Source organism: Capsicum annuum, chromosome 3, assembly GCF_002878395.1.
Source record: "Capsicum annuum cultivar UCD-10X-F1 chromosome 3, UCD10Xv1.1, whole genome shotgun sequence".
In the NCBI taxonomy this organism is placed as follows: domain Eukaryota; kingdom Viridiplantae; phylum Streptophyta; class Magnoliopsida; order Solanales; family Solanaceae; genus Capsicum; species Capsicum annuum.
In genome coordinates this window covers 267327291-267381785 of record NC_061113.1, presented here as the reverse complement: position 1 = coordinate 267381785, position 54495 = coordinate 267327291, and the positions used below count along the sequence as shown (strand labels likewise).

Below are 54495 nucleotides of genomic sequence, written 5' to 3'. Positions count from 1 at the left end.
AAAAAATTTATCTAAGAGTAGAAGTGTATATATAGTTGGGCATTTTCGAACTTGGGCCGTTTATTGGGCTCTGGTCTTTTTGATTTTTTTTCTTTTTTCTGAGCTTGGGCTTCTTTTTTGAATAAAATGATCTCCGAACCCAAAATTTGATTTTAAAAAATCAAATAACGAATCTCCACACATTGGATTTTACTTTTGATTTTCTAACCATACATGAATTTTCAAACCATACATTATACTACCATCCATACCATACATTATACGCTGATCAAAGTACACATTATACCACTATCCAATACTACCACCAACTTGTGTATTAGCATATTAAAATACACTGATCAAAATTGTTTTATACCATATTTCATACGACCTTCTATCAAATTAACAACTAGTGTTGTTATATGAAATTTCCTGTTGTGAATTAAATCATGTGTGAAATCTTTAGTGAATTTTTTAAAAAGGAAATTTTCATTACACAAGATTTTCGCATTGTTTATACGATCCAAATTCAAAAAATGCTACTTTCAATTTTCATTGATGTTGAACCAAAATTGAATATTTGGTTTTATCAGCCACACTTTAAAAAGGGTCGAATAAGTTTGTGAAAAAATCTCAAAATTTTGACGGAATTTGATATCTCCTTTGAGAAAAGATTGAGACATCTAGTAACACGAGCTAGCCATTGTTATGGATTTTGAAATTTTACGGTAGGAACTTCATGATGATGTTTTGACATGAAATTATGCCTAATATCTCAAAAGTAGTCGGTTTTGAATTTTTGCCTTTTAAATGTGTGGTCTTTAATTTTATCCCTTAAAGTGTATGGCCTTGATTTTTTGTCCTCGCTAAATAAGTTTTAACTTTGGCTTATAAGGTAGAACTTCTGGTCAGTTGTTTAGTTTTTTTGCCTTGAAATGTCATGAATATTTGCCTTATGATTAAGAGTTAAAACATTTGTTTTATGGAAAAACTTTATCAAACGGGGCCAAAATATCAAACTAACATAATATTGGTTTTTTCAATTTAGGTTTTAGTCGGTTCTTTCAATTTTATTTTTCTCAATTTTTTTATAATTTTTTTACAATACAATTATATTGTGATTAAAGATTAGATCAAGAATGTTTTCACTCATGTCCTAATGAAAATCCACAATTATGAAAAATTGAGGAGCGAAAAACTCTCCTAAAACTAAAAAGTAAGATAAAGAGTGAAAAGTTTAGCTTTTAAGTTTATATTGGGTTTTGGATCATTTTATTAGCAATTAATGGACAAATATTACAACTTAAAGGCCCAAATATAAATATATATATACCTACACACATCTACTTTATAAATATTGAAAATTAATAAAACTAATTGAAGAAGTATTTAAAAAGTAGATTACAATTAATATTATATCTTATAAGAGGGAATCCGTGTGAGAAGCAGGCAGGTCTCCCTCAACATGCCTGCTTCTCCTGCCTGCTTCCTCCGCGATTTTGTTATATCATCTCTAATTAATTATTAAAAAATTATTATAAAGTCATTTAAATATTAAAAAATTTATAATATTTAATGTTAAATTTAATTGACGTTTCATATGAGATCCATTTAATTTTTTTTCGCAACTATTTTTGTATAGTCATTTTGTTATATCACTTCAAATTAGACATGTCTGCTTTGCTGTTTCAACCGTGACTTTACTATGTCACTCCTAATTAATTATTATGACTATTTAAACATTGTGTCAAATAATAATATTTGACAAAAAAAAAAATAGATATAAAATGATAAGTGAATCAAAAAAATTTCACAAGTATATATATTTTTATTGTAATTTTGCTATATCAATTCTAATTAGTTGTTGTGAGTTATTAAGACACGTAACTTTACTATATCACTCATAATTAATTATTATGTTCAAAAATCATCATGACACTTAAATAGGAATAGAATAAAAATATTATACATCACAATAATTTAAAAACTTAAATTATTTAAAAAATATAATTGACTATCAGTGCTACAAAAGTTTGGACAACGAGAGCGATATATATTATTTAAAAATTACATAAAAAGTATTATAAATTACAATAGCTAATAACTAAAGATATCTAAAAAAAATTATTATATATATTTTAAAAGATACAATAAATCAAATAATTAAAATAAATTTTTAAAAAATATTTGTTGGGCTCGTGCCTTGCCGGGCTATTAGTAACTAGTTTTATGTATAAAAAGTTAAATTATATATATGCATGCGCGCGCGCGCACACACACACATTATATCTATATATATATATATATATATATATATATATATATATATATATATTATCGGTTTGATTTGGGTTCGATTTGATTTTTTTTTATTAACATCAAATCAAACCAAGAATGGTTGAGTTTTTTTTTTCAAGCGTCAAATCAACCAAACCAAATCATAAGTCGATTTTTTTCTCAGTTTGATTCGATTCTTCGATTTGACTTGACTTGACGGTTTGGTCTGTAAACCCCTACTTCATAATCGTCTTCTCCCACTGTGATAAGCCAACCCATAGATTCCATACATCGTTTTCTACTGGCTTTCAGAATCCTCTTGTTCAAAATCGTGCCATTAGAGAGGCTGAAGAATCTTCGAAGGGAATTTTGCTCATTATCCTCTTTCTCCGCTAATATGAGCCATGGAACTCTAGGTAGGCCACTGTTAAAATAGTTCTTGGTGGCTACAGAGGGTCAAGATTTGCAGACAGTGTCGAAATTGAAGTAGTCTTCTATCATATTCAAACGTCTAGCAATGAGAGCAAGCAAATCATGTTGAAGTTCTGCCCAATTAATTTCCTCTATTGCCAATCGACGAGGACTCCTGCTCTGCTCTTTCCCTATATATTGTAGAAAAATTGCTAGATTTGAGTCCCAAATAGACTCAAAATAGGAATCTTAGAACACCTTATGTTTAAGGAAAGTCTGGTTTTTATTTGTAGGGTTTGGGTAAAAACCCATTCAAATCCAAAATTTGAAGCAAATTAATTAAATAAATTAATTTTATTCTGGCGACTATGGGTAAGGTTGGGCATATTTTGATTTAAATAAAATAAAATAAAAAAATCAAATCGAAATTTTAATTTCATTTGGTTTTTAGATTTTTCGAATCAATTTCGATTTTCAATTTTTGTAATTCGGTTAAACGGTTAGGTTTTCAATTTTTCAAAAAAATAATTCGGACAAACCGATTAACCGAAATTCTAAAAATAATTAATAATATATATATATATTTTTTATTATATATATAATAATATTTAATATATAATAATATAATATAAATATATAATAGCAACCTTAATAACTAAAAAGTAATAGCACACCGCATACAACTAACAACATAAATCGGTCAAATAGTCGAACAATCGATCGACCCATAGACTGCCGGCGAGATCGTTGTCTGTACAACGACACCAGAGTTGGTGATTAGTCCACCAGACGATAACTGTGGGCTGCAGCTTGCAATGCCGACTGAGGTTTTTTCAGTAGCGATCACTCTTCTGAGTTCCGACAAACGACAATATGATTTGTCTGTTGACGGGGACCAGCGAGGCAACGACCATTTGGATAAATTTCAATCTGACTGTTTATGCAAACTTATACATAATGAAGTTATATATTATGTTAAACTTATGGTTATATTATTTAGTTTCATCCATGTTGAGTTATTTATAGTTATTTATATCTGGGAATGAAAAAATAGGTTTGAAATTTTTTTATTTTTTTTTAAATTATTAATTTTAAATGTCCAGTCATAACAAAGAGAGGTTCACTACTTTAATCTTCAAAACCGAAATAAAAATTTGAAATAACCGAACTGAATTTGTAGAAATCAAACCGAACTGAATTTATTTTGATTTGGTTACGGTTGTCATATTTGTCAATTCGAAAATCGAAAAACCGAACGGATATTAAACTATCAAACCATACAAACTGAATGCCCAACCCTAACTGTGGGAGTGGAGGGAGGGGTGGGGTGGGGTGGGGGGTGAGTGAGAATGAAAGAGGGAGATGTCATTGGGTGTTCAATTCGGGTCGGGTCGGCAGGTATGGGTTGGGTAGTGAATTTTAAATTAGAGTGGATTAATTATTTTGGAGGTAAAATAAATAAAAATAGATAAATGGCTAGGATCGTGACACGTGACACGTCGTTAGTGAGAAGGGTATATACGTATCAAATTATTAACGGTAGAGATATATTTGTGCCTAAAGTATAACGGAGGATATATATGTATCGTTTATTAAAATTTAAGAATATATTTATTCCTTTTTCGTTTTATTAGTTGAAATAACAACAAAGCTAAAAATGAAACTCAATGAGGAGAGGGGAATAAATTAAAGATGTGAAAAAAGCCTTCATATATTTCATAAAGTGCCACTTAAATACTAATGATAATACAAATCCTTCCCTTAGTTATTATGTTTAAGAAGGAAAAGGGAATAGTGCATTTTTTCTTGCATTTTTGACGAGCCCTGCTCTATGTATAGTGTGAGCTTTATTTCACTTTTTTTTTTAACTTTACAATGTATTCCTAATTAACAGATTTACTTTGGGTGCAGGACGCTGTCTCGGTTGGTCCAACTTGTCTTGCATACTGCATACAGTAACAAATTTCGTCACAATCATTGTAACATTAGTTAATTGTAATTAGCATAAATAATTAAGCAAATATTATATATGCCACCACCTGAAAATAAATTTCCAGTTTCCTTCTGAGTGTTGTATATTCTTCCTTTAATTGCTGAAAAGTTCTCTTGCATCTGCTTCAATTCATGTAGAAAATATACGAAATAATATTACGCAGAAATATTAATAATGTCTGTGCATTACATGAGTACGCATACTTAGTAACTAAGAACAAGAAAAGTTACTCCGTCCAAATTAATATAATGAACATGCAATGCACCCCTTGATTCCTCCCGACAGACAGCCCACCTAAATAAAGCATAGTTAAAGACATTTTTGAGTAACAAAAAATGACTCTTATCATTTTGTTCCTTAATAGTTTCGAATATTTGATGAAAAGCTTAGCAGTAATTAGGAGATGGAATTAATGTCTGTTTCATATTTCATAAAATTGCAGTAGTATAATATATTAAACATGATTAATTAGTGTACGATTTTGTGATGCATGAATGCGTGAATAGTAATGATTCTTTTTGTCTCGACATAAAAGTCAACAAGTAAAGAATCATATTAAAGTAAATTCTAGATAAGGCAGTAGCATGTTCGAGCATCTTGCAAAGAGCATGGATTACCACAAGTTCCCCATGATTTTTGGGGATATATAATATATAAATAGTAAGAATATGCAGCGGGAATAAAATATACTATTAGAGACTTCGTTTAGTAATTTTTGAAAGATTTGCTTAATTATGACTGAAGCTCAAAAATTCAAGATATATTCTCTTTCAAGGTCATTTGGTATAATTTGCTGGTTACATTTACCACATGAGCCAAAGCCTACGTGCTTCTCTACCTCTCATAATCAGTACTTTTTAACTCTATAATTTTTGTAAAATTACTATTATGGAGTTTGAATTTTACAGTTGAAAATTTCATGATAATGTTCTGTCCATGTTATGGAACTTTGAAATTTAAATGTTGATACTAATTCATATTAACTTCTATACCGATTAAGATTGGAGTTTTCTTTTACACTATCTAGTCATCTAAAAAACTATTCAGATAAGGCATATGATAATAATATGTTACAACATATTAAATTATGTTGATAGTGTAGAAAATTAAACCACTATACCATTAATGTGTGTGTATACATATATGCATGTGTATAAGACCATAAGTGAAGATCCAAATGAAAATTACCCTTCCACATTTTCTGCTCTGCAGTATTCCATGAATTGTGTACATTTAGTTTTAACCTTCTTGGCTCCAATGCTGCATACAATTAGTCAGGAAAAAAAAAACGTTACTTATTTTGTATTAGTTAACTAGATGGTGGCAAACCCGTACAAGCACGGACTCAATAAAAAACGAGTTAGTAATAAGGATAATTATAATTCAATTATAATTTTTTAAAATTATAACTTAGTTAATTCAAATAACATTTGTTATAGGCTAAGGGTTGAGCCTTAGCTTAATTGGTGAGTTCCCCATCTTCTAAAGATAAAAAAGAAAAAAAAAAAGAAAAAAGGGTTCAAATTTCATTAGTAGTCTTTTATCTTATTCTCTGCAGGTCTTCAAATTTAATAAAAAATATTTTTTAAAAAAATAATCAACTTATCATCTGAATTTAATGTACTAAACTATTTGCAATTACCTCTTATCTCCATTGTTAGGAGAATTCAACCATAAATAAAAAAGCAAGAAGGCTAATACTTAATCAATGTGGTTAACTTTTGAAAAATAATTAGATAATTTAAATATGGTGGTAACTTACTACACCCCTGTTCAGAAATAATTTTCATGTTTCACTTGTCAAAAATTAAGTTGATTAATTTTCAGAACTGAATTGAACTAGATTAATTTGATTTAAAGTTAAAATATAGATATTAGAATTACACAAAAAATATTATAAGTTGCACTTCTTCTCATATCACTATAGTACGAAAACACATCATAAAATGTTAATCAAAATATATTTTAAGTATTTTAAATTATCAAGTATTATGAATTAAAATAATTTGTACGTAATTCTCAAATGTGTATAATTTTTTTCAAAAAACTTAAATTTCATGTCCAAAAAATTGAGAGAGCTAGCTTTATAAAATAAGACAAACTCATCTATTAATGATGGGTTACCAAACAACTCCCACTGTGCATGTTATTTATCCATTCAAGATAGAATTTATTTTTTTTTCATTTCACCCTTAAAATTAATATTTTTTGAAAGTATAAATATTTTAGAGTTTCAAAAACATTCCTTCATTGTTAATCTAGGTATTAAGGAATAAGACACATAATTCAGTGTATTAAGAAGAGTGAAAGAGTAAACTATTAAAAATACTACTTTTATTCATGATTTCTTAAGAAGTGTGTAAAGAACATAAACAAATAATATGGAATGGAGAATTGATGATTGTGAATAAATAATTTTGTTGGTTCCTTAATACATATTATACAAAGAGAATAAACAAAGTAGTTACTAACATGACGAAAGTATCATCAAAAATGTAAAAATGACATCAACCATACATGTAGTAGAAAAGAAATTTTGATCAATAAATTAAACGGGATTACTAAACTATATTCTTATTACTAACCTTGAACTACTGCCCTTGAATTGGTACATATAGTTGTCAAGCTTTGCAAAATCAACAGGATGGTTTTCCCTAAAAGAAACATCAAACAAATAATTAGTAGATCATCATTAATCAGTGTATTATATATGTCTAGGAGCCAGGAAGACTTGAAATTAATATTGAGACATGATGAGATAAAAAGAAAAAATAAAACTCACAGGGTCTGGTCAATGATATGTATTAAACGAGCAGAATCTTTACAAAACAAAGTAACGACTTCCTCAACGAAGTTAGGAGTAGCATCATCTTGTAGCTCCTCCAACTCAATAAATTGTTCATCAACATATCCCTGCACCCATGCACGTACCTGATTCCAATTAATTACTAGTATAACCTTTTTTTTGCTTGTTTGTTTTGAAGCAATGGTTAGTAGGAAGAGTATTTTAGAGCTATTTGGCTAGTTGGATGGTATTTTTGAGTCAAAACGTAATGGTGACTGGTGAGGATATTTTTGAGCAAAAAAATGCAACAAAGGGTAAAATGACTTGTTTTGAATAGTTCAATGACATTTTTGACATGCATACAACAACTAGCTATCAATTAAAACATTTTTTTCCGGATATTGAAAGATTCAACATTGTGGAAATTATATGAGGAACACATACGGATTTAGTATTTGGAGTTTTACGGTCCCAAATTTGCGGAAACCATCAAATTCATAAATCGTTTTAAGTACCTCAATCCGCAACGAAATATTAGCATGTTTATATATATATATATATATATATATATATTATGTAATACTGTAGCCTCAGCCTTATAATAATAATAATTAGGAAAGAGTTGATCACCTGATCGAAAAGGGACTGCCTAAGGTTGGCAACTTGACGACGCAAGTGATGAATATTATTTGTTTCCATGGTATGAATAAAGATGAATTAGTAATAGAGTGATTCAAAGATAATACTCCCAAGTAGCAAATATGCTGTATACTGAGAAGCCCGAAGGTAATGGCAAATGGCATACCCAAATGGTGGTTTATATAGGCCCAGAAAAGAGACCGTAGGGCAGACCTAGCTTAGAATATATATATATATATATATATTAGAGATCCGTGCCAGTGCAAGGCATGCATATTTTGGTAACACTAATTTGCAAAAGTAATCCAAACTTTTGAGAAGATTATTTTCTACTTGTTTTAATTATTTAGAGTAGGAGTAGAAAAAAAGAAATGTAATATAATGAATAGATGTTAACATAATATATACATTCAGTTTAGTCACTTAATAAGAACAAAAAGATATTTATAAAAAAAATATTATCATGTATAATTCAATTACAAATATCTAAATAAAAATAATATATGAGGACAAAACTAATAAATGTAGAAAAAAATCAAGATGCATATGTAACTATTTTATTGGACCATAAAAATGAGGATAAAACTAATAAATATAAGGAAAAACCCATAATGCATGTGTAACATTTTATTTACTATTATATATAAGTGAAGATTGAGGTGACTAAAATTAACGAAATGACCTTGGTAGTCACCCCAAATCCCAATCTTCACTTATATATAGTAGTAAAGTAAAGTAAAAAGCAATATGTATGTATAACCATTTTTTTGCACCATAAAAATAAGAACTAAACTAATAAATATAACAAAAAAGTCATATGCACGTGTAACCATTTTATTTACTACTATATGTAAGTGAAGGTTGGGTGACTAAAATTACGGAAATACCTTTGATAGTCACCCCAACCTTCACTTATATATAATAGTAAAGTAATAGTAGTTTATTAATTTTATCATCATTTTTATGATGCAATAAAATGGTTACATATGCATATTATTTTTTTCTTATATTTATTAGTTTTGTCCTCATATATTATTTTAATAATATTTTTATTTAGACATTTGTAATTGAATTATACATGATAGTATTTTTTTATAAATATCTTTTTGTCCTTGTTAAATGATTACCAATGGTATTTCGTTAATTTTATGGTGTAATAAAATGGTTACACATGCATATTATTTTTTCCTTATATTTATTTGTTTCGTCCTCATTTTTATGGTGCAATAAAATGGTTAGACATGCATATTACTTTTTTCTTATATTTATTAGTTTTATCCTCATGTATTATTTTAATGATATTTTTATGAGACATTTGTAATTGAATTATACATGGTAGTAATTTTTTATAAATATCTTTTTGTTCCTTATTAAATTACGTGTGTTTTATACCTCTAGAATATTTCGGTAATTTTATGATGCAATATTGATAGTACCACAAAAGGCAAATTAGTAGTTTTATCCTCATTTTTATGGTGCAATAAAATGATTAGATATGCATACTGCTTTTTTCTTATATTTATCAGTTTTGTCCTTATGTATTATTTTAATAACATTTTTACTTAGACTTGTGTAATTAAATTATACATGATAGTAATTTTTTATAAATATCTTTCTTTTTCCTTATTAAATTACTTGTTTTTATATTTCAAGAGTATTTCGATAATTTATGGTGCAATAAAATGGTTACACATGCATATTACTTTTTCCTTATATTTATTAGTTTTGTCGTTATTTTTATGGTGCAATAAAATGATTACACATACATATTTTTTTCTTATATTTATTAGTTTTGCCCTCATGTATTATTTTAATAATATTTTTATTTAGACCTTTGTAATTGAATTATACATGATAGTAATTTTTTATAAATATATTTTTATTCCTTATTAAATTACCTATTATTTATACCCCAAGGGTATTTCGATAATTTTATAGTGTAATAAAATGGTTACACATGCATATTATTTTTTTCCTTATATTTATCAGTTTTGTCGTCATATTTATGGTGCAATAAAATGGTTACACATGCATATTTCTTTTTTCTTATATTTATTTGTTTTGTCCTCATATATTATTTTAATAATATTTTTATTTATACCTTTGTAATTGAATTATACATAGTAGTAATTTTTTATAAATATCTTTTTGTTCCTTATTAAATGACTACCAAAGATATTTTGATAATTTTACGGTACAATAAATATTTCAGAACCGATGTAAGTCCATATGCATGTGTAACCATTTTATTTACTACTATATATGTGTGAAGGATGGGGTGACTAAAATTATCAAAATACCCTTGATAATAGTAATAAAGTAATAATAATAGTAATAACAATAGTAGTAATAGTAATACTAAAAAGTTTAATATATAAGTAAAGGTTTGGTAGTACCACTAAAGATAAATTAATAGGAGTAGTACATAATAATAATAATAATAATAATAATAATAATAATAATAATAATAATAATAAATATATAAGTAAATATTTGGTAGTACCATAAAAGACAAATTATTAGCACGCTAAACCTTTACTTATATGTAATAGAAAAGATATATATATATATTACTATTATATATTACTATTACTATTATATATAAGTGAGGATGGCCAAATTTGGTAGTCCTCATAATAAATATAATAATATTAAATTTTTTGTATTGATACAAATTGCTATAGGTGGCCTATACTTATTTTGCATTACTTTTCTTTTTAATTCAATTCTAAGTGGACATTTTTAATTGGTGTATCCTATTGATATTTTACATGATTTTTGTTATGTTTTTTTGCTCCTCCACCATTTACATTCATATCCTACTACAATTCTTATTTAGTTCATTTCTTTACAGGTATTTTTTTCGGTTGTGATTTTATTTCTAAATAAATATACATTTAAATTTTTCAGAGTAGTTTGATAATAATCTTTTTAATATACCTCTGAGTTTAGATATAATAATCAATGTAAATTTGAAAAGAGACGAAATTTAATTAAGAGTGAGTTGGTAAAGTAATTTTTAATTTTTTTTAGAAGTGAAAAGTTTATTAAAGGGTGTGCCCAAACCAAAAGAAGCACTTATTTAGGAATGGTTGAAGTAAATTTTTTTTTGATTAAAAATGTATTTTAATGAACTAATTTTATTAATGATGTTTTAAAATCATAAATTTAATTACGATTACTTATATAGTTATTTAATACTAAGAATAATATGGATAAAAATAGTACTATAATACTCTCTTAATTTGTTAAAATGAACCAACAGAATGAAACATCTATTTTTTATATGAAGAAACATCTACAAAAGTATTTTGTTGAATCAAATCTTTTAATTATTGAAATTAAACTCTATCATTATTTATAAGTTAACTTTATTGATGTTATCCTACAAAAATCTACCGTATTACATATTATTATATTATTTTGAATATAGATTTTTTTTTTTTTTTGGTAATAAATGAGTTAATTAATATAAGTTTAATTAGGAAAAACTTAATGAAAAAGAATTGAGAAAAAAAATGATGAAGTTGATTCAACATAAGATAAAACTCGATTTGGATCATAAAAGACTTTAATCTCCAAAACTATCTCTAAAAAAAAAGGAAAATAGTGTTGGTGCATGCATGTGTTTGAAACTAAACCGAAAATCTAAAATAAACTCTGCGGAAAAAATATTCCTTCAATTTACCAAAAAAAAAATCAATAATTTGATTAATATTAGAAATATTGAGATATGTTCGAACTACCTGTAAGAAAAATAAAATAAAAATTAGAAACAAGAATAATAATAAGATAAAAAAAAATTACAAATATATAATTTAATATTAATTTTGGGTCCGGACTTAGCACAAACCAAATGCAACTAATATATATATATTAAAAAATGTATTTATTCAAATGAAGATCCCATTCTTGGTCCATAAATGTTAAATCTCTCGAATTCTGATATTTTTGAAGTGTTACTAGTAAATTGGGGTTTATCAAAAAATTTATTTACAAGTCGAGAGCAAATTATATATCAAATTTTTGATTAAAAATGAATTCATAAGTCGCAGAATTTATTTTTAAGAGCCACGCTCCTAACATGAGTTTTTTCATTCCTAAAATTTGAATAAAAAATCTCTAATGATATTAGGCCTTTATAATTTGATGAGCAGGGTATTGCAAAACGTGTCGGTTTTTGATGCGTTGCAGTGACGTAGCTCATGGCAAAGAGTCCAATAAGGAAGTGTACTAAGAGGAATATTGAAAAACAGTATCATTCCTTAAAGTGACAAAATCTGGAAATGTAAAATTTATAAACGAGCCCAAAATTGGAGTAATTCAGATTGAAGTATTGGATAGAAGATTATTATGGCTTTTATTCCATAAAATTCTTTTCTCTGGAAAGTTATTTTAGCATTTGTTGAATCATCACATTTTATGCACCCATTGTTAATTAAAGTCGAAGAAAAGGAATAAAATCATCATTAAAGTTGTCTCAAATTTGCTAATAAATATTTTAATTTTGTGGGCGTCTTATTACCCTCGAATAATTATAATTGATATTATTACATCATCTTTTTTATTATTTGGCATAGGGCGCATACACTCTCTTAAACAGCGCGACGAACTAAAAAATGATTATAATTTTATTTTTAAAAGCTTTTTTTTATGAAATGTATTTTTCTACTTTTTAATGTTATTTTTATTATTTCTTCTTCTTCTTTCTTTTCTTCTTTTCCTCCTTCTTCATAAGTCATCCATATGCAGAAACCCCCACATGCACTTCCAATGCTGCCATAGCTTTCACCATTCCCCAATTTTTTATCATTATCACTTTGATTCTCTTTAATTTAAAATGATCCAAATTCAGAATATGTTCATCGACTTCCTTCTCTCTTCCCCCCCCCCCCCCCAAAAAAAAAAGAAAAGAAATATTATTTATAAATTTTAGATTCCCCTTGTGATGATACTATCTATATATGTTGATAAGAATTGTAGCCCTCGTCCAAAATCAAATAATACGTACATTATTGGAACATTTTACTTTTTCCCTGTCGAGTAGCATTAAGATTGCTTTTGTTATCCTCTTTATTTCTGCTCCGGAGATTTTTTTTTTCAAGATAAATAAATTGGACAAAGGGTCTCTATCTGTCTGTCTCTGGAGAATTATCCCAGCTTTTTGGTCAATCAATTACAACTTTGCAGGAAGAATGTGAACATATAAACTGAGCCATAAATGCATTTTGCCATACCAAAGTTAAAGTGAGGGTATCTATTCTTCTGTCACGTTGACCCCCAGCCTGTAACAGAATCAGAATTTTCATAAAGAGAATTCAAAAATGAAAAAAATTGAATGAGATTTAACATCTATCATATACATATAAAAAATAATTTTCACTATGTATAATAATATAATTTTTTACCAAAAGAAAACCCCTCGCTAAAGGGTAGCTTCGCCCCGCCCCCCCCAAATAATGAAATAAACACTCTCATGTACTACATCTAGTTGCTTTTAGGAACATGTTCAGTTTCCTAGTCCTTAAAATACTACTTAATAAATCTAGTACTTCCTCCATTTCATTTTAGTTGGCCTTTTTCTAAAAATATTTGTTTTAATTTAGTTGTCTATTTGATGAAATCAAGAGGATTTTATTATATTTTTTCAATACTATCCTTAACATTAAATAACTAAACAAAGTGTATTTACTCAAATTTGTATTTTCAAAGCATAATTAATAAGACTAATTTGGTAAAATAAACTCCTAATTAATATTTTCTTAATGGGTGTGCCATGTTAATAGGGGCCAACTAATATGAAATGGAGGAAGTATAAAACTTTTTAATAAATAAATGACTTATAATAATTAATTTGAGATGATATAGTAAAACCACGGTTAAAGCAGCTGAAACAATATCTATTTTTAAAATTAAATATTATTAATTATGATATATAAATGACTTATAATAATTAATTAAGGGTAATATACTAAAAAAATATTATTAATTATAATATATAAATGACTTATAATAAATAATGAAGAATAATATAGTAAATCATGGAGCAATTAGGGGTAATATAGGCAGACATGTCATCTACTTTTTAATTAAATATTATTAATTTTTTAATAAATAAATGACTTATAATAATTAATTAGGGATGATATAGTAAAATCACGGTTAAAGCAGCTGAAACAAACGTCATAAATATCTATTTTTTAATTAAATATTATTAATTCTAATATATAAATGACTTATAATAATTAATTAGGGGTAGTATAATAAAAACATATTATTAATATATCAATGACTTATAATAATTAATTAGGGGTAATATAGCAAATCATGGATCAATTAGGGGTAAAATAGTAAATGACGAAGCAGTGGTCGAAACCAAATGACTTATAATAATTAACTAGGGGTAATATAGTAAAAAAAAATATTATTAATTCTAATATATAAATGACTTATAACAATTAATTAGGGTTAATATAGTAAATTACAGAGCAATTCGGGGTAATATAGGCAGACATTTCATCTATTTTTTATTAAATATTATTAATTCTATTATATAAATGACTTATAATAATTAACTAGGGATAATATAATAAAAAAATATTATTAATTCTAATATATAAATGACTTATAATAATTAATTAGAGATAATATTGTAAATCATGGAGCAATTAGAGGTAATATAGTAACTGATAGGGGGTATTACAGTAATTTATTTTTAATTAAATATTATTAATTTTTTAATTCATAAACGACTTATAATAAATAATTAGGGATGATATAGTAAAATTATGGTTAAAACAGTTGAAACAAACGTTATAAATATCTATTTTTTCAATTAAATATTATTAATTCTAATATATAAATGACTTATAATAATTAATTAGGGGTAATATAGTAAATCACAGAGCAATTAGGGGTAATGTAGTAAATGATAGGAGGTACTATAGTAATCTAATTTTTAATTAAATATTATTAATTTTGTAATACATAAATGACTTATAATAATTAATTAGGGATGATATAGTAAAATCACGGTTAAAGCAGCTAAAACAAACGTTATAAATATCTATTTTTTCAATTAAATATTATTAATTCTAATATATAAATGACTTTTAATAATTAATTAGGGGTAACATAATAAAAAAATATTATTAATTCTAATATATAAATGACTTGTAATAATTAATTAGGGATAATATAGTAAATCACGGAGCAATTAGGGTGTAATATAGTAAATAATAGGGGTAATATAGTAAATGAAGAGGTGGTTGACTTATAATAATTAATTAGGGATAATATAATAAAAAATATTATTAATTCTAATATATAAATGATTTATAATAATTAATTAGGAATAATATAGTAAACTACGGAGCAATTAAGGGTAATATAGTAAATGATATGGGTTAATAGAGTAATCTATTTTTTGAATTAAATATTATTAATTTTTTAATACATAAATGACTTATAATAATTACTTAGGGATGATATAGTAAAATCACGGTTAAAGCAGCTGAAACAAACGTTATAAATATCTATTTTTTTAATTAAATATTATAAATTTTAATATATAAATGACTTATAATAATAAATTAGGGGTAATATAATAAAAAAATATTATTAATTTTGATATATAAATGACTTGTAACAATTAATTAGGGATAATATAGTAAATTATAGAGCAATTAGGATGTAATGTAGTAAATGATTGGGTGTAGTATAGTAATTGAAGAGGTGGTCAAAACCACCTCACTATTGGTGCATGGCCCGTGTCAGCACGGATCCAATACTATAGACATCTTTTAGCACTAATATTTGATATTGATGAAATACAAATATAAATATACATTGATTTAAAACGACAACTTTTTAAATAATAACTATTTGATGGTACTCGCTAAGAAGTGAAGTTTTATAAGGTAGTTTTTTTTTCACATGATAAGAGAGTGTGATGTGTCGTATAGTCGAGTTATTTTAATTGTTTGATGATAAGACTGAGACTTGGTACAAAATATAGAAAAGATGTAGAATTAATATTCATAGGATTATTTCATACAAAAACTGAAACAAAAGATACTTCAATTTACAATAAAGTCTTGGATCATCTTCTCAAAGATGATTATGGTTGAAGCAGCTGCAACAAATATATCATAAACGCATATTTTTTTTGTTTTAATTAAATACTATTAATTTTTAATACATAAATGACTTATAATAATTAATTAGGGGTGATATAGTGAAATCACGGTGTAGCTCTTGAAGCAGCCATGTCGAAATCAATATTTTAATTAAATATTATGAATTTTTTAATACATAAATGACTAGTAAAAAATATTATTAATTATAATATATAAATGACTTATAATAATTAATTAGGGATAATATAGTAAATCATGGAGCAATTAGAGATAATATAGTAAAATGACTTATAATAATTAATTAAGGGTAATATAATAAAAAATATTATTAATTCTAATATATAAATGACTTATAATAATTAATTAGGGGTAATATAGTAATTCACAGAGCAATTAGGGGTAATATAGTAATTGATGAAGCGCTGGCCGAAATCATAGGCAGACATGTCATCTATTTTTTTAATTAAATATTATTAATTTTTTAATACATAAATGACTTATAATAATTAATTCGGGATGATGTAGTAAAATCACGGTTAAAGCAGCTGAAATAAATTTCATAAATATCTATTTTTTTAATTAAATATTATTAATTCTAATATATAAATGGCTTATAATAATTAATTAGGGGTAATATACTAAATTACGGAGCAATCAGAGATAATATAGTAAATGACGAAGCAACTGATTTTTTAATTAAATATTATTAATTTTTAATACATAAATGACTTATAATAATTAATTAGAAATGATATAGTAAAGTCACAGTTAAAGCAACTGAAACAAACGTCATAAATATCTATTTTTTAATTAAATATTATTAATTCTAATATATAAATAACTTCTAATAATTAATTAATTTTAATATATAAATGACTTATAATAGTTAATTAGGGGTAATATAATAAATCACTGAACAATTAGGGTTAATATAGGTAGACATGTCATCTATTTTTTAATTAAATATTATTAATTTTTTAATACATAAATGACTTATAATAATTAGGGTTAATATAGGGTTAATAATAATTAGGGAAGATATAGTAAAATCACGGTTAAAGCAATTGAAACAGACGTCATAAATATCTACTTTTTTAATTAAGTATTATTAATTTTAATATATAAATGACTTATAATAATTAATTAGGTGTAATATAATAAAAAATATTATTAATTTTAATATATAAATAACTTATAATAATTAACTAGGGATAATATAATAAATTACATAGCAATTAAGAATAAAATGGTATAGAAAAGAAAAATTGTCAAAAGCATTAGTAGTAAATGAAAAGCACATATAAGTGAAGATAAATTTTGAGTGGCAAAGCTAGTTGGTCCATTACCTTAAGATTTGGATATTGCTTCTTAAAGAGGTGCTTATTTTTTTCAATTTTCCCATTTAGCTTTGATGAATAAAATAAAACAAAAAAACATGAAAAAAGGACGCCGTTGCCGGGGATCGAACCCGGGTCACCCGCGTGACAGGCGGGAATACTCACCACTATACTACAACGACCTTGACGGAGATGCTGGTTTACCTTTTAAACTTATTTACTTATAATTGCATTCTTTTTTTCCTTCACTCAATGCACAAATATCAGTTCACTATTGATTTGAAGGGTGTAAGACATATTGTTGTTACTGAATATTAGGTAGGTAGCGAATGAATTTGATAATTTTTGTTCAGACCTTGTATTATATTCACCAAAACAAGTGACTGATGGAGCTGACTGAATTGTTGCACTCTAAATATTTATCCAGGAATTATTTTCCTTTGTTAACGGTGTAGAACTTTATTTTTTTCTGGTAGAAAGGGAGATTTACTAGCCGTTTTGGTCATGAAAATTATTTATATTTTTTCAAAAAGTTATTTCACTTTAGCGAAAAAAGTGAAAACAAGATGCGTTTGGCCATGAAAATTCTCAATACAATTTTGGAATTATATTTGGAAAAGTGAAAACAAATAAAACTTGTTTTTATTTTTTTCACTAATATTTCTCTCACAAAATTTCAAAAACAACTTTAATTTATATTCATGGTCAAACACAACTCCAACTCCAACTCCAAAAAAGTATTATTTTCATGGCCAAACGGGCCTTATTCATTAATATTATACATCATACATCTGAAAAGCTATTTGAGAATGTTTTGGCCTACTACTATTAGTACAAAATGCTGAAACTAATGGTAAACGTTGCCTCACAAACGAAGTTCCTGCCTTGTCTATTTCAATCTGCTTTTGAATAAACACCGGTGGAACCATCCATTCTTCAAAAAGGCTGTTAACAGTCTTCTTCGGGCCCTCCTTAGCTAGCCCTCCTTAGCTAGTCTTTTTCAAATGGTGTAGCAGGAACTTGGATGGCTAAAATATATTGAGACATCCAACTCCACTGTTTCATTCCAACAACTGAAATTTAAGGATAGATGACTTTTGAATTATATATATGATGAGCCCCGAATATTTATTTACAGTGACATATTACTAAATAAAAACTCCTGCTCCCTAACATAGAAAATTGAACTGAGAAATTCAAAAGAGTAAAAGGGTAGGAAGAGAAAGAGATGTCAATGACTAACTACTCTTCAAAGCAACAATGAGAATGAGGGAGGACTAGCGATAGCTACGGTAACTTGGACTGTACATGCAACTCTCAGCATATGACACTAGGTTCTCTGGTTGCGGTAGACGAGTCGCCAAACCTGTTGGACAAAAAAAGTAAAGGACATATATATTACCTTTGCTAGATACTCCCTCCGTTTCATTTTACTTGACCAAGGTTATAAATATAAGGTCTTCGGATGACGAGGTTCTAGAAGAGAAAAATACCTAGTTCATATGCTTTGGCTGCTACTTTAGCAGCAATGTGAGCTGAAATCTTCCTTATGTTGGCAAATGGTGGGTATATTAATCCCTTCTCAAAATTCTCTTTGCTAACTTCTGCTGCTAAAGCTTCCGCTGTTCAGATGAAAGAATCGGAGAGATAATTGTAAGCTTTTCATGGAGCAGAAAGGAGAAGTCAATTTTCAGTGATCTTAGAATATACTAACATTTTGCATAACTTACAGGCAGCCAGGAGCATGTCATCATGAACGCGAATCGCACCAGATATTATCAGACCCAGACCCAACCCTGGGAAGATGTATGCATTATTTGCCTAGATATGAAAGAGAGAAATTTAGTACTAATGTTATATATGAAGTTAATATGCATTTAGAGAAAATGTAAAGCCATATGCTTTGACATTACGGACCTGACCAGACATGAACACTTTACCCTCGTACTCAACTGGAGCAAATGGACTCCCGCTAGCAAAAATGGCCCGTCCCTGCATGGAATATGGGAAAGTTATAAAAATGCAAAAAATCAAAACATCTGTGGACGAGAGAGTGATACCAACTTTACACGTAAAAAATAGAATGTCCAATAACTTACGTCACTCCATGTATAAGCCTCTTCAGCAGTACATTCAGACTGTGATGTTGGGTTGGAGAGAGCAAAAATAACCGGTTTCTGCATTACAAACTATTTAGAACAATAATTACACTTGGTTAAGTCTTTACCCTAACTGGGTGGACTACAGAATGCAGCTTTTCTACATGAAGGATTTCAAGGAACGAGGAATAGTACCTTATTGAAGGTTGCTATAGTTCGTACCACTTCTTTAGTAAACGTCTTCCCAGTGCCAGAAGACCCAATCAAGATGGTTGGCTTAATTAACTGGCACACAGTAATAAGAGTTGAGAATGACGCTGGGAAGGGAGGGGGAAGAGAGAGAGCCAAACTGGGAGGAGGTGATATATTTGTACCTTCACAGCATTCACAAGTTCTTTTACTGGCTCGTGGTCATGAGCCCAGGGCATCTTAAAATGCTGAAGTGACTCCATACGAGACCTAACAATCAACCCCTGGAGGAAGAACAATGTGTGGTGCTTAGTATAACAACAAGCTGCTGGAAAACTGATAGAAAGAACAAAATATCCGATACAAGCGACTTCAAATACCTTAGAATCCACCATCCAAATTTTCTTGCGTGTCTCTTCTAGAGGGGCTCCAGTCTACACAAGGGAGGCTAATGCATAAATCACTTGGCATATTTCATTGTTACAAAGGTGGTTGAAACTTTTGACAAAAGAGCACTAATCAAAAGTCAAAACAAAGAGAAATTATTTTCTTCTAGGCCAAACCTGCTTTGACATCTCAAGAGCTATGAGTTCTGCTATCCCAGTACCAGCCTGCATTGGCAATAAGTGATTTAACGGACATAAAGAAAATCTAGAGAGTCAGAATGGAAGCAATAACTAAAATATCATCAAATACAGATCTGAAACTGCTAAAGCCTTAAAGGAGGAAGACATCAAGAAATTCCAAGTACAACTTTGGAGCTTTCAACATTGAACAGAATCCACTTCTAGTCTTAAGCATTGTGAAAATCAAGCTTATTTCGCTAAATGAGCAAGGTTGTTAGCCAATAAGAGGGCTAAAGTTATAGTTGCATGTCAAAACACCATGTACCTCCCCAGCTCCCAGGAATAAAAATGTATGTTGTGCCAAGTTTCCTCCCACTAAGTTTAGTGCTGCCATGAGCCCTGCAAGGACCACAGATGCAGTCCCCTGGAAGAAATAACAGAACAGGAAGATGTTTTAACAGAGGCGTATATCAGTCGTACGAACACCACTTCTATGACAGCACTACAAGATTTGGGTCCTCATCTTACCTGAATGTCGTCGTTGAAAACGAGGTGGCTAGTTCCATACTTTTCAAGAAGGTCAAATGCATTATGATTTGCAAAGTCTTCAAACTAGTGATGTATGTCATGAAGTTAGACCACGAAGTAAAGTACAATTTACATATGAGTAACTTCGCCAGAAGAGAACCAACCTGAATGAGCACTTTCTCCCCATAAGTCTGCTTGACAGAAGACATAAATTCATCCAAGAGTTCAGCATATTCCTGAACGTGAACAAAGCATCAAGTGAAGAAAGTTAAAAAGATATACAACCATCTACAAGATGTTCTCTGAGACCTAGCATTGTAGGAAATAAAATTGTGAACCTGTCCTCTAGCTCTTCTTTGTCTGAGCCCAATGTAAAATTCATCTTCTAACAATTTCTCATTATTTGTACCCACATCAATGGTTACTGGCAAACACTGAAAAGGAAGAAAGGATAATCAATCTACCATTTTTCTTTATTGGTTAGGTAGAGGAAAAAGCAAGCAGATAAGGCTCTGCCTGACTGATAATGTTAACTTAAGATGCGAAACAATGTGCAGAAAACAGACAGATGCCACAGGGTCTCAGACCGTTTGATTATTTAATGTTTTGATGAATGTAAGAATTGAGTGAGTTTACCAAACTTCAATGAGATACAATACTATTATTAAAGAACGGGATCAGGTCTATTTCTAACAACTGTTATATTTTCCCTACATAAACTTACAGCTGACGGACGAATGCCTCCAAGAGCTGTGTATAAAGAGAGTTTCCCTACTGGTATCCCCATTCCCTGTTGAAATGAATTTTGATTGTCATTAATATGGCTATAGAAACCTAACAGAAATACGTGGTCAGACATGTTAAAACATGCATTGATGCATAGAGAAACTGGGAACATCAGTTAAACAGACAGATAATTAGTTTTCGGTTATTCCTTGGGAATCACCTAAGTTGATTCCAACAAGTGTTTGGTGAAGTTCATATACAACATACCTGGCAACCTAGGTCCCCAAGGCCCAATATTCGTTCTCCATCAGTTACAACAATAACTTGAATTTTCTTCTCAGGCCAATTCTTTAATACCTCAAGAATTTTGCCTCTGCAAATGGCTATCACATTCAGATCTAAATGTAATAAGGAAACCCATGGGCCACTAATTTGAGAATTATCTGTGAATTCCAAACACATACTTTTCTTTCAAGCTGATAAAAAGACCTTGAGGACGTTTGAAGATGCTACCATACTTCTGGCATGCTTCGCCTACTGTTGGAGTATAAACTATCGGGAGCAGCTCTTCTACGTTTTCCATAAGAAGCTTGTAGAATAGTCTCTCATTTCTCTCCTGCATCAAGATAATATGACAAGAACATTATAATGCTAATAAAAATGGGCATAAAGACGCAGAAGGACTTGATCCAAGCAAGATCTATTTGGTGAATGCTCAACGTAATATATATTAACAGATAGCAGCAACTAATCACGAGCATCACATAGAGATATTAAAATCATTTGTGCTACTACCTGAAGATCCATCATGGCCATGTACCTTTGCAGCGGTACATCATACTGACGCAGAACGTTCATCACTTTCTTAACCTGACAGAAGAAGTGACACAATTCTGCAGTTAAGCACAGAGAGCTTCCGTTTGGTCAGGAAAAGGAAGATTGGAGAGTTATAATTAAGGATATGCAAGATGTGACATGGACAACCTGAAGCTCCTGATCAACAACCACAGGAGGAAGAAGACCACTCAAATAGTGGGAATCCCTCTCTTTCTCACTGAAAGCTAGCCCTTTGTTGTAGTGTGGATCACGCAACAATGAGTATCCGCTGCTCACCAAAGAACAGGATCATTCTCATAATACATACAAATGAAGAACACTTCTCAGGTTCACCAATGATGTCCATCTTTTTTAACATCAAAAAAAGTTTAGGAGATAAACAAGCATTCCATTCTGTTACAGCATTCACAGATGAGCTTAAATGGAAGGATACACTTCGACTTCCCCCAACTCCCACCCCGCAAGTTGGCGGAGCCAAGATTTTCACTAAGGGGTTCAAGATATTAAAAGTAAAAAATATTTTTTTTACCATGAATAAACAGTGTAATATTCCACCAAACCCCCCTTGGCTCTACCTGGCTCCATCCCTGACCCCTGACCCTCGACCCCTCCACCCCATCCCGCCCCAAATTTGTGGTGTCTGTGACAACGGTGCAAAACACAGAAACACTATATATAGCAATCAATCAAGTGCATCATTCAAATAAGCCTTATTATTTCTTTTGTCTGTGTTTATAATCATACCAGAAAAAAGTACTATCAAGTGACAATTGTTTTTAAAGAATAAAACAAACAAGAACCAACCAGGACCCAAAAAAAAAAAAATCATTCTTTAACAGATTGTAACACTTAATTTCAGAAAATCAACACAAATTGCAAAGGAAAAAAAAAAAAAAGAACCAATTTTTGAACCTAGCAACAGAGAAGGTCCAAGGGGTGATGGTTTGATCTTCAGAGGCAGTATCCTCGCCGTACACATCCCCAACTCCACCACTGACCGTCGATTTAAAATCATCTTTCTCTATTACTGCAACACTTTCCTTCAAAGTATTCTCCATTAAAACACTTACATTCCCATCTGCAGCTCTTCCATTTGAGCTCACCACCACCATAGGAACTGACACCCTTTTCCTTGACTGAGTCGTCAAACATCTTGAAATCCCACACAACGAATTGTCCTGCAAAAAACAAAAACATTTTCAAGACTAATCTGGATGTTCCTCATTTTCTTCAAAAGTGTGGTCGGAAAATGGAAGAATAAAAGAAATTCATCGCAAACTAAATGCTAAGAAATTGGACTTTCTTCCCAACAACATGATCAAGAATTCAATAAATGCCAGCCTCCAGGACCACACCACAAGACAAGAGTCTTTTGCACGCAGTCTTACGTTGCATATGGTTAAGAGAGAATTAAGAAAGAGACATGAAATGTAATTACCGTAAAAGTGGTACCATTCAATGAGAACATTGTGATTGTGAGAAGAAAATGATGAAGGTTGTTCAATGTACTTGCTTCTTCTGCTATTTCTCTTTCCTATATATTGTGGAAAGTCTTGCTTGTTAGTATTATAGTATTGGTTATGAGGGTTTGTTCAAGGAAAATGCGGCTACAAGAATCTGTAAATTTCTGAACAAACTGACAAAGTTAGTCCCACGCACGTTTTGAGTAACTTCCAAGTGATTCCTCAACTAAAGGATTTTGACCAATTTTTTTTTTTTTTAATTCTCAAAAACAAATACTACTACTATTTTATTCCGTTTAATTTGTCGTTCTTAATTTTTTTAAATTTATTTTTCCATTTTTTTACTCTTTAATTCTAATTCATGTGACATATTTAGATCACACAAATTTAAGAGTATTTTGATACACTTCAAATCCAAGGTATCTAATTTGTCATGAGGGGTAGCTTTTCTATACGTATTTTGTATTGAATTCCACATTAGACACTTCATAGTCATATTTTTAAAGAACGTCTATGCACATTGTTAAGTGTGGGAGCTTCCATTTGTTTTTGCTTTCCGTTCGAATTCACAATATGCTTATCACCAATCTCTCTTTATCTTATCTTATTTATCTACATACTCCCCCATTTTAAAAAGAATAACTAATTTTCTTTTTTAATCTGTTAGGAAAAAGAATGATTTTTTTTTTTACAATATTTTAATTTAGACTTTTCACGTGACATATTTAAGATCGGGTATATTTGACACAATCTTAATTTAAGATCATAAAATTTAAAAATATTCTTAATTTCTTAAATGTCGTGCTAAGTCAAAATAGATTATTATTTTTGAAACGGAAGGAGTAATAAATAGTTGAGAACATACATCAAAACTAATCTAATAAGTTGAAAATATTTGATGAAATATTTTGTTATGTGCTTAAATATTTAATTGGAACATTTTATTATTTAAGTGCATGAATGAAATTTAAACGAACAAGTTCCAGGAGAATAAATTTAGGCTATGAAATTAAAAGGTGACATATAACGGATCTAAAGTCCACCTTGTGATTGTGAGAGTTTCCATGGTAAGATGCATAGAACCTGTGGACGTACTTGCTGACTCTGTTTCAGTTTGTTTATTATCTAGAGTAATTTTTTACACTTCGTTTTTTAACTTTTTTTTATTTTGTATTTTTTAATTTGATATTTTTCACCATATGTTTAAATCATAATATTAAAGAATATTTTAATCTATTTTATATAGCTTTAATTTAATTTAAAATCATAAAATTTAAAAATATTATATTTTTATCTCAATTTATATGACGCATTTTTTTCTAAAAAGAATTGATATTTTTTTTTTAATTTGACAAATATTTAACGAAATTATTTATCAATTTTTACTCACCTTGAAGCTACTTAACTAGCATAAAGTTCAATAGGTATTCTGGCATTTAAAATTTATTTATTTTAATATAATCTTGAAACATTGAAAAGTCTTTTCCATATTATCTAAATTTCGTGTCCAGTCAAATTGGGAAAAATATTTGGCATTATAGGTATTAAAATTTCCAATTTTTATGGGTTATGATACCACCTTGGGGATCCGATTTGGCAGTTTTGTGTAACGAAGATGTCTTGTGTTGATCAGCAAAATCTAAACCAAGTAATATTCTTCAGTTCGTCTGAATTGTAACTTTCTCTGTGTTTAAGGAGAATGCTTGAAGCAGGTACTATGTTTTATCCCAATTGACTTAAGTTTCATGTTGCAATTAATATGATTCTTGCTACTTTCTAAGTAGGCAAAATAATGCATATCTCAGAAAGTTTTTCTTGATTTCACTTTCCCAGATTATAGTTATTAGATGACCGACCATATGAGAAATCTAACTCCAGAATACTCGTCCAAGTGGCAACTAGGACACCTCAACAATAACAACAAGGTAAAAGAAAGGATTGTGCATTCCTGTGAACATTATCTATTACACACGCTATGCAGTGCAACAAAAAAATAATCTTAATTGTATATAAGCATCAATAATGTACAATTACATTTTGCCCTCTGGAAGCAGAGTTATTGCTTACATTTTTGTGCTATTCTGAGGAGACTACACTTGGAGTTTTTTTTTTTTTTCATAAGAATGAATGTTCCTCAGTGCTATAGAAATAGTTACCTGCAAAACTCCTAAATACAAACACATCACTAAAGATCCTAGACCTAGAAGTGTATGCCCTTTTTATCTCTCTTCCCATATATTATACTCATAATGTATAACAATTGCCATATGTTTTTGTGAAAAAAGAAGAGGTGGCTTCAGGCAATATGTACAAGCTTTTGTGACTATCCATATCTACCTATCTTGTTTGGAAGTTCAATGTCTTAATAGCGTAAGCGTACATAAAGGCGAAAAAGACTGCAAAACCAACCAAAACCACAGCAACGGGCGCCATGAAGTCCGGATTGTATCCGAAATGATCTTTAATGTATTCCTTGATCATAGGGTTTGGAGACTGTCCTGGTACTTGGATACGATCCTCCATATCACCATACTGTGATACAATGCAACCGTAAACAGTCCATGCAACTGGGCAGATCCAGTAATACCATATCCACCACTTGGGAATTCTCTGAGATTTTAATGAGGAAAGTTAGTAGTACCATTGTTATGTTCAAGATTATTTATATGTTAGAATGACTGTAAAGAAGAGTTCACTTACCGGTCTTGGAATGAAGAAACCGGAGAAAAGATTGAAGAGCGCATAAAATGAGGCAGCAAAGATGGCAGCTACTTGGTGGTTTGGTGTGATGGAAACAGTCATCATTCCATAGTATGTCCAGTATAGGAAGGAGAAGAAGGTTATAAAATAGAACCAGAAGTATTTAGCTGCCGTCCACTCAAAACCGATCATAGCATATACTATGAGAGTATAGTATGTTGTTTGGACGAGTATGTATGGTATTTCTGCAATTACCTGCAAGCCAATTGTATTACAGCAATTACTGAGACCGAGTAAGAAAATGTCCTAAAAATAAGATATGCATGCTTAATATGTGCTAGTTTTGTCTTTTTTCTTCCCTGGTGCTAGTGGTTTTACTAGATAATCCACATGTTGTTCCGGACTGCGTACACACTTACCCTCCCCAGAGCCCACTTTGTGGGAATATAATGGGTATGTTGTTGTTGTTGTTGTAATCTACATGTTGTTACAATTTAGTTGGATGATGCTTACCTGTGCAATAGCGTATGGTAATGCCGAATACATCCCAGCGGCCCTTTCTCTATAAAAGACAGTTCTTTCAACGGCTACAATTGGCTGTACGGTAGAACAATTATTGATTCCAACAAACAGTACAGCTGCATACATTGCCCCGATGACTGTCATGAGATCGTTGCTATTTTCTCTGTAGCACAAAAAAGAGGATGGAGTTAGTAATCGACCTTTTAGATTGCCTGGTTTAAAAAATCCCGTGAAATATATGGGTTAATTTTAAATTAGAGATAGACCTTTTACTGCCAACATTCCAGAAAATTGTCCCAATCATTAGTGCTGCAGCCAGACTGAAGAAGAATCTGACAAGGTTATAGTCTGGACTTCTCCAGTAAGTCCACCACTGTTTCCATAAGCATGACTTGAACTGGCCCCATGTGGGCTGGGAATATTGTGTGGTAAAGTAGAGGTCTTTGGCTCCAGGAGGAGGTACACTCAACTCTTTGACAAGAGCCTTATTTCGTCTGCATAAAGCGACATACATCATCACAGTGTTTTATTTCGAATGTGCCAAGGACATTTTGCAGTTTACACATTTTGACTTACTGATGCAAAGCTGATGATCTGTAGTATTCAGCAAAATCCATTCCTAGTCGAGTTTCTGTGGAAATTGAACTTGCCTCTAGCATCCAGGTAGCTGGATTATATTTCTCTTTAATTTTTTGAACTCCTTGAATTGCCTGCATTAGATAAGTTGAATTGGTACTTTCCGGTGACACTCATAACCAAACAATGAGGTGGTTCTTAGTAATTTGAATATATAACTCCGCTATCATTAAGTACCTCGAAATAGTCAATAATTTTCTGAGAATGTCGACCTAATGGGCCTGCGTAGATTACTTGCCCTCCTCTTTTCATAAGAAGCAGCTGATGTGCACAAAAAAGTAGATATTAGAGAAAGGGGGTTTATGGAACTAAGAGACATTTTCTTTTAAACCAGATAGTGTGGAGGTTAAGAAGATCTCATATTTTACCTCATCAAATGCTTCAAATATATCGATACTTGGTTGATGTATTGTGCAGACGACAGTTCTCCCTGTGTCTACTGTGTTTCTCACAGTTCTCATAACAATAGCTGCTGCTCTTGCGTCAAGACCAGAAGTTGGTTCATCCATGAATATAATTGAAGGATTTGCAACAAGCTCTACTGCAATGGTCAATCTTTTTCTTTGTTCTGTTGACAAACCAGTAACTCCTGGTAGCCCTACAATTGCATCCTTGAGATTGTCTAGCTCAACCAGGTCCATTACTTCATCAACAAAAATCTGAAAAAAGTTTTTCAAAGAAAAACTCAGTATCTTTTTTCTAAAACTATTACAGTATAACAGAATGAGGTGTTGCTCCATACCATCTTATCTTCATTTCTGACTTCTTTAGGGAGCCGGAGGAAAGCCGAAAATAACAAAGATTCATGGATAGTTACTTGAGGTGAGTGTATATCAGTTTGTTCACAATATCCTGAAACTCTGGCAAATGTTTCTTGCTTCTTCGGAAATCCAGATATTCTTACATCACCTTCGATGTAACCTCCAGTCTTACGCCCAGCTAGAACATCCATGAGTGTAGTCTTTCCTGCTCCACTGACTCCCATTAGTGCTGTCAATACTCCCGGCCTAAATGCACCAGTCACTTCGCGAAGCAATTGAAGTTTGTCCTCTGTCACTCCTTGGTCCCTCATCTCCTGAAAAATCATTAAGTAGGTTCTAGTTCAATCATAGAATACTCCCTGATAAGGGGATTGAGGAGCTACAGGGGTTGAGATGATTACATTAGTAATAAATTATCGCACTAATCAGGAGAAAATGAGTGGAAGAATACGGCTCTTACAGGTGGCATGTCAACAAAGTAGCTAACATCTTCGAAGGACATTGCCAGAGGGGTAAATGGCAGAATCATTCCTTTCTTTGCCGCAACACCATTTGCAGCTTCAAGATTTGCATCTTCATTTCTATGGAGGCCAGTTGAGCTGGTGCGACTGCTCATTCGTCGGATTTCCATTTCTCCTACCAAAGTATAATCATATTGTAAGCATTACTTATATTTCCGAAGTAGATTCCGTGATTGATGGGATAAATACAATACTTGTCCTGTTTCCATCTGCTGCAGATAAGGATCGAGGGAGATCATCTCTCTTCGACCTGTCGATTCTAATTCTAGGGGGTTCCCTGCTTTCTTCTTGATCGTCTTCCATATCTCTGGCCTGCTCTTTGGATAGTATAGCTTGTGGCTTGTTTAGAGCTGATAAGGTGACAAAAGACTTAATAAGTTTAGATAATGCAGTGAATAGAAAATCCCATTGTACATTTTGAAGAGTGAGTACTTACGGTTGAGATACATAAGAACAACGGTGAAAAGAACGTTGAAGAGAATTGCGAACCCCAAGAGAGCAACAGCACCAATCCAAAACCATCTTTTTTCAGTAAAAACGTCAAAGTTTTTCATCACTCGCACACCCACTCTAGTAATTCCGTCTGTGTCCTGTGAATGGATTACATATGGTTATGAACTTCAACAACTCACATTGTTTCTTTCTGGAGTAGCGTCATGTTTCACTTGATAATATGGTCAGGAGAGATAAAGGACAAGGAGAACGTAGAAGCGAACTTACAAATTCATTCATCCACCTTGGAGAAAACATTTCATTTACAGTGAGGGCGTTGAACCCATAGGAAAGAGGTGAAACCCAAGAGCCCCATCGCCACCAGTCTGGAATTGAACCTGTTACAAGTAAGACAGCACTTTGTCAGTGATTGAAACTAGTGAAAAATCAAGTATTTCTCTTGGTATATTAATGTTCTTGCACTTACTTCTAGGAAGGATGAAACCACCCAACAGAAACACAAGAAGGAGCGTGAGTGCTCCACCAGTATTTGCAATAATCATAGTCCTACAAACTCCTGCAGTGACCCTAAATAATCCAGCAGCCATTTGTTGGATCAGAAACACCAAAAGTGCTTGCTTGAAGAACCTGATCAACGGAGAATAGCAGTAAAATTAATTTCAATACTCAGCCAAGGTACGCAAATTTCTCATTTCATCTACCAAAGCATCCAATTTTGCTGTATCGTGTGCTTTGGCTAGTCATTTAAGATCAGCTGTATTTGAAATCCTTTTCTGCATTTCAAATATACATGTTGAAATGATTATGGAGTTACCTGCTAGCTTCAGGGGCAAAACCAATGGTGTAATATGTCATGACCATCCACACGATAGTCTCTAACACAGAAATTGGAACTTTAAGGAGCACCGTTGGTAAGGTGAAAGCCCATGGTGGATGGAAGAGAAGGTCCCTATGCTTGTAGAAAACAGGAAGCCTCTGTATGATGAGCGCAAGTTCAGAGAAACCATTGAACATATTGACGACCATTCCAAATAGGAGGGCACCAACGTAGGTAACGCCGTCATCTACAGTCCTGGTGTGCATATTGGTCCTCAGGAACACGGTTGATCCAATAAGTGCAACGATTACAATTTGAACGGTCTTGAAAATGTAAACAAAAGAGTTCCTCTTGATCAAGAGCCATTCTTTGTCAAAGTTTGCCTTTAGAAGCTCTAGTTTAGGGACAGTATACTTCTGGAATATTAAAGCTGCTGGGTGACTTCTTGTTTTCTCATAGGGAACTGAGAGCTCATTTTCTATACGTAAGCCAACATGGAAGCGCTTGAATCTCTTTGCAAATTCAGATACTGATATGTACTGGTACGGCTGATGTCTATTTGTCCAGTACTGCTCTTGGTCTTTTCTTGATGTAACCTATTCAACCATACATGTTAGATTATGTTGCATATACCAAATGGAAATCAACTTATATGCACGACAATGTAATTTGTTATAGCAGCTCGTTTGTTATATTTTTCAGGTTGATAATTCTTGTTATTATGAGCTATGTTGCTCGAAATTTTCAAAAATGATGTTGCACCCGTGTCGTATACTCCAAAAAAGGAAACGTAAGTTTTGGAGGATCCGACACACGCCAAAAAACATTTTTGAAGGATTAGAGGCACACAGACTATGTGTAGTTAGTTACTTTATTATTATACCCTATCTTTGGCGAGACATGATATTGTTAAATTCTTTTGAGTAAATGATCAGAAAGTATTCCAGTTTTTCGAGTTCTATACCTGAACTGTCACTCTGTCAGGTCTACAAGTTTCCTACTTAAACTATCACCAACTATTTATCAAAACACACCTCCACTATCAGGTAGGAAAAACGAGCAACCGTTAATTGAGGTGTGTTTTGATAATAGTTGGTGATAATTCTGATCGGTAACTAAAACACCTGATAGTTCATGCTAGTGTATATCAATTTAGTTGCTCGGGCTCATTTGATGATGGAGTTACTACCTCTTGCAAGAAGTCAGCAGTGCCCTTTCTTTCTGGACATTTAAAGCCACAGCTTTCAAAGAATTCGACAACATGTTCACGTGGGCCTTGGTAAACAATCTGGCCTTCAGATAAGAGAATAATATCATCAAAAAGATCAAATGTCTCAGGAGCAGGCTGAAGAAGAGACATCAAGACGGTGGCCTCAGTAAGATGTACAATTTGTTGTAAACATTTCACTATCTGAAATGTGGTGGAACTGTCCAATCCAGTAGATATCTCATCCATGAATAGTGTTTTTGTTGGTCCAACAATCATCTCCCCTGCACCAAGCCCAATACATTAGCCCATATAAATCGTTGACAAATGTAGAAACATACGCAAGAGGCAGGGTGTACGTAGTTCATATCACTATTTCATTGATAAATGTGCTAATGATGATAAAAAATGATATTATTTCTCCATTGTGATTGGATGTCTACACTTCTTTTAGAAAAAAAAAAAAAAGAACCGTGAAGAAATTTTTTTATTTATTTGAAAGAAAAAGTAATTAACATGTTAAAATTCTTTTAATTTTTTTTTCTAATTAAACACACTTTATTTTTAGTACATGTCACTTTGAGGAGACGTGTAGGGGAAGCAATACTTAGGTTCAATAGAGAGACGAAGTCTTAATTACTCCTTCTATGCCATTTTAATTATCGTTTTATCTCCTTTCACACTCATTAAAAAATAATAAATGCTTACAAAATATAAGTTGTTCTCACTTATTAGATATTTTTGAGTGTTGAGTGGTATTAAAAAGAACTAATTGTTTAATGTCAAGAGTATAAATGAAAATAATTATCAAGTCTAATATAAATTTTTAGAATAATAGTAAATATTTTGAAATAATTTCGTTAAGTTAAAGTGGTGGAGTAGGGCCTTATTTTAAAAGATAAATAATCAGATAAAGTTAGGTAGTCACCCAATAAGAAATTAAAGTGCATTAAAACTTTAAAGTAGCGAAGAGCTATGTGGGAGGTGTGGTTGGTAGTTTAACATTATTTGGTTAAACTAAACCTTTAGAAAAATGAGGACAAATCTTTTTTATTAGAAAGTCGATTATTTTAAATTGTTAGTGCAAACATTTAAAATTGAGAAATCATAGAAGGGCCTGTATTTAAACTAGTTAGTTTTATGATATGAATGTTGCATTTGGTGTAATTTAACTTGTTATAATGGGTTAGAATTTAACCTGTAGTGACACGTTTTTTCTGACCGCCTGAAATGCCACGTATCATTTCATCCCCAACAATTGTGTCTCGACACACATCAAGTCCCAAAATCTGCACATTTTTCATCATTAGTTCACCACGAAATCCAACGGCAATCTATATTTAGTTCAGCTACTAATTAATGTTGTGTTTGTTAACCTAACACCAATTTCTCTCCATAATTTGTTTAAGCTACTTTATTCTATTACACAAATAATTTCTAAACAATCAATAAATATTCTCTTTTCCACATCAAGGAATCATATCCCAAAGAGGTCAAAGGGATCTCTGTGCTATATAAGACTAAACATTTGAACAAAATAGTTGGTGAGTGGATATATTTGACTCATACAAAAACAGAAAATGATAGTAAAACATAAAGAAAAGATGGGATTTAAAGAGGAAACAGGAAAGTTGTTAGTTCAAACACATCAATACCTAATATTTTCTAAAGTCAATTACAAGTTGCAAGTAAATGCCACTCCTGTAATTATTATTTTTTTGGTTGCATAATGTAACAAAAAGAAATTTAGTAGTGGTAGGGTCTCAGTCTCACTTACCCTGAGTGTGTAATCAGTGATAAGGCTGTTCTCAACTCCCTCCATAGCAGTTGCCTAAATTAAACATTAAAAGTGACACCACAACGTTAGTGTATTGTTGTCATGATAAATATTAGTTAAATGCACTTTATTAAAACATGATAATGTATCATAGTTAAGTGGCTAAAAAGTTAATTACCTTCATGAAAAGATCAATTTCAGCCTCTGGGAAAATTCCAGCATCCCTTTCTCTCCTTGCAAGTTCCGTTAGAAGTTCTACGAATTTAAATTTATTTATTTATTTATTTATTGTGAGTAACAAAAGAATATACCGAAAATGAATCTATTAGTGAGGATTTTGAAGTGAAAATTAGTAAATTAAAGTACCATAACGAGAGCCAACCCCTTGGCATCTAGCAGAGAAATCAAGAGTTTCTTTAACAGTCATTTCAGCAACATGAACATCATTTTGACTAATGTATGCCGATGTCTTTTGAGGTACAAAGTCCTTTAACCCGTGCCCGTTGTATGTGATTTCTCCTCTAACCTGTTTCATAATTTCCATATAATTAACACATGCTCGTGTTATAATGTTACATTGAGTATGTTGTTGTTGTAATTAACATCTCAATGTTGTTGTTGTAATTAACATGCTCTTGTTTAAGTTAGATAAAGAAGTAATTACTGACCTTTAAGCTAGGGTCTAATTTTCCAGCCAAGGCCAACAGAAGAGTCGTTTTCCCAGAAGATGGTGGACCTAATAAAAGGGTCATCCTGTGGAGATTGTGTTTACACATGAAGTCAGCATTAGGTATGTTATATGTACTTACCATTTTGACAAATTGGTTGCTTCTCATTTCCATAAAAAATAGTTCTAAAAAAATTTAATCACATTTTACCTAGAGGGCTTGACTATCCCAGAAGCATCTTTAAGAATAGTAAGTTTAGTTTTCTCTGTCAAATTAATTCCAACACAACTCAAAGCTGATTCTGCAATGTTTCTTGCAGCGTTAGGTAGCGAAGGGAGAGCTCTATCCCCAATATAGCAATCAGCCTCTATCGTTAAATGTTCGTAACGAACCTCTACTGTAGGAAGTGTAATACCAACTCTGCAATCATACGATATAAGATAAGTTACGTAAAAGAATTAATGTAACTTGTAAATTAATTCTATAATACGTGGACGTGTTCTAGTTAGTTCGTAAAGTAGTTGAACGAAGATTTTTGTTTGTCACATAGTACGTGTATAGTGTGGAGAGAACGTTTTCAGCAATAATTAGCTTATTGACTTTTGCTATGTATTTATGTGTGATCAATTTCATTTTAAAATGGTTTCGTACATGTCTTCTTTGATTAATCCAAGGATGAAAGGTACTTGATTAACCAGGTCACCGTTTCTGTTTAACTTTTCCTTTGTTTTCACTTCAAGATAAAATCAAATTGTGGCTAGTGTAACATGGATTAAATTTGAAAAAAAATAAAAAAATCAATTGTCTCTGTCTTAATAAACAAATAATAACCGATCATATGAATTTTTTACTGTTCTTAATGCTCCATTTAAACTTTAAACTTGTTATAATCTAATACTATTATATAAGCAAAACTTTAAAAAAGGAATATTTATTTGTGGATTAAGCGGTTCAACTATACTGTTTGGCCTTCATTAGAAAAAACATAAAGGGAAAAAAGTGTTTGGTTGTGATGCAACAACGCACATGTATATGATTTGAAATGGTTCATGATAATAAGATATTAAAGAATGATGAACCATAAAATGAGTACATGAGTCGTTGGATATTTGACTCATTCTTATAATGATTATTATAATAATTACACCAAAGACACTATAATTTCAAAGATGTCTACACCAACCCATCCCACCAACAAAGAAATACCACTAAAAACTACTTTTCTACCCAAAAATAAAACAAAAGAATCCCTCTTTCACTACACCTACACGCAATGAAGGAGTTTAATTAAATTCTTACCGTTAAAAAAAACATGTTATGAATATTAGTTAAAACAAATTTTGCTGTATAAATTTTCTAATCTCCACGGAAACTTTTAGGGATCATTTGACACATAAGAAAAAATGAAAGTGAATATAGCAAGGTTTGTGATGAAATTTATAATGTACGTATTTAATTACTTCATGTTGGAAATTAGATTTATACCATGTTTGATTGATAAATCAAACACGGTATAAATTGTATTTCTCCATATCCACCTTATGTCATCCAACCCGAACTTGATAGTATTATTCCATCCCATTTTCAGTTAAATTAGTTAAGAAATTGTAACAACAAAACTATAATCTCAAGATAATTAGTTCGCGAATTAAATGATCACCAGATAATCTTTGAGCTCTAAAATTATGAATTCATTATTAGAATTTCTAGCTCAGCAATCAAAATTTCAAAATGAAGAACAGAGAAGTAGTAATACTATAAACTTACTCGTTTGAATCTCGAAATTCAAAAACTGTCACATAAATTGGTACGAAGGGAGTATTAACTTACTTGTCAATTCGACTTCTGAATTTTCCGAGAAACTTTTCATTATCTTCCTCAGCAACTCTGAAAAACCGATCAATAAACTCTTGACGTTCATTGATCCCCAAATCTCTCACATCAACTTCCTTAACAACTTTTCTAGCTTGATTATTCTCAATCTCTTCAAACGATTTAAGCACAGTCTTTCTCAATCGATCATAGGTAGGCAATTTCTCTAAAGCAGCCCATGTTAATGCTTCTTCATCTTCTTCACCACGAGTGCTTCTTCTACTTGGCATAGGATTAAATACATCTTCTACCATCCAACTTGCTCTGCTTTTGCTTCTACTCATTGTTCTGCTTAAACTACTTCTACTACTGCCTAACCTCCTACCTCCTCCATTTATGCTTTGTTCGCCTTCCATTTTTTGGGGGCTAATATTAGTTACTTCCTTCTAAGCTCGATTCGAGAGGTTGAAGATTAAAATATGAAAAAACTGAGCAGAGAAATGATGGTGTTTTTTTTCATATGGAAGTGGAGAGAGGATTTTTTTTCGATATTTCCGGGGATTTGTGTTTTGATTATTTCCAACTTAGATGTAATTGAAAGAGTCTCACGCTCTTCTTGTTGTGAAGAGGGAGTATGGAGAATAGGCGTAGAGGAAAGTTAGTGGCTATTTATATACCATCAAAAAAAGAATTAAAGGGGATCGGTGACAACTTCGTTTCACTTCCACTCCATCAACCACGCATCTAGATAAATGTACTTTTATCCGTTTAAAAAAAAAAAAAAATTATTTTGATTTTACATAAAATTTAAGAAGATAAAAAAAGATTTTTGAATTTTGTAGCCCGAACTATTTTGACTTGACACAAAATTTAAGAAAATTAAAAAGGCTTTTGAATCTTGTGGCCTGATCTACTTTGACTTGACACAAAATTTAATAAAATAAAGAAAACTTTTAAATTTTGTGGCCCTAAATTAAAGTAGTGTCAAATGTCCAAAATGTCATTTAATCTTGTGGTCCTAAACATGTCATGTGGAAAGTTAAAATTAAAGTATTACCCAAAAAGAAAAGAGATCATTTTTTTTAAACGGACTAAAAAAATAGGTCATTCTTTTTTAAACGGAGTGAGTATTTGTTTAATATTGGATACATTTATATTTTAGATTAAGAAATAATAAATTGAAAAGTAATTTTACTAATTCACATCTTGAAAAAAAATTATGAACTTTATTAATAAGTGTGAATACTTTTAAAAGAATTAATTGCAAAGATAATATGAGAAAAATTTAACTAACACTTTCTTGATTTAGTAAAGTAACCACTAATATTAGATAACTATTTTGTAAGATGATCAACTAATATGGGTAGGGGTGGGCATATTTTGGTTTAAGCCGAAAAAATTGAAAAATCAAACCGAAATTTAATTTTGGTTTCTGTTTTTTGGATCGGATTCGGTTTGTAATTTTAGAATTTCGATTTTTCGGTTCGGTTTTCGGTTTTAAAACAAAAAATTCGGTTTAAAGAGAAAAATCAAAATTTTATAAATAAATAAACAATATAATATTTAGTCATTCACATTCACAATTAACATTTTAACAGCAAATTCGCATACGCCGCAGGCTGTTTATGGATTGTTTTAGTGACTCAAATATTTTATGGACTATTTTGATGACTTTGGCCTGTTTTATGGACTATTTATGCAGAAAGTATGTTGTTTCATGGACTATTTTTATGAGTTTTGTGTTGTTTTGTAGACTATTTATGCAAGGTTATATTATATGTACTGATTAATGACGTTATGTATTATGTTAAGCTTATAATTATTTTATTTTGTTTCATCCATGTTGAGTTATTTATAATTATTTGTATTTGGAAATGAAAAACAGGTTTGAAAAAAATAATTTTTCTAAAAAAATTCATCAATTTTAAATGCTCAGTTATGAAAAGGAGAGGCTAACTACTTTAATATTTCAAATCGAAATACAAATCCGAAATAACCGAATCAAATTTGTAAAAATTGAACCAAACCAAATTTATTTCGATTTGGTTATGAATGTCATTTTTGTCAATATGAAAATCAATAAACCGAACCGATATTAAACAATCAGATCGAACCGACCGAACGCCCACCTCTAAATATGGGACAAAGGAAATATAATCTTTAACTTTAATTAAAATATTGAATTTGTAAAGCATTCTTTTATTTTGACATGCATATAATTGATCTCTCCATGTATTTTGGTACTTATTAATTTCTGTAAATTATGGATTGAAAAAGTGGATATCCATATATTTCAAAATCTTAATAAACTTTAAGGAAAAGGTCATAAGTTGACCATTTAAAAAAAAAGAATGCTCACAATTTGAAAAGGTGGACATGTTATAGTCAATCGGTTAAATTAATTCTCTTTTTAGCCATTTGGCCTAATTGGGCACATGCAATTTCTATACTCAATTGATACACTTTTATACCATATTGATACACTTTTTAAAAAACAGGAAAAAAAATTCTATGCAAGGACATGCACTCCCTATACACAATTGATATTCTTTTGTACCACATTAATACACTTTTATATTACATTGATACACCTACAGTGTTCATATACTCAGTTGATACTCTCTTATACTAGATTGATACATTTTTAGAATGCATGTAGACACTATATAGAGTCGTATAAAATATGTATCTAAATAATAATGGTAATTAAAATTGTATAGAATGTGTATAAAAATACTATAATTATTTTATAGAACATGTATATATAGAAACTGTATCATTATTATATATAAATATATATATCTTTAGCAATTGTATTATATTAAAAGTATAAATAATAGGAATAAAAAATATAGTGTATTGATTTTTTTTTTCTGTTCTAACTATAAATTATTGAGAAAAGAACTCCATAAAGTTATATTTAATTGTTAAAATAAAAAAAGTTACTTTTTAAAATTTTAAAAAGAATAGCGAGAGAAAGTGAGAAGAGTAGCCAACAACGAAAAAAAGAAAGAGGAATTAATAAATTAGTATATTAAAAAAGAGCCGAAATGGCTAATTGATGAAATTACAATTCTTAAATTATTTTTGGCGAAATTTATTTGGCAGACAGGCCATTTTCGTCCTTTCCCCTAAAATTTAACTAAATAGCATCAATATAAACATTATTGTCACAGAATCCTTCACAGATTTTTTTCTCAGACATTTTAAAGTCAATTTCCTAAATTTATGATCACGTGTTATTTTTCTTATTTATATGGATTTGTGAATAGGAAGGGGCAGAGAAGTATACCGGTAATTACAAATTGAAATTAGTGATTATCAAAATATGTGGGGAGATTACTATTGCATACTAAAATTAAAAAGTGATTTTTAAGATTTAATATTTTAATCATTAAATCATAGTGAAGATGCTAATTAAATTGATTTAAGCTTGATTTTTAAAATTATATTAGACAAGTGTTATTTTGTACGGAAATTAATGAAAATAAAGAGTAATGGAGGGAAACCAAATACCTGTACAATAGAGTATTTTATTTTTCATTTAATACTCTTCTTTCTCCATTTCTTCTTTTTATTATTATGTATTTCCACTTGGTGGTCTTGCAATTATACGTAGAATATTTCGTCCATATATTCTTGTATGGGGAAGATTTGCCAATTATTTTCCAGGGTTTTTGACTCATTTTTTTTAACCTTATTGCTAAGTCAAAAAATTATTTTTGGTATCGTTAAAACTACTAAACTTAACCACTGTTTCAATAATTATAATATTATTTTTTGCAACATTAAATCATTATATTGGAACTAGCACTCAAGACTCTAGAGTATGATCTAGTAATCAATGAAATCGATTAAGAATCTTGAGAACTCGTTCGAATCTCAGTTGGAGGCAATAAATTTTAGGTGATTTCTTTTCACCTGTTTAAGTTTTAGTTAGACAAAATATCAGGAATACTTGCATAAGTGAGAGATAGCAAGTATATAACTCACTACATATTTAAGTTTTCCACAAAAAGAACTGACACATCGTCACAACAGTTTAATTGTTCCAAAAATGTCTAGTTTGTCATAACTATATTTAAAACTATTGATAAATACAACAACAAAAAAGAACATTTAAACTAAAAATATTTTACGTTTAAACAATCATCTATATAATGACAATCCGGCAGTCGTTGATTAGCTAATATATATACTTAACTAGCATATTTTCTATGACGCTTTGTTTAATCATTCATATTTTATGGAACTCATGGACATCGACTTGGTGTTCTTGAAATTAATATTATTAGAAGATAGTACAACTAACAATTTTAAAGATACCAAAAACAAAATTTCCCTATTTTTGAATTCAAATGTGAAGGTTTCATCCACTTGCAAAACGATGTTTCACTGAGTTTTTTTGGTTGGTGGATGGTCAACATATTTCGATACCTTCTTCCTAGAAATTACGTAATGCTATTCCATGTCATGTCCAATTCTTGTTTTCTACGTGCATGCATGTTGTAATTATTATTTGCATGCTTGTATTAATTTTTGTGAAGTATACGTAAGAATACAATATGATTGATGTAGATGTTTAATTTGACTACAAGTTCACGTGAGTGAATTCAGTAATTTAACTAGTTCAAACATCATATAATTAAATATGTATAAATATTTCATAATTGTGAATTCAACTATTATTGTAGTATTTCTTTGACGTTCTTATAGAAACCCAAAAATTTTAAATTCTGAGTGGTATAGAAACCCACTCTGCCTAACATAAATGGACATTTTACTTTAAAGGAAAGGTTAGAGATTTTTAAAGCACAAGATATAATACGCATGCGGCTTTCCAATTTGAAATATTAAATTCAATTAATTTAAATATAAATAAAAGAACGTAATACAACATACTGTGAATTAACTTGTTTAAAAAGAAAGAAAAAAACTTGTTCTTACGAAGGTTTAGCCACGGGAACACAGTAATTTTTTAGAATTAAAACTAGATACGTTCAATTTTTTTCATTTTGCAATTCTATGAAAGATCAGTTACTATTTTTTTAATCAAATTATCGTTAATTATTTATCAAGAAATTTACGTGTAATTACTTAATATGACGACTTTGCACTATCAGTAATTTAATCTATTTTTTTAAAATACGTATGGATAAGATGGGTGGAGGAGGAAATAGAAAGGAAAATACTTAATTAAACATATGGAGATTAGTGGAAACCTACCACATGGTGAAAGTAATTTGGGGAGCCCACCAAGTTTAATTTCCAGTAATGCAGTAATTGACTGCTTCAAGAAGGAAAAGATTGAAGTTATTTGGTAATTAATCATCAAATAATTAAATTAGTTAAAATAAAATGATTTGACATAATCAGCAAACTCCAGCTCACCCCCACTTTAAAATTTTGTTAAAGTTGCTTAAACATAAGTAATTACGTCAAGTGATATTAATTTTGGCTAAATCATGCTAAACTGAAATAAAGAAAAGTTAAAGTTCTGACTATCATTTACGCGGGATGGTCTCTGAACATTTAAAATTGCAACGTATCTTTTTGACCATATATAGCTTACTTACATTAGTTATTATTACAATTATTATTATGGGGTTGTCTCCACATTTTGCTAATTAAGAACAGAAAATAATATAGAAAGATATGTCAGTGTAATGGAAAGTGTGAGATTTAACAAACCTCTGGTTTATATGGTTAATCATATATATACATATACCACCATATGAGGATATGCAAACTGCGAATCTAATGTTTGATAAATCAATAAGTTATAAAAAAAGTTTTTATTCTATGATCTTCCATTGTTAGGTGATCATGTGAGGGAATTATAACAGAAAAAGCTATCACAACGAAGGGAAATAATATAAGAAAAATGAATGAACATAACATACAACAACAATAATACATTCAGTATAACTTCATAAAATAAGATCTAAGGAGAGTAGAGTACACAGACCTTAGGTATTGTTTTCCATAAACCCTCGGAACAAAACAGTTTGAAATAACGATACTAAAGTGGTCATAACAAAATACTATAAAAAGTATGAAAAAGAGTTTTGAATATTAAGAACTGCAATTGGATCTGTATGTGCCTAGAATATAACTAATTAAATTAAAAGGTGCGATCCAAATTACCTATTTTTAGTCTTAATGTTCCGTCACATTAATTTATTTGTGGTTACGTTCTGAAAACACTACTTACAATATGGAAACATCTATTTCATGCTTTAACGGTCAGATTAGCCTTTTTTTTTTTTTTTTTTGGTTCTTGGTCTCCTTATATGTTCTTGGGCAATCCTCCTCTCATGAGCTAGCTTTTAAGGTTGAGTTAGGCCCAAGGTCCATTTTTTTATCATGGTATCAGAGTCAGGCTCACCCAGTTCATTGTTTCCGATGTTGGGTCCCCCGTCTTATATTGTCCACGCTCCAGATGTCCAGCCCTGGACGTACGGGGAGGTGTTGGAGTCCCACATCGGTGGATTTAAAGGGTTCTTGGTCTCCTTATATGGTCTTGGGCAATCCTCTAAGGTCCATTTTTTTTATCAAGATCTAAGATCCCATAATTCTTTGGGCACCAAATTTTCATAGACCAGCCTTGCCATACTACTTACTCTCCTCATTTGAAAAGAAATGCATTATGTAGCACCAGAAATGTCATTATGAAATATTACTCCTTTCATTTTATTTCATTTAGGGGGCGATAAAATTCGCTGATGAATAATACATATGCTCCGTCCAATCCACAATAGAGGTTCCTGAAAGAGGCGTTTAATTCGACTCCTTTAATTTCTTTTCCTTTGAAAATGAGGAATATATAATATCGATTTCTTCAATATATCTGAATATATCTATTTAGCAAAAGAACTGATGTGTTAAAATGTACGATCCTATTTTAGTTTTGGAACCAAAGTTTTCCAATAATCAGAATATATGTAGTTTAATTTGGACTAAATTCAACCACAAAAGTACATGGACGGAACTTTAACTTTGACTATCATCACAAAAATGAAAATTACATGCAAAATACCAATTTGTTTACACTGACGGCGAGAAATTGTCAAATAGGGAAGATTCATACAATTAACCAAATAGTGGCATGATTTAGGTATCTGCTTTATCTTTCCAACATTTAATCCTTCTTAATACTTTTCCATAAGCTTTTCATGGGATAAGACAAATAAGAGATTTTCAAGATAAGCACTTTTCTTATTCTTTTTTAAATAAAAAAAATATGTTTCTGTATTCAAAATAATTTTAATCTTGCAATTTAACTTAAATTTATCGTTCATTTTAATGTCATTATTTTATAGCCATAAAAACATCATGAATTATTTAGACCGTAAATTTCAAAATTATACTTTCTTTTTTTAAATTTAGTATGCCGTCAAACTTGTTCACACAAATCTTTTGCAAAACGAGGTTCCCACACGTAGGAAATGCATATATCAGAATTGGACGTGTACTTTTTAGTAAGAATTTAAGTTTGGTGCACTCTCTGTGTACTTTTTTTTATATTATCAAGTAATTTTTATTTGTTGTAACAGGTTATTTATTTTCATGTAAAAATATAAAAATGAATGACTTACTACAATAGATAAAAATCACATGATGTTATAAAAAAAAATACACTGATAATGAATCAAATTTAAACTATTTTACCAACTCGCTCGTATCAATTTATGTGATATATGATACAAAATTTAAGATTTATTTTTTTAAGATTTATCCGCCATATATATATATAATAAGTAATAAATAGGATAGAGTTCCTCTGTTTGAAGTAGAACATCCCTTTAGAAGTAACGTATTGGTTAGAATTGGAGAGTGTATAGCAAATACTATGTTGGAAAATTATTTTATTGTTATATTTTTCCTGATTTAGCCATGAATATTTTATTTGACAAAATCTCCTAAGATTCTTATAAAGTTTTTACTAAAAACATTTTAATTCCAAAAAAGAAAGAGAACAAGACAAATAACACTGTTTTACCTTTTTCTTTGAACACGTTTTCAATATGAATAAACAATTATCTTCGTATCGTTGTCAATCTGTGGAAGATACACTTCAGCTGTTGAGTTTTTTGGAAAAATCACAATAATTTTGAAGAATATTATTTTTACTGTAGATGTAAACGTATCTCTAAATTCAACAATTTCATTGATATAAATTAGGAGCATAAATAACAACAACCAATAAGAAAAGGAAATCCAGCATGCCAATAAAGATAGTTATATTACTGGCTCAACCGATCAATCTTGAAGATTCAAGTATTTAATGTACATTTTAAAGTTATAAGCTCAAATTAACTCTTTTTTTTTTAATAATAAACTGTGAATATATTACCAGAAATCAGCAAAATATATAAATTATAATTTTAGTAAATTTTTACACATATATTTATATTTCTTACGCGCTTCGCGCGTGTATCTCACTTTATTGAGTTCAAACGTTGCACTAAATAAAATATTTATTTAAATAATAAAGATGAATAGAATAATTAAATTCAACGTCTTTTGGAGAATTTATTTAATTAAACCTAACTTTTACCAAAAAATTGTTAAGCCGATCAGTATTCATCTACCACCTGTAAACTATAACAAAAAAATACGATAATAGAGATATCAAAATAATACAACTAAACTTAACCTTTGCACAAAAATATTCTCAAAACAGAAATATAAATACAACACAATTAAGCCTAACCTTATCTAAAAAATTTCTCAAAGCCGACTAACATTCATCTACCACCTGTAAATTCATCTACAACCTGTAAACTATAATAAAATAATATAATAATGATCACAAAGTTTCAATTTTGATGAAAATAATTCTTGTCTGAGCTAAAAATCAATCTAGACATGCAACCGAATCAAGTTAGATGAATATCAATCATTTTTTTTCAGTAAGTAAATCGGTTTCTTTTCTAGTTTAACGTGCATCTCAATATATATAGAAGTATTTGCTCTATAGGAGAAGCAAAATATTAATTGATTTTCCTTTCATATATTTTAGGAGTCTCATATATTTTATGAGTTCAGTTAATAAAATAAAAATAATTAAATAATAAATTAAAGAAAATAGTGAAACGACAGTTTTGTCTAAAGAAGATTGTTTTAATGAAGGGTAAAAAGTTCAAATCACTTTTATAAGGGTTTTCACACTTTTAATATATTATAGATTATAGATACACTTGAAGTCATAAAAATATTTTAGTCGCACGTGCCTCACACGTGTAACTTTTAATTATTTAAAATTAGACAATTTTATCTATTTCAAAGATTTTTAATAAAGTGCAAAAAGTTCAAATCACTTCTCAAAAATCCTTCACACTTTACTTCTAAAAAGATCATTTGCACTTTAATATAATAATGTGAACATAATATATATTTTATTGTAAGCACATATATATGTTACCATCAGAAGTTTCAAGTGGTTAATGGATCGACACTTTTGTAGTTGTCATCATAAACTTCAAAAATATACTAAAATCACAAACAAATTTTTTTCCCCTGCGTATGTTTTGGAACCTGGAAAAGTAAAAAAAAAAAAAAAAAGTAAATGAATTGAAAATTAAATAAAGAATGACAAAGAGGATGATGACAATGAACGCAATAATATGACTCAAATCAAAATTAAAATAAGAAGAAAATAAAAAATAAGAATAAGCCAATATTTATGCTTCTTGTAAAATTTGATTGAAAATATCACTTAAATAGAGTTGTAATATTTTTATATAAAATTTTAATTAATGTAGAATTATTAAATATTATGATTTCTTATCTAGATGAAATAAAAATTTTAATTAAGTTTTTCCCTCCTACTGATGCACGCTAGGATCCAAAATTAAGTAGTATCCTTATCGTAAGAAAATATTAAATTAAATTAAATTAAATTAAATTATATGCACCTAAATATTAATTCTCCTTTGCAGATATATTAGGAGTTTTATTTTTTTCTAATTCTCTCTTCCATATATTAGGAGTCCTTGTAGATGTAAATTTACAGAATTTTTAAATCTTCTTAAAATTAAATTTAGTTGATTTAGAATTCTTAAACTAATGCAAAAAAAATATTAGTTGTCATTAATTCTGATAACTTCTAATAAGAATTTTTTTTATCATAAATATATTTAATTAATTTTTAACTCTTAAATATTAAAAAAAAAAAAAATAGTGTTTTCAAACTGCTGATAACATTAATTTGTAGTAAGAAGAAAAGACTACCAGGTTGTTATAAACAAATTTGATATGTAGCAGATATATAAAAAATTGTAGTGTCCCTAGTTCTCAAAAGTACATGACATGGCGTGACATGAAATGATATTGAAATAAAATCAAATAGTCGAAACAAAGGAAATAAGAAAACAACATTGTCGACTGACCTTTACTTGCAATCTGCAAGACAAGTTCCTCCTAGCTTTTGTTTAATAAATAACATCATCAAATATTATCCTGTGAACTTTGTTTCCAAATCTAAACAATATAATTAAGAGAAAGCAGAGACAAATTTCAAGTAATAATATCCAATATATTAAACTTATGCGTAAATATGCTCATATGATGATGACAACTTAGGGTCCGTTTGGGATTGCTGTTACAAAAATGTTTATTTAAGAAACACTTTTATAAAATGACTTTTCAAAAAAATGCTTTTGAAAAAAAGCAATTTGTGTTTGGTAAATTCATTCGAAAAGTGTTTTTGATAATCAAATTATGTTTGGAGAATCTTTTTCAAGAAGTGTTTTTTTGAAATAAATTATCAAAAAGGACATCTCTCAATAGCCTTTATTACTAAAATCAATTTATAGAGAAAAATTATTTTAAATATCTATGCTAATATTTTTAATTGTTTTTTTTTTTAATTAAAAAGTACGTACTCTAAAATAATTTATATATTCTTTAGTCATCATCATCAATGATATTTTCAAATTTATTTTTAAAAAATGAGTGAAAATAAAATAACAATATATAAATTATAAAAATTATAACGTAAATATGAAATGTAAAATTTTAAAAACCAAACGTTAATCAAACTTGTAAGATATGTTAATTAATTAATAAGGTATATATATGTGTGTGTGGTAGGGTATATTTGTCATAAAAAAATAATTTTCTGCTTCTACTTTTTTTGAGAAGCAGAAAATTTCTGTTTCTTCCCAGAAGTAGAAAAACTGTTTCTACTTATTTTTAAAAGCTCTTTTGCAAGTTTACCAAACACCCTTTTAAAAAAAAAAATAAAAAAAATTCTCAAAATAAGTGTTTATTTTGAGAAATAAACAATCCCAAACAGGCTATTACTGTATAAGAGCTCAGTATTATCAAAGCGCAAATAAAATGTAGATTTTTTATAACACTGAGCTCTTTATATATATATTTAAACCAAATAATAAATATATGAATAATTAAATTTAAAAATAATTATGATAAAATTGAAATATCAATTGTTTAGTGTCGCCACTTCAAAAGAAATTCATTGCCAAGAAAAAGTATGTCTTAGAATTTTGATAACGACATTGAAGCACACATTAAGCGACACAAAGTGCTCATCATGTTCTGACGCTTACATTTAGGCTTAAGCACAACTTGAATAATTAAAACTGAAAAATCGCAACAAAAATAAATGGTTAAATGTTGGATCTGAATAGCAAAGATACAATAAACATCCTTATAGCCAATGTTTCCTCTATTGTGTTGTCCTGAGATGAAGTTCTTCCATAATGTGTCTAGCTATATTCATCAAAATATAATTGGGAAGAAGATGTGGGAGACTAGTCTGAATATGCCTTCCTCTATGGCCTACCATGCAAAGTAATACAAAGCAAACATCACAGTAGTTTTTAAACTGCTGCAATAAGAGATTCACGGAGAAGATGATCGACTCAATCTATATTATAATAATCAAAATAATAATTAAAAATTTTATTTCTTAGCAATTAATTATATAAGAAGACTATAATATTTTCATTCCAAATAAACAACAAACATCTATTTTTAGTTTTTTTTACCAATTTTATACTCATCCTATTTTTAGCCCTTTTTTTCCACGCCATTTTACAATAATATTGGCACAAGTACGAATGTTTAACCAGAAGAAAAAAACTCATTCTACTTTTTCCTATTTTATCAACAAAAACCTTTCAAAAATAAAACTTTTATTAAATATTTCCCTTTATTATATACTGTAGAACTTCTTTTTTAAATATATTTTTATTTACCATATATATTAGAATAGAAAATGTTTTACCATAAATATATTTAATTAATTTTTAACTTTTAAATATTAAAAAAAAAGTAAAATGACGATTTTGTATAAAGCAAAGACTTTTAATGAAGGGTAAAAGTTCAAATCACTTTTCTAATGAGTTTCACACTTTTAATATATTATAGATTATAGATATAGATTATAGATACTGAAATTATTGAGTTTAGATAAAGAATGAATTTTGGATCTAACTCAAACTCAAAAGCATATCAATTACTCATCTATATTCTGACGTGGAATACTTAATACTTTCTCACACGTCCAGACCTCACTAACCATAACATCAACACTATAATATGAAGATTCCTGAAATATGAACACTATAATATGGGGGGCTGACATCGGTGAACCTCTTTTTCCGATGCGAATACTTAACAGTTTAGATAAACAGAGAGCTATATAAGGCAACAAGCCGCCAATGATGTGAACATAAATGTGACTCATATCAGGCGTCACTCGTTCGTCAAGGTCAAATCGACTGATTTATACAAAAATCTTCTTTTAGGTTTCTTTTTCGATTATCCCTATTTTTTTTGAAAAATAATAATCAGATATAGTCTTTAGGAAATTAACCTTTCAACTAATATTAGCCTCTGTTCTAATATTTGTTTCATATATTTCTTAAGTTAGTCTATTTTCCATAATTTATACATTAAAAAAGCATTTAATTATTTTTACAAGATTCAATAATACTCCTTCCATCCCATTTTATGTATCGTCATTTGACTGGGCATTAAGTTTAAGAAATAAGTGATGACTTTGTAAAGTTTTTAAAATTGTCTCTCTAAAATATTAGTTTAATATTTTACTTTTTAATTGTTCTTTCTTATTAAGTGGGATTCCGTAAGGATAAAATGAAAATGATGTAATTAAATAATTACCAAATAAGAAATGATGATATTTACTTTTGAAATAAATAAAAAAAATAGCACATATAAAATGAGACGGAGAAAATATATAGTACTGTATTTCCTCTTAATAGTGAGGAAAAGAAAATAAACAAGGGAGAAATGTATGCTCGACAACTCTACCACTGTCAAATAAGGTATACAAAGTTCAATGAGGTACGATAACCACACGAGTGTATAATTTGATTAGAGAAATATTGTTCACCTACCTCACCATATGTTAAAAAATTAGTGTGAAAAGAGATGAATATGGAAGACCCTTTCAACTATATTTTCCACGTCTCTGTCAGAGGTAGGTAAGTTACTTTTTTTTTCATCATCATCATCTTATTCTTAAATTTATACAAACACTGTGCACTTTGACACTGATACATCTCAATGAGGACCCAATGCTTAGAGCCTTAGACTAATTTGGATTTTGTGGTTGAATTATTGACAGGATTTATGCTGTTAGATGTCCACCTCTCTTTGTCTCAAAAGCCAACATTACGATTTTTCAAACCTTCACATCCTTAGTAATTCCCTCTAGAGTCAGGACATTCACGCAAAGGATTTAAATAGATATAATAATTGTATAAATAATGAAATTTTTTTTCGAAAGAAGGTCAATTGCTTATTAATGATTGCTCTGAATTAGCTTAGCTTCGTCATTCTAGAGTAAGCATTAACCTACATTTTAAGATCTACTGTAAGTTGCAAATTGCAGGATTAATAAAAATGTTTGACTTTGTTAATTTTCCCAAGGCAAAGCTACTTTTACGGTTTTACCTATAGAGTCCTATAGTTTTTGTTGGGTTTATGGTCTCAGTTTCTTCTCATTTTTCTTCTCAAAGTCACAACTTGTCTTGTTTCTGTTAGAACGTCTGTGACTAAGGGTGTGTTAGGTATCCTAGAAAATGTTTTTCTTAGGTCAAAATCATTGAAAAATATTTTTTCTAGCAAAACGAATTTCTTTAAAATGTGGGTAATAATTTTTCTAGTAAAAACAAAAAGTGTTACCTAAATTAAAATTGAGTGAACATCCCACTTGGGTTCAATCAATATTTTCAAAGTAGGGAGAAATTTTTGGATATGCTTGGAGGATTGAGGCATCGAGTTGGTTGAGTTATTTTGACTTTTGTTTCACCCACAACAATAATTTTTGGATGACTCCAAGAGAGAATTGTGGGTCATTGGGCTCATTTTTGGTGTCTAGTTTTGGCCCATTATACCGACCCAGAGACAACGACCCCGCCAACTTTTGTACTCGGATCCCAACACGTCACATATGCTTTCTTATCCTTTACTCGTGGCTCAAATTTTACTTGTGAAACTACATTCGATTGATATTGTTGTAATTATAGTAGTAGAAGAATATCACATTATTATTATGTTAGTAGTATAATATTTTTGGGAAGTTACAAGGAATTCCTCATTTATATTTAACGAACTAATTTTTTTTCTATTTTTCATTACTGAAACTAGTTGTAATTTTGCAATTATGAGTTACAAATAAGTATTTTTTCCATCCCAAATTATTAGTAATTATTTGATTTTCTATTCTAGTTTATAGTTTCTCTTGGCTATAGCAAACAGTTAAGAGTTGAGAAACTCAATAATTCGATGCAAGTGGAGCATAAAATGTGAAAAAGCTTCAACTTTCAATATTGAGGTAACCAACACCAAATTAGTTGATTTCATGCATGATGTAAAGTCAGCTTTTTAACAGATACGAAATTGAAAATATTCATCTACGTCAAAGTATGTATGTGGATGTTTGGACTAAATATGTTCTTGGAAATGTGAATATCAAATTTGGGACTAACATTATTCAAGCAATTCAACAAGACAATTATCAGCTCGTAATATATCTGCTGATGGTGTTGTAGTGACGTGTAAGGTACAAACTTATACAAGCAAAACTGGTTGCAACAGCCACTTTGTTTGAACGGTTGTTAGGTAGCCGTATTGTTTCATAATTCATATTGTTGTATAATATTGTAATGCATTTTTTTTATTTTATCAATACATGTTTGGATAAATTATATTATTTCTGTCGCTATATAATGTTACACATTATTACCATAAAATGTTGGGTTCGAAATCGAGAGAGCTTCATGAGAAAGTTTGAAGTTTGCAAATCATGTGATGATAATTCAGACGACACATAAAACAATACTAAAAAACTATATTATTGGTATGGTTTGACCAATTGACCTATATATAAAATCTAATATCAAGAAGTATAAAAATTAATTGAGAGAAAATCTCCCTCTAAACAAGAATCTTAAAACGACTACATTGTGTATACTATTATTTTATGGTATAAGAAGAGGGTATTCTATTTATAGATATTCAAAATCTTTCTTCCAAGAAAGAGGTTTGCTAAATATAGAAAAAATTTATATTTTTCTTTTCGGAAAAATAAAAGTAATTAAGGTATTACTTTTATTTTCCTTATAACATTATAAAAGTAAAACTTAATTTTGGTAAAAAAATTAGGGCAAAGGCTCTAACAAATCTCGCTTTTTTAGCCTGATTTTACTTTTTCACACGATCTTCATCTATCAACGATCTTTATATTCACTGTTGTTTGCCATGATTAAAATTGATATGGGTTAAAAACTGAAGCTCTATACGTTAAAAATAAAAGCATGGGTTATAATCATTGTATAGAGATACAACTGGTTGCAACCAAGTTTTAAGATAGTGATTCAAACACCCTGGTTGAAAAATTATACTATAAATATAGAAAATAATTTTGTATTGATGGGTCAAAACAATTTTTAAAAATATATCTTATAATTTTGAACACCAGCAAAATCTAAAATCTTATGTCCTTTTTTGGGGGGTTCTGTGCAAGCATTAAGAAGACGACGATGATGATGTAATTACCTCAACCAGCAGTCCTATAAGTTTGAACATTTGTGAAAATTAATTCAAGACTTAAAAGCAGTCTATATGGATCCAAGAGAGGGTTCGTAATTACGTGCTTTCCAAATATAATATTGTGCGTAAGCATCTTGTTAAGTGCTTTTGTAAAGTAATACATTTTTAAATTTTTAATTAGAGTTTAAGTTATGTGCATCGTTAGTGCACAAAATATTCTATACTATCAGTTAACTTGACCTCTATTACAAGTTACTCAATTATTTACATAAAAATAAAAAAAAAAACATAAAAAAACATTAGATAACCTGCCATAGCAAATCAAATTTACCTGATAGTATAGGATATTTTGTATATTAATAATGCACAAAAGTTCAATTTTTTTAATTACTGTCTGCCCCTTTTCATTTTACAAAGACAAGTTTGACGAGATATGATCATATGAAGTTAAAAAAACAAAGATTTATATAATTTGTACAAAAATTTATGACAGTATAGTAAAATGAAATTTTCTAAATATAACATGTCCTGCAACAATCTTGTTAAACACATTTTTGTCTAGTTTTAAATTTTTATTTTTTTTTAAAAGAGCATGTTCGTCTGAGGAAATCCGATATTAAAAAAAGAAAAAATTACAGGAAATATTGTGCTCCATCAAATAAGTATCTTTTTTGTGTTATTTTGCTTAGCTTCCTTAGAATAACATCTTTTTCTTTTCATGTCTTTTCTTCCTGCTAAGTGCTAAGCACGGCGTTAACATGTCTTCGCAATACAATAAGGATCAGAAATTTGCTGAAATTTGTCGCATTACATAAATTATGTTTCGGATCTTTGGTAGAATTCTGAATATGAAGAGGCATATTTTTAAGTATAAATAACATAAATATCAACCTTTTTGGAAATAATTACACTTTCTTCCATTTCTTTAATTACTTTACTCTCTCTCCCTATTAATATACATAACATAACCGACATATACATAGCATTCTGTGTATATGTTGGGATTTTTGTATATGTTTAGGGAGTAGAGATTTTTTGTAATATTAAAAATATAAATTGTATATTTATGTAATTTTTAGTATTTTCAATGGCGACACTACTGCGTATGATTGATATTCATTTTGTTAATTTTTCATGTAGCTGCTTTGATGGAACTTGACTAAGAGTACCGAGGGATATGTTCTCAAAAGGCCTATTACTCTCGGGTTGCGGCGCATGAAGGTTTGTGATCTGTGGGTACATTTGGTGCATTTCAATAACGAACTAACTTGAGTGTCTTATTTTATTTCGCTTTACTGGGGAAAACAGGCATGTTCTTAGTTTAGTTTAAAGAAGTATTTGTATTTGAATTTTTATTAGTTTATAGATTATATGTGCAGTATATGTATTTTTTACATTTACATATGTTATACTGATATATTAAGGCTGTCAAGTGGGCAGGGTCAAACCCACCTAAATCCGGTTAAAAAAACAATCAAACCTGGTCAAAATATAAAAAAAAAAAAAATTTCAATATACATTATATATATCCACCTATATACATTATAAATAGGTTAAACAATATATATATAGTATATACTACATTAGAATTTAAAAAATATATACACATATACACAATTACACATATATACACACCATTCAATTTATATGTACTACTTTAAAGTTTAAATAAAATATACTACAATATATATACATTACAATATATATATATATATATATATACAACAACAACAACAAACCCAGTGTATTCCCACTTAGTGGGGTCTGGGGGGGGTAAGATGTACGCAGTCCATACCTCTACCTCTGATGAAGTAGAAAGGCTGTTTCCGAAAGACCCCCGGCTCAAGGCACAAGATATCATACAAACACATAGTAAAGCACAGAAGCAGATGACATAACATAAATACGGCACCCATAAGGAATATAAAATAGAGGAAAGCAGAGGAAAGCACACAGATTCGTAATAAGCATGGAACACTGAATACGGAATCATAACGGGAGTAAAAAATAAAAAACCCCACCAAGTAATTCCCTACACTAGCGACCCAATCTGGCCCTACTCTTCTGCCGTAATTCGCGTCTTCCAGACCTTCCTATCTAGGGTCATGTCCTCGGTGAGCTGTAACTGTTCCATGTCCCGCCTAATCACCTCACCCCAGTACTTCTTCGGCCTACCCCTACCCCGCCTAAAACCATCCAACGCTAGCCTCTCACACCTACGGACCGGGGCATCCATGCCCCTCCTTTTCACGTGTCCGAACCATCTCAATCGTGCTTCCCGCATCTTACACTCCACTGAAGTCACACCAACCTTCTCCCGGATAGTCTCATTCCGAACTCTATCCCCTCGAGTCAGTCCACACATCCAGCGCAACATCCGCATTTCTGTCACCTTCATTTTTTGGATGTGGGAGTTCTTAACTGGCCAACACTCCACTCCCTAATGAACATTCAATTAAATTAATTTGGAATTTTTTATTTCACATAAATTTCATACCCTTTCTGTTGTCTACCCACAATTTAGATTTCTGAATATGACAAGACCACAAAGAAGTAAACAAAATAAACTAAATATATATATATATATATATATATATATATATA

General features: G+C 29.9%; 3 protein-coding genes, 1 long non-coding RNA gene and 1 other non-coding gene across 11 annotated transcripts; 1 reads left to right on the top strand and 4 right to left on the bottom strand.

Annotated features, from left to right (window-relative positions):
• Nucleotides 1–4363: 4363 nt before the first annotated feature.
• On the bottom strand, nt 4364–8238 carry LOC107861794 (histidine-containing phosphotransfer protein 4). 2 transcript variants are annotated; one of them, XM_047410135.1, is made up of 6 exons: nt 8076–8238; nt 7443–7573; nt 7246–7314; nt 5849–5923; nt 4707–4779; nt 4364–4613 (listed from the first exon to the last, which is right to left on the bottom strand). In XM_047410135.1, the coding sequence occupies exons 1-6, from the start codon at nt 8142–8144 to the stop codon at nt 4551–4553; spliced, it is 480 nt and encodes a 159-aa protein (XP_047266091.1). In that variant the 5' UTR covers nt 8145–8238; the 3' UTR covers nt 4364–4550. The 2 variants fall into 2 exon arrangements, with proteins under 2 accessions (XP_047266091.1, XP_047266092.1); XM_047410136.1 differs by having other exon boundaries at nt 5849–5920.
• Nucleotides 8239–17669: 9431 nt separating this feature from the next.
• Nucleotides 17670–17741, bottom strand: TRNAD-GUC. The gene has a single exon. It is a non-coding gene; the product is annotated as a tRNA-Asp (tRNA).
• Nucleotides 17742–18275: 534 nt separating this feature from the next.
• On the bottom strand, nt 18276–24189 carry LOC107861795 (NADP-dependent malic enzyme, chloroplastic-like). 6 transcript variants are annotated; one of them, XM_047410132.1, is made up of 21 exons: nt 23943–24174; nt 23417–23682; nt 22652–22772; nt 22463–22537; nt 22132–22283; nt 21935–22040; nt 21666–21731; nt 21280–21375; nt 21106–21177; nt 20942–21025; nt 20739–20837; nt 20411–20458; nt 20228–20281; nt 20033–20131; nt 19854–19943; nt 19659–19748; nt 19477–19551; nt 19290–19380; nt 19053–19181; nt 18803–18925; nt 18276–18632 (listed from the first exon to the last, which is right to left on the bottom strand). In XM_047410132.1, the coding sequence occupies exons 1-20, from the start codon at nt 23970–23972 to the stop codon at nt 18837–18839; spliced, it is 1932 nt and encodes a 643-aa protein (XP_047266088.1). In that variant the 5' UTR covers nt 23973–24174; the 3' UTR covers nt 18276–18632; nt 18803–18836. The 6 variants fall into 6 exon arrangements, 4 of the variants coding, with proteins under 4 accessions (XP_047266088.1, XP_047266089.1, XP_047266087.1 ...); XR_007053992.1 differs by lacking the exon at nt 18803–18925 and having other exon boundaries at nt 19274–19380; nt 23943–24189; XR_007053991.1 differs by having other exon boundaries at nt 18276–18925; nt 19274–19380; nt 23943–24187.
• A 1169-nt stretch (nt 24190–25358) lies between these two features.
• LOC107861797 lies at nt 25359–26152 on the top strand. The gene is made up of 2 exons (XR_001671858.2): nt 25359–25679; nt 25801–26152. It is a non-coding gene; the product is annotated as an uncharacterized LOC107861797 (long non-coding RNA).
• LOC107861796 (ABC transporter G family member 36) lies at nt 25944–36556 on the bottom strand. Its single transcript, XM_016707165.2, has 22 exons — nt 35860–36556; nt 34240–34449; nt 34030–34114; nt 33728–33887; nt 33540–33616; nt 33362–33415; nt 32783–32873; nt 31567–31868; nt 30375–30973; nt 30027–30187; nt 29828–29937; nt 29544–29697; nt 29302–29457; nt 29047–29222; nt 28568–28900; nt 28194–28484; nt 28003–28086; nt 27766–27899; nt 27456–27683; nt 27181–27352; nt 26668–26922; nt 25944–26577 (listed from the first exon to the last, which is right to left on the bottom strand). Exons 1-22 carry the CDS (start codon nt 36255–36257, stop codon nt 26305–26307), a joined length of 4503 nt encoding a protein of 1500 aa, XP_016562651.2. The 5' UTR covers nt 36258–36556; the 3' UTR covers nt 25944–26304.
• Nucleotides 36557–54495: the final 17939 nt, after the last annotated feature.

What these genes read in the sequence shown, in the direction of transcription:
- LOC107861794 (XM_047410135.1), bottom strand. Translation starts at nt 8,144, where the DNA reads ATGGAAACAAATAATATTCATCACTTGCGTCGTCAAGTTGCCAACCTT. An exon ending in GGCAGTCCCTTTTCGATCAG is followed by an intron (nt 7,574 to 8,075) that starts GTGATCAACTCT and finishes GCATGGGTGCAG; the next exon opens with GGATATGTTGATGAACAATT. An exon ending in AACTGGAAATTTATTTTCAG is followed by an intron (nt 4,614 to 4,706) that starts GTGGTGGCATAT and finishes TACTGTATGCAG; the next exon opens with TATGCAAGACAAGTTGGACC.
- LOC107861795 (XM_047410131.1), bottom strand. Translation starts at nt 23,972, where the DNA reads ATGTTCTCATTGAATGGTACCACTTTTACG. An exon ending in TTGGGGACCTAGGTTGCCAG is followed by an intron (nt 21,732 to 21,934) that starts GTATGTTGTATA and finishes TCATTTCAACAG; the next exon opens with GGAATGGGGATACCAGTAGG. An exon ending in CTCTTGAGATGTCAAAGCAG is followed by an intron (nt 20,282 to 20,410) that starts GTTTGGCCTAGA and finishes TCCCTTGTGTAG; the next exon opens with ACTGGAGCCCCTCTAGAAGA.
- LOC107861796 (XM_016707165.2), bottom strand. Translation starts at nt 36,257, where the DNA reads ATGGAAGGCGAACAAAGCATAAATGGAGGAGGTAGGAGGTTAGGCAGT. An exon ending in GGGATAGTCAAGCCCTCTAG is followed by an intron (nt 34,115 to 34,239) that starts GTAAAATGTGAT and finishes CAATCTCCACAG; the next exon opens with GATGACCCTTTTATTAGGTC. An exon ending in TGTTCTTATGTATCTCAACC is followed by an intron (nt 29,458 to 29,543) that starts GTAAGTACTCAC and finishes TCACCTTATCAG; the next exon opens with CTCTAAACAAGCCACAAGCT.